The following is a 72,089-nucleotide window of genomic DNA, read 5'->3' as shown; positions in this document are numbered from 1 at the left end:
TTTCTTGTTTCATGCTTGGAAATTAGTATTGGAAACAACCTCTCTACCTTCACTAGCAGGGGTAAGGTCTGCGTACACACTACCCTCCCCTAGACCCCAACTGTGGGAACATACTAGGGTTGTTGTTGTTGCTGTTATGCTTGGAAATTAGCTGCTCATTGAGAGTTATCTGTTGTTGCTCCGGTTCTTAGATATGAGTGTCCCTTTCATCTTTAAAATGTGTTAACACTCTACCAGAAACTAATACTAGTTAATTGTAATGGATAGGCTTGCTGAACAAACGGTGTTCTGTGTTTTCGTACTATGCTTATAAAGCTTATTACCACTATGGGTCTTTTCTCTTTGTTATAACTTCTAGCTATTTTTGAGGCCACAAATAGTTAATGGTGCATCGCTAACATTTAGAGCCTATGTGTACTGTGCTCAACTTCTCTGATTAGAGAAGGGCTGCTAATGTCTTTTATTAGGCTGTATTGCTCAAGGAACAGTTAAAGGCTTAAAGAAGAAAAAAAAAGTTTTGTCTCGGTTGAACAAGTTTGCACCCTCTATCTGTGGTGATAGAGCTGGGTGCTTTGATACATTTGACTGTAGTTTGTCTAGACCTGGATTTGCATTTGATGTTGTTGCAGTGTCCTGTTTTACATCATGCATCCATCTGATTTCCCACTGATTATCGTTATGTTCGACACTTCATACTGAAGTTGATATTTCAGAGAATTTTTTTCTCTTTTTAGTATGAATAATTAATTAAAGATAATTCTTTAGTGCTTTTGAATTGCTTGCAGTTCAAGTTTGTTGCAAAATGTAATAATATATTTTCTTTTATTAGTTATAATCTTCACCCTTAAATTTTGAGATTGAGATATGATGATGCTCTACAGCTTGAAATTCATCCCCAAAATTTGCTGGGAAGTTCATTAGAAAATCAACCTCTGGTTGGTGATTTTTCCCAGTATTCTGTAGCAGAATCTTCTTCAACATTTAGTTCAGAAGTTGGTCATGCTAGTTCCAAACCTGAAACTGGATCCTCATCAGAAAGCACTAGTTGTCTTATTGAGAACGCTTTTGTTGAATATAATTTGATAAATGCCGAAGTGAACATCAATAGTGCATGCCTTTCAAATGATAAGCGTTCAGTATGTGACCAGGTTAGTTCTTCTTTCAGTTCATAGCTCCACATTTTGGACAAATAGTTACATAGCTACTGCATATGTAAAACAACCATCTCAAGAATTGGTCTCTTCACAGGCAAGAGGCAGCTTAACTGCAGCTGTTAGTAGCTGCGATTCAGGGAATGAAGGTGAAGCTATGACGTGCTTGAATACTGAAGACTCTCACTCTGTAGCAGAGGAGTGCAGAGGCTCATGTTCACATGGGGATTCGATGGAGAATCACGGGGATGTAGATATTGAGTCAAGTTCTGATTCTAGATCTATTTCTGTTACTTCTGACTCTATACCCAGGCATCAATTTCTCGAGGGTGACGCCTCTCAAGAAGCATCAACTTCAAGTTCTGGATTTCTTTTGTTGGACAATGAGCTTGGCGTAACCACTCAAGATGTGCTACATGTTGATGTGGTGAGTATCTCTTCCAACATTTTATCTAGTAGCATTGCTGATATAGGCAGTCGAGAAACAAGAAGAAACAATAGGAGGCTCTTTTGGGATGCTATATCAAGACGCAGTTTAAGGAGGGATAGTGATTCTCCAACCATTGTTTTTGCAACTGGTCATGCTGATGATCTAGGATCTCATGACAGATGGCTAATTGATTTGAGTGGTGATCTCCATTATGATGGAGTTGGATTTGATTCTGGTTATGGGACTGGCAGAAATCATAGCAGAAGTGAACAAAGACAGCCAACAAGATCTGAGGTAATATATCAACAACTTTATCTATTATTGTAGTGTTTTTGACTGTTTAAGTTGGATATAGACAATCTCTGCAATTTCTTTTTATAGAGAAGGAGGTTTAGCTTAGCAAGATCTTTACTGATCGTATTGAGCCTGAATTATATCAGGAGAAGGTAAATGCTCTAGTCTGCTTATTAGAAGGTTCTGGTATGATGGTTAATTATTTTCATCCTCTTATGTTATACTTACTAGTCTACTTACTCTCTCAAAAGCATGATTATCTAGGCTTATCGTCCATTTTTCTGGTTCACACTATATTAATATTAGATGTTAACTTGCATTTTGTGTCATTTTAATTTCGCTTATTGGGTATATCTTCCAGTAGATCAATGTAATATCTTTATTTGAAGGTTTTCCCCTACTGATCTATTTGATAATCGCTTCCAATAGAAAATCTCAGCAAAACATTGGTTCCAACTAACTCCCCCTTTTTTCCATCTACATGTTTGATCTTTCTTTATTTAGGCACATACTGTGTTACATGGAAAAATCAAAGGTAACTGCCTATGATGGCAGAAATTAAAAAAAAATCTTTTCTTTTGGTGTTTTTAGCATATATGTGTCTGCACAAATGTGTAATTATGAATATACATCTTTTTATGAGCAAAAAAATGCATCTTAACTTTGTATTCAGTCATTGTAGTATCATGCGGCTACTTTTATATATGGACTACTTCGCACTTATAACACTTCTCTCTTGGGGCATTTAATTTCATGTTTTCTTTTGTTCTTTTTATTTTAACCTACTTAGAATTCATTATGATAATCCCAAATTCCCAATCACCTATCTGTATTACATATACAGGTATCAGAAAGAGTGCTTGAAGGCCTTGGTAGCCGAGTTCCACGACAAAATCTTTGCTCATCAGGCCTTCATCCTGATGGTACATGTTCATGTGAACCATTACTCACAACTGAAGAGTTCAGTACCCTTGCAAGTATTTCACGAATAATTATGCTTGCTGAGGCCTTATTCGAGGTATGTCTCCAGCATCTAATGTCCTTCTTCTTAGGTTTCAAAATTCTGGTGGGTATGGTTTGTTTGGAAAGACAACTTACTAATATTCTCTATGCATCTTATGCATCTGTCTTTAAGTATTGTATTGCCCTACTCAAGTCACATTCAGGAGAACTATTATAATGAACTCTCCATGCTGTTTGTGGAATTTGAAAGGTCCAGTTTACTGTTATTTCCACTATGAACACTTGGAAGGAAATAAGAAAGCAACATGAAAATTTTCTGTATAGTTTTCATCCATCAACTCGTGCTACTTACTTACTGCCCTATTTTGGAACGTTGGTCAATGGATTTAGAATGAATCATAAAAAGCTATTTGACAACGGAGTATGTCTAACACTTGATTGAAGGATGTAAGACCCTCATTTGTTGGAGTGGAAGTTGGGTATTGGCCTGTGTTTGAACCATCAAAAGTTGATCTGATTAGGCATTTACCAATCTTCAGTTGATAGATACCAGAAGGTACTAGCTGGTAAAAAATTATCAGTAACCGTGAAAACCTTCACTCCTTTAGCCTTCAATATTGCACGTACATTCACTCCGTAACCAGTATACACTGAATCTGTGTCTATGTAAAAGAGATTCTTCTCGGTGAAGGTGCTGAACACTGTAAAATTTACTAAAATTCAAGTTGCACTGAAGCCAGACTAGGGTTCTGTGATTAAGGAAACTGCCAACAATCAAGTGCCTTGTGAATGCAAAATGTAGTTGGATTACTCATGCTTTCGCTGAATTCTTATATAGGGTACTTAATACTGGATAAACAGATGTCAAGCATTTCTACTACACTCCTTGAATTTTATTTACCCTTGGTGACCTATTTCCAAAAATATAGCGCAGGTGCAAACTTTCTTTCAGACGGATTAACAAACATCCGGCAACACTGATCAGTTAAATTGATTTTATTAAATTTTTCAAGCTGGGAAAATTAACAATAATGGAGTTTTTGACGGTTAAAAATCTAACTACAATCATATTGCCTCAGTATGGTGGGGTTGAAAAGAATATATCAAAAAATTGGTGGGATTGGAAAAATTAACCTTTTCAAAACTTTGCAGTGGCTAAGCAGAGATGAAAATACTTGATATTTCCTAAAATGGAGCAACACGACATATCACTATACTTTGTGTAGCAGCATGAAGATCCTGATAGTCTAGCAAAAACATACCAGACAACACAACTTCCTTTTTCTTTTTCTTTTTCTTTTTTCCTTTTTTGGAGCATGGCCAAATCAAACAGGTTGGTTCACAAACGGGACAAACTTTTGTAGAGGAAAGAAGAACTCATACTTGGCTTCTTATGTGACTGCAAAACTTTGATCTGACATATGTTGTAATGGCTTTGTTTCTTTTTTGTAGGTCCTGGATGAGATTCATCGACAATCTTTCACACTTTCGCTATCTACGCTTTCGCTTCCAGCTCCAGATTCTGTTGTGGACTCATTTCCTCTCAAGTCTCACAAGATGTTAGGAGCTGTAGACAATGCACCCACAGATATCCAACAGTATGTCTTCTTAACTAGTTGAATCGTTGATATGCTTTCTTGAGCTATGTTGCCTCTTAAGGTTTATAAGTTAGCAGTTAGTAATTAGCACTACCTCCTCTCCTCCGAATAATATTCTCCTATTTGTTAGGCTGAAACCGCTGAAGAAAGGAAAAGAAAGAAACTAAAGGAATGTGGAGAAAGCAAAAGATAAAGAATAGGACAAAAGAAAAAATGTAGAAACTTGAGAGTTGTTCATGTAGATTTTCAGTTCTATTATTCTCCTCTCCACTACTTGCAGTAATTTGTTGTTAATTAGGATTTGTTAGGAAAATCAAATTTAAAGTTCCCTCATGCATGAGTTATGGCTTAGTTAGCATGCTTGTGAAAAACTTATATAATTGATCTCTCTTTAGTTTCTCTTAAAAAACTATTGACGCATAAACTTCCCTCTTTGGACTGATGTAATGGGATCTAATAAACCTACCTTTAGCCAGTTGTTAGACATAAGGCACTGACTTTTAGATCCTTAGGCAGTCTTCACAAGAAACATCCTGAAAATTGTATGCCTGAGGGGTTATGAGCTTTACTCACAGTTTATTTTGACGAGCATCTATTACTCTATCATCTATCAAAGGATCTGTCTGGTTCCTTTAAAACTGAAGAATCTTACTTGATCAGTTATTTGCAAGTTTCAACTCTAAGTGGACCTTGCCTTATGGTCACTAGGGTTGGGCTATCCAAGTATCGAAACAAAAATTTCAGTACACCAAATTTGCCATCTCCAGAAGTTTCCGCAAATTCAAAGATATATTTTAAACACTAACTTAGTGTTGATGGGGGAACTTTCCATTCCGTACTGTTTGACCTTTCTATTGGGATTTTCATTAAAGTATATAACCTATTGCTAATAACATTAAATATTCAGTTCTTTTTTCCTTTTTGGGTCTCTCCCAAAATAATTGACTGGTATCCTTATATGGAGAATATATTTCACATCAAGAATTCAAACTAATGTATAACTAGTGTTACTTGATAATATTTTAATTTTTAAACTTGAATATGACATATTTTTAACTATTATTCTACTTCTCTCATTTTAAACAGTTAATTTCAACACTTATCAATCATACTCAATATAGTAATTTATTCAGACATTTTGATTCTTAGAACCCTGCACGACAAATCTAATGTATGGGGACAGAGGGAGAATCTGTGCGTGATGAGAGGAGACAATGGCCACGAATGATATACATGCTTTTGTGGCAAAGAGCAGTCTTACGTTTAATTTTCCTGTATAACGAGCTGTAATATGTTTTTGCAGGTGCCATATTTGTTTGGCCGAGTATGAGGAGGGTGACAAACTGAGGGTCCTCCCTTGCCGCCATGAATACCATATGCTTTGTATCGATAAGTGGCTTAAGGAAGTAAACCGGTGTGTTCACGCAGTTGTTTTGTCTTGTGCTTTCCCATTATTGCTATCTACTTTGAGATGTAGTTTGTCCCTCTCTTTGTATTGATTTCCCACTTTCTGGTTTTCCAGGGTATGCCCAGTCTGCAGGTGCAATGTTTGTGAGAGTTCTGGGGTTGCTTCTGTCTCAAATTCAGAAGCTTCTTAACAGTGGTGCTAATTTGTAAATATAGAACAGAGTTAGGATAAAAAATTTAGTGTTGAATTGAACTGTGTAATATAGCTGTGAGATTGTAAATACATAACAGATTAGGTAAAAAGGTAACAATGTTGTATTGAAGTGTATATCATATACTCCCTCCATTTCAATTTATGTGAACCTGTTTGACTGGACACGGAGTTTAAGAAAAAAAATGAAGACTTTTGGAATTTGTAGTCTTAGACAAGTTACAAAGGGGCCCAGAGCATTTGTGTGGTTATAAAAACTTCTCATTAAGGGTAGAATTGTAAGTTGAAGCTAAATTGTTTTCAAATTTAGAAAGGGATCATTCTTTTTGGTACAGACCAAAAAGAAAATAGCTTCACATACACTTGAACGGAGGTAGTAGCTATGAAAATTTCTTCTTTCCTTTATTTCTGTCCTTATTTCTTGGGACTTTTACACAAATAGCCGGTCAAATTTATTGTTCACTTTTTTCTAGTCAGTATACATAGTTTATACACCATTATACACATATTATATGTTACATTCGCCGGCTATTTTTAGTTTATGTGATTGAGTGAGAGTTCTGGGGTTGCTTCTGTCTCAAAATATTGTCCCAATAAAACGAAGTTTTAGTTCATTTGAGTATGTTCAAATGGTCCTAGCCTGACAAATACTTACACAATGTGCAGATATGAAAGTAGTGGCACTTTATAAGAATAAAAATCAGACTTACAATTAAAAATTCGTACAGAAAAAGCATAGGATTGGTCTGTCTGTTATTATCATAATTAAGAGCAGTCAGATTGTATTCTTCTTCTGCTATTGAAGAATTTCTGGTCTTATAATTGCTGACTTTCCTTTAATGGACTCCCAATGTCATGAAAGGAACCCAAAATTAATTCTTTTTGTCCTGAAAAATAACTTTAATTTCCTTCTGAAAAGCAATGGCTTAGGAGTTTCAAAATTGGATAAGACCATATTTAAGGGTGTGGTCTGACAGTTAATAAAGTGAATAAAACTTATGGAAGAATGGGTGATTTTTTCTAAATGTCTAAGCGTCGTGGCTAATAATAAAGATAAAAATACTGTAACATATATTTAAAAAAACTTGAGCAAGTCCCAGTGTCAAGACCACAAAATTTAGTGCAAAACACTTAGCCACGGCGAAAAACAATTTAATTCACTGACAAGTTCTCCATCCGAATAAGAAACAAAAATAGTAGTATTAGAAAGTTCTCCTCTTGTTCTGATATATAGTATAGTATAATCAAAGTCATAGTAATGATGAAGCTCGAAGCATGAGGCAGTGGTTTCTGATACAAAAACAGAAAAAGAAAGTTTGTGCTTTCCCACGTCAAACAATACAAAAATAACTCCTCTTACCACACAAAACAAGGGAGTGCAAGCAACATTATTTAATTATCATCTTAAGTTGATAGAATAATCTTAAACAACGATAAAATTATTTTTATGTGATTTATATGTTACAGGTTCGAGCTGCGGAACCAGTCACTATGTTTGTATATATTATGATAGCTTGTATATATCATATCCTTTGGGGTGTGATCCTTCCCCCAATCCTATATGAATGTGGGATGTTTCGTGCACCGAAATACCCTTTTAAGTTGATAGAATAATTAATATTTTCTTAATGCAAATTGTATCTAATAATTGTAAATAATATGTATAATCTATTATTATAAGCTGTCTCATGCATAAGGTACATCTGGATCATATTTGCTGTCTTCTAGCTATACTAAATACTGCATATATATATATATATACTTTTTCAGTTTGAAAGCATGCCAAGAGTGTCAATAAAGCAATGTCATTATTCTATTTATGATTGTCTCAATGGCAAAGGATTTGGGTATTTTAATCTTTTCTAATGTACTCCTGATAAGATGAAGATATATACTATATTATTGCACAAGAGGGAGTTATGAGATGGATATGATTATAATTATTAACTGTAATTAAAGATCGGCGATTACATTTAAGTTGTTATAAGAGTACTTAAACGAAACTTTTTATTTCACGTTTACTCACATTTGTAAGTTGTAACAATCAATCAATCAATCACTTACCTGAAGTACATGGTTTCTTAATTAGGAATAAAGTCCACGGCTGCAGCATTTATAAACCTCCAAGTTAGGTTATCTTTAATTAACTCTCCTTTAATCGTCTACGTACGTCTTTTATAATTCGCCTACAAATTACATTAACTTCATATAGTGCTATATTGACAAATAAATCGTTTGCTTTATAGATGGATAAAGTACAACAAATATACAAAAGTGAATAAATTCTTTAGTAGTGTGGGAGATCTTATTAGAGGATGTATGCATTTTATCTTATTTTCTTGTAAATGCAATATAAGTCAAGCTAGAAGTAATGAGATCAATTGAATTCACCGAGCTCACCATAAATCCGCATAAGTTAACAAAAGGAATATATTGTCTCGTAAGAAAACCTTATAAATAATCTAAGATGTGTGCGTTATAGTAATTAAAAGATGTAGAAATAAACAAAAAAGGTACAAGGTGGAGTAGAAGTGAAGTACTCGATCAAACGGGTTGATCCGTGTATTCTATAAGAGACTGATTTTCTTGGGAATTATAGAAATTTGGACCACGCATTGGAACAAAAGAGGAAATTAAAGAGCTAAGATCATACACCCTAATTAATTGATTAACAGAATTATAATTTAATAAATAGAAGAGCTAGCTTTTCAATAATAATATTCATGATAATGATATAGTGTGACAGCCGCATGCAATTTCTCAAACTTTAGGCAAAGCATCAAAGGCTTCTGTCGGCGCTTCTCTTCTAGTTATCCAACAGAAGTTATACTCCAAGTACGAGTAGCAGCAGTTGATTACTTTCCAAAAGTTAAAGTGTTCTAACAAGTCAATATTCTCTATTTTCTCTTCTTCTTTTTGGAAAATTTAAATCTAATTGTAACTTCTATGTACTGACAATATATAATAAAAAATTACACTATTAAATCACTTGGAAAATGATTACAGGTAATTACTCATAACAAGTGAAATAGTAACTTAAAAAATATTAATTAGATTATACTGGTAGAGTAAATAATATTTACATTGTCAGCAAATATAAACTTAATCCTTAGGTTATATAAGTGCGTCATGAGTAACTAATCTTTTTAATCCATACCAATTAATATACTTAAAGTTTATATACGGTTGTTTTAACTATTTTCTCATCAAAATCAGTATGCACAAATGAGGTTGCAATACATACATAAAGACACACACAAAACATATACATATATATATATATATATATACACGCGGAGAGAAAAAAATCAAAGGAAGACTGGAGAAGAGAGATTAAAAAGTGAGAAAAAGAGACATTGGAAACTTAAAATAGAAGTCAATTGATAATTACCGATAAGGGAATACCACTTCAAAGTTAGAATATAAAGTTGGAAAAGCATAGGCGTTGAAAAGAAAATAGTAGAACCTAAAGTGGTAATAGTTGTAAAACGAGAAGCATAAATAAGAAGTTAGAGGCAAGTAACATTTATGAAGCTAGCTTACATCCTTAATTATTCCTTTTGTTTTTTTCTCTCTCTTTTGTTGACTATTTATTAAAAGTCATTATTATAAGGTTCCCATATTCATTTGCGGGTTGGGACTAGCTCTAGTGATGTTTGCTCCATTATCCTTCAATATAGTCCTAGATATGACATGTGTCCTGCTTAAAAATCAATGGACAAACTTATTTTAGTTAAAAAATATTTTAATCATGGTTCTCTTTCACCCTCTTGAGACCAGGTTCGCTATTTCCTCTTTTACCTCTTATTATCCAAAAGCTCAAGACTGAAAAAAAAATAGTGGCAAGTGACAACTGATGACCTTAGCTTGATGCCTTAATTTCTGCTATTAATGATTATGATCTTGATGCATTAGTTGACCGTCTCTAAAGAGCACCGTCAACTGAATCTAAATGTACGAAAATTCTATTTGATTTAGAGAAGGGAATTGGTGTCGCCACATGCTTAGTTGAGAAATATGAATATTGAACTGGAAAATTGATATAATAATTGTCAATATTAAACCCATTACTTGATCTTTTCAACAATACAATCAAGAAAAGTAATATATATTTTAATAAAGAACTACTCCATCTGACAAGAAGAACAACTAAAATATCAGCATCTGCCGAAGAAATCATGCGAGCATTACAACAATGGGAGAGGAATGTTGGGCGGTTAAGATAAAAGAATGAATCATTTCCTACTAATCCCTTAATGTAACCATGGTTAAAATATCTTTTAACTAAGAAAATTGTGTCTATTGATTTTTAAGCAGGACATATGTCATAAATATAGGGGTATATTGAAGAATAATGGAGCAAACAGTACTGGAGCAAATCCTTACCCTTCATTTGCTAGATACATCTCGTGCTAGATCAATCGATTGTTCTTTGGTTCATAAATTAGGTTGTGGTGGAGTGGTAAATATTGTATGTGTCAAAATTAGACCAGAGAAATTCGGCACGCGGAGACATCAATAGCCGAGGTCGAGGTCGGACAGTCATCAATAGCCGAGGTCGGAGAGTCATCAATAGCCGAGGTCGGACAGTCATTAATAAGACCGAGGTCGGACAACGATGAAATAGATAGTTTGTTTTGGAATCCTCAAACTGAATATTCCCTCTAATTGTACTTTTTTAGAATTTTCTATGGATACCCCTTATACATAGGAAGGGAGGACTTCCAAAAAGGGGGGGCTCTCTCTCCCTCTCCCTCTCCCTCTCCCTTTCTCTAGAAAATATGTAAACACACCGCTCTGGAGGATCTGCGATCCCATACCTTCTTCGGATCCAAAAAAGGTTCTAAGGTTCTTGTATTTGTCTATCATTCGTCTTTATCAAATGAAAGAAGATCCGTCTCACTCAAGATTGAGTGAATCTTTTCCTTTATTTACATTTTATTGCCACTTAATGTTACTTAATGCATCTTTCTTTATACTATTAAATCTGGCCATAATCACGGCTAATACTCATACTCGGCTATGTTTTTCTATTCATATTATTCATCTCGGATCTAGAGTTAATTATCTTTAACTAGGATTTACCCTTTCATCTTCTTTAATTGATTTGTTCAAAAAGGTTTCGATATCTTTTGAGTCAAACAATTTGGCGCCGCCTGTGGGGATTTTCTAGTTAAAATTTTAGTTTCCTTTAGATCCAAAATTCAATTCCAACTATGGAGCGTCTTCAGGGAAGCCAAACGAATTTGATACACCAAATAGTTTTTGTATTTAGTGCTTGTGCAAATGAGAGGCAGCAAATTAAAGGGTCATCATTTGATTTCCTTTTTCTTCTTCCTCTTTATTTAAAGAAGACTACTACATTCAATAGGCTGCAGAAAACAGAAAAACAATAATAAAGGTAGTAGGACAATTTTATATATGCTCCCCGTAGGAAGTTATTATAGAAGTTGAAGACTTTTGCTGCTGATTAATGATCATCAATATGGCCCCATTCGATAAGCATTATCATGAGTTGAAAGTTGTATTCATGTTTGCTCTTTTATGTTATCCTCATGTTATAGTAAAGGGTAAAAGGAAAAGTAATAAGTTAGAAGATCACATTTCTTGATGACGAGAAAGGACAACCTGGCAAACGTCAATGGAACAAAGCTTAACAACAACACACATTTCTATCATTTAATTAATGCTTTCCACGTTTAACTTTTCTTTCTATTAAGTGCACTCCACTATTGTCCATAACAATTTATGTCTTCCTTGCAAATTTTAGTTTATTCCTTCTTTATAGTGGCCCAACATTACACTTGGCAGCTAAATTACCACGGTTAAGAGGTGTGGTTCTGCACAGTGACGTCCTTTTAGGCCTTCGTGTGCTTTGTCATGCCAACTTCACTTTTTGCTTTGACATTTACAAGGACTGAAACTAGCTCTCAAGTATGGAGCACGTCGAATCATCCTCCGATATGACTCACAACCCGTCGTCAACCAAGTCACAGAGACTTTCCAAATAAAAGAAAGGCTACGAAAATATCAGGCAGGAATTAATAAGCTACTGCCCGAGTTTGACGAGTGTCAACTCGACTAGATACCCCGAGCATAAAACATTGAAACAGACGGCCTTGCCAAATTGGTAGTGGCCACCGAAAGCATAACCGGAGAAGGGAACGTGATCAAACTGAGGTAACGAATGCTTTTATTTTGTTTTAACTAACTATTTCTCCAAGTGGAATAAAAGTAGGGACAGTCACCCGAGAAACGCGTCGTATTCTCCAATGCAAGCAAAATTAAGCAAACTGGGACTCACCTAAGAAATGCAGAAGCTAAGCAAAACTGGGACTCTCCCAGGGAACACCCTTTAAGGCCAAGAGTCTTCGCCAAAGAAGAAGAGTTCGACCTTGATCGAATGACGACGGGTTAACATTTCGATAAGTTCAAAATAACACCCTTTAAGGCCAAGGGCCTTCGCCAAAGAAGAAGAGTTCGACCTTGATCGAACGACGACGGGCTAACATTTCGATAAGTTCGAAATAACACCCTTTAAAGCCAAGGGCCTTCGCCAAAGAAGAAGAGTTCGACCTTGATTGAACGACAACGGGTTAACATTTCGATAAGTTCGAAATAACACCCTTTAAGGCCAAGGGCCTTCGCCAAAAAAGAAGAGGTCGACCCGTACGTCCTAGAGCCATTGCCAAAAAAGAAGAGGTCGACCCCTACAGCCAAGGGCCATCGCCAAAAAGAAGAGGTCGACCTCTATGGCCAAGGGCCTTCGCCAAAGAAGAAGAGTTCGACCTTGATCAAACGACAATGGGTTAACATTTAGATAAGTTCTAAATAACACCCTTTAAGGCCAAGAGCCTTCGCCAAAAAAGAAAAGGTCGACCCCTACGACCGAGAGTCAGCGCCAAAAAAGAAGAGGTCGACCCCTACGGCCAAGGGCCATCGCCAAAAAAAAGAAGAAGGTCAACCCCGTACGGCCAAGAGCCATCGCCAATAAAGAAGAGGTCGACCCCTACGGCTAAGGGCCATCGCCAAAAAAGAAGAAGGTCGACCATGTACAGCTAAGGGTCATCGCCAAAAAAGAAGAGGTCGACCTCGTTCGAACCACGACGGATTAACATTTCGACCAGCTCAAAATAATACCACTACGGCTAAGGGCCATCGCCAAAAAAGAAGAGGTCGACCTCGTTCGAACCACGATGGGTTAACATTTCGACCAGCTCGAAATAACACCCCGACGGCTAAGGGCCATCGCCAAAAAAGAAGAGGTCGACCTCATTCGAACCACGAGGGTTAACATTTCGACCAGATCGAAATAACACTCATACGGGCAAGGGCCATCGCCAAAAAGAAGAATTTGGCATCATCTGAATCAACATTCGGCCTCGTCCGAATCAACCTTCAGCCTCGACCGAAGCAACCTTCGGCCTTGTCCGAAGCAATATTCAACCTCGTCCGAAGCAACCTTGGGCCTCGTCCGAATCAACCTTCGGCCTCGTCCGAATCAAAATTCGACCTCATTCGAACCACGATGGGTTAACATTTCGACCAGCTCGAAATAACACCCCTACGACCAAGGGCCATCACCAAAAAGAAGAATTCGGCCTCATCCGAATCAACATTCGGCCTCATCTGAACCAACATTTGGCCTCGACTGAATCAACCTTCGGCCTCGTCCGAATCAATTTTCGGCCTTGTACGAATCAACATTCGACCTGGTTCGAACCACGACGGTTTAACATTTCGACCAGCTCAAAATAACACCCCTACGGCCAAGGGCCATCGCTAAAAAGAAGAATTCGACCTTGTCTGAATCAACATTCGGCCTCGTCCGAACCAACCTCCGGCCTCGACCGAATCAACCTTCAGCGTCGTCCGAATCAATATTCGGCCTCGTCCGATTCAACCTTCGGCCTCGTCCGAATCAACCTTCAGTCTCGTTCGAATCAACATTCGGCCTCGTCCGAACCAACGATCGAACCAACCTTCGACCTCGTCCGAACCAACATTCGTCCTCGTCCGAACCAACGACCGAACCAGCCTTCGGCCTCGTCCGAATCAACATTCGACCTCGTCCGAATCAAACTTTGGTCTCATCCGAACCAATATTCGGCCTCGACCGAAATCAACCTTCGGCCTCGTCCGAGTCAACATTCGGCCTCGTCCAAATCAACATTCGGCCTCGTCCGAATCAACATTCGGCCTCGTCCGAACAAACCTTCGGCCTCGTCCGAACCAACCTTCGGCCTCGCCCGAATTTACATTCGGCGACCTCGTCCGAATTCACATTCGGTCTACTCGCCCGTCCAGATCCGAAGACGCGAATGACCTCTTCCGATGCCTCCATCCTTGCCGAAGCCGCCATTCGGGCTCGACGACCTTCCCCAACTCTACCGTCTTCTCGATCGACTCATCACTCGAGTCATTGGCCCTGATCGAACTCTGCTAAAGTTCAGCCCATGGGAATACCACTTTGACCTAAAGATCGGCACCCTCAACCGCGATCCACACTAGTCGACCTCCCCATCCAAATTTCTCAAACTACGATTAATGAAGTCCGCTCACCAAGCTCGACCATGAGACGACCTCAATAAGCGGAGGGACTAACTGTATGGGTCAAAATTAGATTAGATAAATTCGGCACGCGGAGACATAAGGTCGAGGTTGGACAGTCATCAATAAGACCGAGGTCGGACAGGCCGAGGTCAGATAGTCATTAATAAGACCGAGGTCGGACAACGATGAAATAGCTAGTTTGCTTTGGAATCCTCAAAGGGAATATTCTACTGAATATTCCCACTAATTGTACTTTTTTAGGATTTTCTATGGATACCCCTTATAAATAGGAAGGGAGGACTTCCAAAAAAGTGGGGCTCTCTCCATCTCCCTCTCACTCTCTCTAGAAAATATGTAAACACACCTCTCTGGAGGATCTGTGATCCCCTACCTTCTTCGGATCCAAAAAGGGTCCTAAGGTAAGAATTTATCTATCATTCGTCTTTATCAAATGAAAGAAGATCCGTCTCACTCAAGATTGGGTGAATCTTTTCCTTTATTTATATTTTATTGTCACTTAATGTTACTTAATGCATCTTTCTTTATGCTATTAAATATGACCATAATCACGGCTAATACTCATAATCGGCTATGTTTTTCTATTCATATTATTTATCTCGGATCTAAGTTAATTATCTCTAACTAGGATTTACCCTTTATCTTCTTTGATTGATTTGTTCAAAAAGATTTCGATATCTTTTGAGTCAAACAAGTACTCCTTTATCTTTAACTAGAGATGTCGAATTCGAGTCTTGGGGTATGAGGTCGCCGTTATTAGGGAACGTTTTATTCCCTAATGTAGAACTTTCCCACATGAATCCTGGTTTAATCAGACCCAAATACAGGTACCAGACACCGAGTGGGAAACCAAAAAAAGTTTAGCTTCATAGATTTATAAATAAACTCACTAATAGCTATTGATTAAAATTGTAAATTCAGCACCTATTACTTTGAAAATCACACGAAGCAGGGTTTAAAGACATAGATCGATCTTCTAATATTACTAGATTTATTAACCAAGTATGAGGGGGCGGGATGCTGTTATTTATTAAACTATGACATCTCTAATTTTTAAAATCAAGGGAGATATAATCATAAATTAAGCTTGGCGAGGAACTTCAGTGTTGGATTTCGTCCTAAAATTTTAAGTTATGATAATAACTATCACAATTTTTGTATGAAAAAATATTGCGGAGTAAATAAAGTAAAACTAGTTCGAAACACACATCCAAAAGCACTTGCAAGTTGCAATCGTATCTTTACTAATATTATACTAAGATGAGGCACATATTCTATGAGCATTAACTTTATTTGATTTCAGTAATGACGCAACTGCATATATCTTAATGAATTATATACATAATACAATTTCTAAAATATTTATATTTTGATTTTACTACTTCATTTCTTGAAAAAATATTAAAAATAAATATTAGTGGAGCTTATGCCTTGTGCATCGAGACTAACTCGACGATGACCACATTGTATACGTTATTCTTAATTATTACATTATCTTTTAATAATAGTCCCATCTAAGAAGGCGATTGCATTTTAAGAAAAAAAATTCCCAAAAATTTATGAAGCAACATAACTGTAGACATATAAAATTTATTGGGTCTAATCCATACAAAATTTGGATTAAATTCAATTGGATTAAATAATTAATTTGGGCTTTACAAGTTAAATTAGTCCATTTTATTATTTTCGAGCCCAAAGTTCTCTTCATCTTAAGGTCCAGACTCGTACCACGTGTCAAGTGACATGACATGTCTAGTCAAATCCAAAGCCAACAAGATGATGCCACGTGTTAAATGATGTGGCAATCCAAGTCAAAAAACAAGAACCAACCACAGGTCGCCAAGTGGCTAAAATTACACGAACCAATCAGAATCAAGCAAGAGAGTTTATATGTAGCTGGACTGTCCATCCTTTACAACTATAAATAGAAGGGTTACATAACTCTCAAGGGACATTCAGAGTTGAAGAAGAACACTCCACAATTGGTAAAGGCATCCACAAGCAAAGAGATCAATCATCAAGTGCTTAGTTCTTCAACAAAGGAGTGATCAACGAAGTTCTTCCCGGAGATCAACCCGTAACAACAAAGTGATGCTCGACGTTCTTGGCGATTAAATACATCACAAGGAGGTCTGCATCATCCTACATTCGAGAAAGACGATTCTCAAGCCCTCGAATTATGGAGAATTTTAGAGAGGAGAATAATGGGATACATAGAATTGTACTCACAAATATTTATCAATAAAATCTCTTTTTCTTCATATTATTTTTGTTGCAGTTTATTTTTCTTCTTACGAAAATTTGTTGCAAACAAATTTTGGCACGCCCAGTGGGACCAATTCAGCCTTTCATCTCTCCTTTTTGCAGGTTGAAACTGCAAACTTCAGATCTACTGTTACAATGGCCTTCCGCAAGTGTGATGTTTCATGCAAAGATGCTACTATTGCCGCATCCGCTGAGCTCAGTCATGTTTGCCCAGTCACTCGAAGCAAGTTCAAGGTTAGTGGCTTGGATAGATTTGATACTTCGCCTCCTTGGAGATGGCAAAGAAAAGTAGATCTCATATGACGTTCGCAACCACAATCTCTGGGGGCAACACCCCATTCTCGATGTTTGACGAACTTTCTCAAACAGCCTCAAACCTTGGCGGATTTGAGGATTTGGTGGATTCTTCAGTTTCAACGAAAGTCAATGCCTTGATGACTGACGCAACTAACGTGGACGAAAAGTTTGCCATGATGGAACAGACTATAGAGGTCTTGAAGAAATCTGCTGAAGACAAAGACCTTCAAATCGCTCAACTCATGAACAAATTAGAGGCCTATGCACCTGGAGAGTCGATCCATGTCCCTCCTCATTCACCTGTCTTCACCTCCCATAAAATAGCTGTTGAGGAATCATTTTCAAAGTTAAACATTCAAAAGGAAAAGCAATCTACTTCTGTTGCTGCGTTATCTGTCCAACGATTGCAAGACATGATAACGAACACCATCAGAGCTCAATATGGCGGACCATCGCAAAGTTCGGTGTACTACTCTAAGCTTTATACTAAAAGGATTGATTGTTTAACCATGCCAACCAATTATCAACCACCAAAGTTTCATCAATTTGATGGCAAAGGGAACCCAAGGCAACATATTGCCCACTTTGTCGAGACTTGTAGTAATGCTGGAATGCATGGTGACCTTATGGTAAAACAATTTGTTCGTTCTCTGAAAGGGAACGCATTTGACTGGTATATTGACTTGGAGCCCTAGTCCATTGATAGCTGGGAGTAACTTGAGAAGGAATTCCTCAATCGTTTTTACAGTACCCGAAGAATTGTAAGTATAATAGAGTTGACAGGCACCAAGCAAAGGAAGGACGAGCCTGTGGTGGATTACATTAATCGTTGGAGAGCGTTAAGTTTGGACTGCAAAGATCGCCTTTCAGAGATATCTGCTATGGAGATGTGCATTCAAGGAATGCACTAGGGCATTTTTTATATTCTACAAGGGATCAAACTGCGAACTTTTGAAGAACTTGCAACACGAGCGCACGACATAGAGTTAAGCATCGCAAGTCATGGAAAGGCATCTCCATTTGCTGATCAAAAGGAGTTCAAGAAAAATGTTGCATCGAAGAACCAAACCAAAGAATCAATGGTGGTGAAAGCAACTTCTGTGAAGGTCACTACTAAGCAAAAAGTGAAGGAGCATAAGACCCCGAGTCAATATCCCAAAGAGGAGAAGCATCATCCCACCTTGAAGGAATTAGAGGCGAAGGTTTATCCATTTCCAGATTCAGACGTACCCACAATCCTTGATGAACTGTTGGATAAGAAAGTTATCGATCTCCCTGAATAAAAAAGGCTAGAGAAAATTGGCAAAGTTGGCGATCCAAAATATTGCAAGTTTCATCGCGTCATTAGCCACCCTACAGAGAAATGCTTCATCTTGAAGGAGAAAATTATGGCTCTTGTAAGTGAAGGAAAAATCATCATAGACATGGATGAAACAGCAGAAGCAAATCATGCAAGTATCGCACTCAAGGAAAAGAAATGTTCAAAGTTGCATAACGTGTCAAGCAATGCCTTCTTACAATTTGGAAGTTTCGAGCCCGTTGAAGTTGATCTTCCAAGGAAAACTCTTGAAGGTCCACTAGATCTATATAATCACTCCAAAGATAAAGACGATGAGGGTTGGATTCTAGTCACTCACAAGAAGCGAAAACATCATGCAGTTTTGAGGCTACGAATTTTTAATTCAAGAGCGATGATGAGCAATGCAGATAGGCTACAGTCACCAAGAAATATCAAATCTTATACTATCAAGAAGATTAATAGTGCCTTATTGCCGAAGTTCCAAAAGCCCATCACATTGCATGAATTCTTTCCGGGAAAATTCCTTCATGGAGGTCACGTTGGTGAAACTCATGTAGTTTTTAGTACTGACGAAACAATGGAAAGCAACGATGAGCCTGCTCCAATGAAAACACAAGAACTTCATGATAATAGAAAAGTTGTCACATGTTGTGCAACAATTTCATTCATAGTTGATGACTTGCTGCTGGGGTCTAAGCCACATAACAGACCTTTGTTCAATCGCATACTTGTTGATGATGGTTCGATTGTCAACATCGTGCCAAAGATGGTGCTAAAAAAGCTTGGGATCTCTATCGATGAGCTATCCAAAAGTAACCTAATAATCTAAGGTTTCAACCAAGGAGGACAACGAGCCATAGGTATGATCCGTGTAGGATTATCCATTGATGAGATGAATTCAAACACCCTGATTCACGTCATAAATGCTAAAACATCATACAACTTGTTGCTTGGACGTCCTTGTATTCATGAGAATGGGGTTGTATCATCTACTTTGCATCAATGTCTGAAGTACAGAAGAGATGGTGAGATAGTCAAAATTGATGCAGACATCAAGCCTTTCACTGAGACGGAGTCATACTTTGCAGACGCAAAATTCTACCTAGATTCTTGTGAACTGAAAGTGGAGAAACCATCATTAGATGACGAAGCTGATGTCAAGTCAGAAGAGGAAAATGAGGCTCAACGGACTACCATCAAGCTGCCTAAGAAGGGAATCAAAGAAGTCTCCATTAAGCTATCATCATCTGAAGGTGACATACAGACAAAGACTGAGGAGTATCTGTTTTTTCGCTATGTTCCACGTGAGCGTCAAAAAAAAGGGCAACCTTTGCTACAGGAATTTACTCTAAAGAAGCAAATGATTCACAAAGATATCCAATATTTGAAGGAGCATATGACAGTCCCAATTGCACAAATCCCATCCGTGACTTGTGAGTCTGTTAAAGGCAATCTCCAAGCTGATAAAATAAAATGGCACTATGATCCTAAGGCCTTCATACTGCTTGAAAAGTCTGGTTATGACTTCTCCAATCCATCACAACTAGGAGAACTCAAAGACGAAGTCACTGGTGAAAAGATACATGGGCTCAATAAGTCCCAAATGAAGTTGAGAAAGCAAAGGCACTACATCGCCACTCCAAAGTTTGGGTTGGGGTTCAGTTTAGCAGAGCCTCTTCGAATTTCATCAAAGAGAAGTAAAGAGATAACTTCATCACAATACTCCTCGGTAGAGGAGATGAAGGAAGTTAAGGGCAAGAAAATAAAACAACGGGCTACAGTATTTGATCGTATTGGAGGCTCAACCCTTCCGATCTCGGTGTTTAAAAGGCTAAGCCACGAAGGTGAACGTGTATCTTCCAAACATCTAAAAGAAGTTTCCACTACCTCAAAGACCTCTGTCTTTTGTCACCTAGGGACCACAAGGAAGTCTCCATCTATAAATATACTGTCAAAATACAAGGAGCAAGTCCATGAGGAGCGGGATCATTTTGAAGTTGTTGCTGACAAAGAAATCTGTAGTGTTTTCCCATCACATATGAAGAGGAAGTCTATTTTGTCGATATCCACAGATGATCCACTGAAGGTGCAAAGGAGAACCATTGTTTACACTTGCCAGACTCATAAAGAAGCAAAGAAAGAGAAATAAGCCATGCCGACCATCCAAGGAAGTCAAAGAGAAAAGTCAGACTTTGTGGAAACATACTATCACATAATTGTGGAAGATAGCCTATGCCTTAACGTCGATGATGAAGTACATGAGGCTCCCCCTCAACTAGAAGATGACGGTCAATCAACTGTGGATGAGCTTAAGGAACTCAATTTAGGTACTCCGAAAGATCCACGCCTCACCTTCATTAGTGCCATACTTATGCCTCAAGAGGAGGAGGAATACTCCAAGTTGTTGACCGAGTACAAGGATGTCTTCGCTGGTCATATAGAGAAATGCATGGTCTTAGTCCTAAGGTAGTTGTTCATCATTTAGGGATCAAAAGTGGAGCATGCCCTGTAAAGCAGACACAACGCATGTTTCGACCCGAGCTTGTATCACAAATTGAAGTCGAAGTCAACAAGCTTATCGAGGCGGGATTTATTCGAGAGGTGAAGTACCCATCATGGATATCGAATATTGTACCTGTCAAGAAGAAGAATGGTCAAATACGCGTTTGTGTTGACTTTCGAGACCTAAACAAGGCATGTCCAAAAGATGACTTCCCCCTACTCATTATTGAACTCATGGTTGATGCTACAACAGGGCATGAAGCTATGTCATTCATGGATGGGTCCTCTGGATACAATCAAATCAGAATGTCTCCAAAAGATGAAGAGTGTACTGCTTTCCGAATCCAAAAGGGATATATTGCTACAAAGTGATGCCCTTCGATCTGAAGAATGCTGGTGCAACCTACCAACGCGCGATGCAAAACATCTTTGACGACATGCTATATAAGAGGGTTGAATGTTACGTCGATGACTTAGTGGTGAAGACAAAGAGTAGGAGTTACCACCTTGAAGACCTTCGAATTATTTTTGAAAGGTTAAGAAAATTCGACCTGAAGATGAATCCACTCAAGTGTGCATTTGGAGTTACCTCAGGAAATTTTCTTGGCTTCATTGTGCGTCATCATGGAATTGAAGTTTATCCTGCAAAGATTGACGCCATTCAGAAAATGCCCAAGCCAAAGAACTTGAGGGAGCTTCGAAGTCTCCAAGGAAACTTAGCATTCATCTGGAGGTTCATCTCTAATCTAGCCGGACGGTGTCAACCCTTCAATCATCAATTGAGGAAGGATATCCCTTTTCATTGGGATCAGTCATGTCAAAATGCTTTTGAAAGCATCAAAACATACTTGCTGAATCCACCTACGTTAGGGGTGCCAATGCTTGGGAAGCCATTGATACTTTACATCGCAGCACAGGAATGTTCACTTGGAGCACTACTTGCTCAAGAGAATGAGGAAGGAAAGGAACAAGCCTTGTACTACCTTAGTCGAACTCTGATAGGAGCTGAGTTGAACTATACACCTGTTAAGAAAATATGCTTAGCGTTACTTTATGTAATAAATAAGGTAAGGCATTATTTTGAAGCATACACCATCAAACTCATCTTTCGAGTAGATCCCGTGAAGTTTGTGATGACTCGACCTATTCTTTATGGACGCCAAGCAAGATGGTCCATATTGTTTAAGCCATATGAGATCACATACACACCTCAAAAAGCTGTGAAAGGACAAGCACTAGCCAATTTTCTGGCTGATCACCCTCTTCCGGCAGAATGAGAGCTTTTAGACGAGTTTCCAGATGAAGACGTTTTGTTCATCGAAGAATTGCCACCATAGAAAATGTTCTTTGACGGATCTGCACATCGTAATGGTATGAGGACAGGTGTTGTGTTGATCTCTCCAGAAAGACAAGTCTTGTCATTCTCCTTTGTTTTAGGTGAAACATGCTCCAACAATGCTGCAGAGTATTAAGCTTTGATCGTCGGTCTCGAAATGGCATTATAAATGAATATTCTATAGTTGGAGATCTACGGCGACTCTAAGCTGATCATCAACCAAATTTTGGGGAGTTACGAGGTAAAGAAGGAAGATCTATTGTCATACCATGAATACACTTCTGGTTTACTTGAAAAATTCGACCGAGTGTTCTTAAACCATGTCCCAACAGAAGAAAATCGCAAGGCTGATGCTTTGGCTAATTTTCCAAGACGATGGCACTTGGAGAGAATGAGTCAACAAAGGTATATGTGTGTCATCAATGTGCTATTCCTAGACTTCTAGATCTTCAAGTCAACGAAAGCCATCATACATCTGTTCGAATGATTGAAGAAGAAGATTGGAGGCAACCACTGATAGAGTACCTTGAACATGGAAAGTTACCTGAAGATCCGCAACAAAGAACAAACATCAAATGAAGAGCACCACGATTCATCTTCTATAAGGGACATTGTTTCGCCGCTCTTTTGAAGGACTATTCTTGCGATGTCTTGACAAAGAAGAAGCCTACCAAGCGATGGAAGAAGCACATTCTGGCTCATGTGGAGCACACCAATCTGGTCCCAAGCTCCATTTTCGCATTAAGTGGATGGGCTACAACTAGGTGTCAATGGTGAAAGATTGCATGGATCATGCCAAAAGATGTCAAGCGTGTCAATTTTAGGCCAACTACATCCACCAACCTCCAAAGCCTCTTCACCCAACTGTAGCTTCATGGACTTTTGATGCGTGGGGACTTGATGTTGTTGGACCACTTCCAAAGTCATCAAAGGGATAAAGGTATATATTGGCCGCTACGGACTACTTCTCTAAATGGGTGGAAGTTGTTCCACTCAAGGAGGTGAAAAAGGAAACCGTTGTCGATTTTATCAAGTCATATATAATTTTTAGGTACGGCATACCAAGATACATAATCACTGATAATGGAACGCCATTTGATAACAAGCTCGTGAAGAGTCTATGCGAGAAGTTTAGTTTCAAACAACATAAGTCTTCAATATATAATGCACCTGCCAACGGCCTTGCTGAAGCTTTTAACAAGACGCTTGGTAAACTTTTGAAGAAAGTTGTTGCAAAGAACAAGAGATACTGGGATGAGAGAATTGGTGAAGCTTTGTGGGCATACCGGACAACCTACAGAACTGCTACGCAAGCAACTCCTTACTTTTTGGTGTATGGCGTAGAAGCAGTCCTGCCATTGGAGCAACAAATTCCATCATTTCGGATAGCAATACAAGAAGGACTCACGTCCGAAGAGAATGCTCAACTTCGCCTAGCAGAGTTAGAGGCACTAGATGGGAAAAGATTGGAAGCGCAACAAAAATTGGAATTCTATCAAGCTCGACTAGCTAGAGCCTTCAACAAGAAAGTGCGGCCACGATCATTCCAAGGGGAGACTTAGTCCTAGCTGTTCGACGACCCATAATCCTCAACAAACACATAGGCGACAAGTTTACCTCAAAATGGGATGGTCCATATGTTATGAAAGAAACCTATCCAAGTGGCGCATACAAAATTGTCGATAAGGATGGTCTAAGAGTTGGTCCGATCAACGAAAAATTTCTGAAGCAGTACTTCCCATGAAAGTCACCTACGCTCCTCGATGTACGAGCATAAACTGCAAGTCATGACGCTCCTCGATGTACGATCCTAAACTGCAAGTCATGACGCTCCTCGACGTACGAGCCTAAACTGCAAGTCATGACGCTCCTAGACGTACAAGCCTAAACTGCAAGTCATGACGCTCGTTGATGCATGAGCTTAAACTGCATGTTGCTACACTCCTGGCCCGCATGAGTCTAAATTGTGTACGGCTAAAAAAAGTCTGCTAGGTTGAAAATCTCGAAAGAGGCGGCCTAGGCAAAAGTCAAGACCAAAAAAAATTTATCCCTCTGAACTACGTTATGACTTGATCCTCTTCACCGAGGTACATAGGCAGCTTAGAGTTTCATTCTAAGTTCAGTCGCATGAGTTTTAAAAAAATTAAAAGTTTGGCGTCATCAGATCATTACATTAATTCTTTCAAGTGTAGAGGCACATATCTATGAGGAAAAGAGACAATTTTCTTTGAAGTATAAAAGATGTTTATTGCTTCAATAGTACAAAATTTGATACATTAAAAATATAGAGACAAAAGGAATTAGACGTTTTCCTATACAAAAGCCTAAGTCATGAAAATGATCGTAAACTAGGCTTTGTGGCCGACTCGTCTTGAATGCTTCTTCCAAGTCCATATGGCGTCTCCACATTTTAATACACTATCCTCAATGCCTCATATATAAGAAGTCATCTCTCTTGAAAAACCTCCAATCACCACGGGAGCGGCCATTGATAAACTTTAAGACCATCAACAAATCAAGTGCAACAAGTGGTGAAGGGGTGACTCTGCATCTTGTATGATATCTTAGACTTATATCTGGACTCATTGAACTTCTTCGCAAGTCTGCAAAAGAAATAAACAAAGATATAAGTTTCGTGATGATAGCTGAATCCATTACAAGGCTGTAGAATCAACTTCAAAAATATTTGTTAGGCTAATGAAGAATTAATGGAGCTTCATCTTCAACAAGATTATAGTTCTCGACGTTCGAATTTCATAGGGTCAAATTGTTGGTGATTTCGATGCTCCTAGTTCAAGATACAATTTTTCTGGCTGAAAGCACGCAAACCTGAAAGTTCCCTGCGATCAATTGGACATTTAATATTTTTTTGTTTCTAGCCCGAGAAGAGTGCTGGGATGAAATTTTTATGTGTTGCATATCTAGGAGTTTTCTTTCCAACGGCACAAACGGATTGTAATTATGATACTCCTAGCTCAAGATACAATTATTTTTGCTGAAGGTACGCAGATCTGAAAGTTCACTGCAGTTAAGTTGATGTCGCGAATTTTTTGTTGATAGCCCGAAAAGAGTTCTGCCATGAAATTTATATGTACTTCAGGTCTCTGCGTTTTATTTCTAATGGTACAAATGGATTGTAGTTCCGACACTTGTAGCTCAATATATGAATTTTTTCCACCATAGCGCGCAAAGCTGAAAAGCAATTTTGCGGACAGATGGGTCAAGTTCAGAAAGTTGTTGCGGACAATATGCTAGGAATTCTTCTATGATATCTTGAAAGTTGCATTATATCTGAATCTTCTTTCCAACGGCGCAGACGGCTCACAATTTGGACGCTCCTAGCTTGAGATATGTGCGTTCCAAATATAGTATGTAGTGCTGTGAAGGCGGAATGATAGACTTGTGCATCGCATTCAAAAGTTCATTCTGACTTGTCCTTATGGAATTTGGCCCCAAATTTTGGATATGTCACTGTGGTGCAAGTTTTGATTCTGTAGAATCAAGCGGATTATAGTTTTGACACTCCTAGGTTGAGATACAATTTTTTCAATGCGAGCATAAAATGCTATGAAGTCAAAACAGCAGAGACGCACCAAGTGCTTGCTCGCCAAAGTTGGAAAAGCCTAGTCCAGTTGTCTTGCTCGCCAGCCTGCAACAATGCGATATGGTACATGTCTCACTCGCCACTGATGAAATATGGTCTCTCCGAGCCTCCAAGAGTAGAGATTTCATCGCCGAGGTTGAAAAGACACTTCATGTGTCTTTCTCGCCGAGCCGCAACAAAGAGACTAGTGGTTTGCTTGCAATTCATCTTCGTAGGGATATCAAATAACACTGGTACTCTCGCAAAATCCTGCAAAAGAAAAATATTTGGAAATCCTCGATGCCAACAACGTGAAGTTTCTGTGGATATGGTGCCAATAGCACGACGATTCAGCAGCATGACACTTTAGTTTGACATAAAAAAGACATCGGAAGCTGCACAACAGTCTAGTTGAGCATGGCATGTATCGGCGGTGCCTATAGCACGAAGCTTTAACTTGCGGAAAATATTTTGGTCTTGAATAACGATCTCCATTGATCGAAGTTTGCAAATTTGGCTTCTCATGCTGGTGTAGTCCTTCAATATGGATTAATTCTGAATAAAGAAGCAATATAGGAAGCAGGACTTCATCCCCAAATTATTGTATGGCGCGCACTTGATTGCTTCTAGTTCTCTTTTCTACGTGTTTAAATTGAATGATTTGCTGCATAAGAAAAAAAGGGAGAGAGAGCGAGTCATGATTCAACAGAAAATTAAGGAGATAAGAACAAAAAAAAGAATGAAAGAAAGGTCGAGTGCAAGCAGCTCATGAAAGCAATTGAAGATAGAAGAAGCTCTAGTATCAGTTTTGGTGCTTCAACCAAGTTAGACAGAGGAGCTTGATATTCAGTTATGATGGAAAACTAGTTGACTTGGTCCTCTTTTTATAGGAATCACACGAAGAGTTCTCCTTTTAAACGGAAAAGAAGAGAGTTATCAGATTGAAGTTAATTATCCCGTGAACAAGTTGGACTGAAGATGAAGAAAGAAGATTTCGTGTGCTAATGAAACATAAATTGAGAACTCGTCATGTGTGGATTGCAATTAATGTCCAAATACGAATTAAGGTAGGTGAGTTATGTGGCTTTGCTTAATGTTTGGATTTAATCATTCTTTCCAAGAAGAATTGCATTAAAAATAGTAATTCTAAGTCAAAAGATGGAATTACTTTGATTTTTTTGTCCTTAAGAAGATCTTGGATTGATCTCTTAACCGGAGAAGGAAAATATTAAAAGCAACTCCTTCTTTAATTAAGCAGATTTATCCAAGCGATTATTTTGGAGAATTTTACATGAAAGAAATTTCAATTTTGATATATCTTGCTTTCCTTCGAATGAGATGTTTGTAATTAAGTTCAAAAGAGGTTTTTGTCGGAAAATAATAATAATTGTCTTACTGGTACTTCAAGCCTCGTCTTCAAGTCTAAATAAGTCATTTTAGGACAAACCTTGAAGTAGGGGGCATCTGTAGACATATAAAATTTATTGGGTCTAATCCATACAAAATTTGGATTAAACTCAATTGGGTTAAATAATTAATTTGGGCTTTACAGTTAAATTAGTCCATTTTATTATTTTCGAACTCAAGGTTCTCTTCATCTTAAGGCCCAGACTCGTACCATGTGTCAAGTGACATGGCATGTCCAGTCAAATCCAAAGCCAACAAGATGATGCCACGTGTTAAACAATGTGGCAATCCAAGTCAAAAAGCAAGAACCAACCATATGTTACCAAGTAGCTAAAATGACATGAGCCAATCAGAATAAAGCAAGAGAGTTCATATGTAGTTGGACTGTCCATCCTCTATAACTATAAATAGAAGGGTTACATAACTCTCAAGGGACATTCAGAGTTGGAGAAGAATATTCCGCAATTGGTGAATGCATCTATAAACAAATAGATCAATCATCAAGTGCTTAGTTCTTCAACAAAGGAGTGATCAACAGAGTTCTTTCCGGAGATCAACCCGTAACAACAAAGTATTGCTCGACGTTCTTGGCGATTAAATACATCACAAGGAGGTCTGCATCATCCTACAATCGAGAAAGACGCTTCTCAAGCCTTCGAATTACGGATAATTTTAAAGAGGAGAATCAAGGGATACATAGAATTGTACTCACAAATATTTATCAATAAAATCTCTTTTTCTTCGTATTATTTTTGTTGCAGTTTATTTTTCTTCTTATGAAAATTTGTTGCAAACAATAACAACAAAAAATTTCATCATAGGGAAAATGCATTAGTACCCCCTTGACCTATACCCGGATTCCCAACTACACACTTTTTCTTTGCGGGAATCCTATTACCCCCCTAAACTTATTTCAAGTGGAATTATTTGCACCCTTAACGCTGACGTGGCAGAGTGTGCGTATTTCACTCTTCCAAAGGAGAGTGAGAAGCAAGAAAAAACGATTTTCAGATTATTGTTTATTCTATTTTACCATTTTTTCTTACTTTTTTTTCCTTTTCCTTTTTCTTTGTATTTTTTCTTTTACTTTTTTTTTCATTTCTTCTCTAATTCCGGCAATTCATTCACCGGCGACTTTGTCTAACTATTTTTCTTCTATTTTTTCTTTTCACACACAAATTAAACTATCAAAAAGATCTATTCATAAGCAAAGCAAAATACACTCAGATTTGGGGGTAAAAATTCATCATCGAAAAACCTTTCCAAGCCGAATAAAATGATGTATTGAAATTTTAACTGAAAAAAGTTTTCTCAGCTTATATTCGTTTTTATTTCTTTTGCTCTTCCTCTCACTCATAAATTACACTTTCAAGAATAATTTATATATATATATATATATATATATATATATATATATATATATATATATATATATATAAAACAAAACACACTTAGATCGGGATAAAAATCTATCGTCAAAAAAAAATTCGCCGAAAAAATGGTGTTTGTAAAATTCCGACGACCATCATTTTATGCCGCCAGTGACCAAAACAAAAAGAAAGAGAATGAAATAATAAAAAAAAATGAGAATAATAAGAAATAAGAAAAAAGGATAAGAAAAAGAAGAAAGAATCAAAAAAATACTAAAAATATATGTGAGGGCGCATGTAACTCACCACTTGCCAAGAGTTTAGTTGTCTAGTTTTAGGGTGCAAATAATTTCATTTAAAATAAGTTTAGTGGGGTAATAGAATTCCCGTAAAGAAAAAATGTATAGTTGGGAATCCGGGTATAAGTTAGGGGTACTTATGCATTTTCCCTTGATCATTCATTAAGATCTTATTAATGATTCTCCAATGTTTTGGATAATTGACTTTGAAGTACTTATCCAGCAGTCATCCTGCCTTGGAGAAAAACATTTTTCCTAATTTTGTTCATATTAAATGTTGAATTTCCACCATAGTCCAAATATATTATACTAAATTCTACGAATACCTAATATGATTGACAAAAATTTAGCAGTCATCTAAAGGATGACGAACTTTTGGTATGTAATGACAAGTACCATTAAGCTCCTAGAATTGCATAATATGTTTAATTTAGGAAGGAAATAAGAAGTATTGTCTTCGATATTCTATTTTTTATCTCAAAAAGATAATCGCGCCCTTTTCTATTAACTGTTCAACTGTCAAAGAAAAAGAAAAAGAAAAAGAAAAAGAAAATTGGTTGAACTAGATGAGGTAAAGACGCAGCCCTACTCCACCTCTCTTTAATGCGTCTGCGGTCTGTCCCATATTCATTTCGCTTACCTACTTATCTCTGTTCCTCTTTCTTTTCCAAAGAAAAAAAAAACTTCAGAATATTTGGAATTTCCGTACCACACACCATATCCATTCCATGTTTCCATTAACTCCTATTTCTAACGTTGTTCTCTTGTCACTTTCCCTCGTGCCATTCACTTGATTTATCACGCTTTAAACTTAATTAGTTAAAATCAATTATATAAATCTTTCATGTGCATTTGGTTCTATTTAAGTAAATCTTATAAAGACCCTGCTAATAAACATTAAGTGTTTAAATTAATTTTTTAAATAAATAATTATGTTTTTGGTGCAAATTCTAAAATTGGTAACTGGCAGTTAATATATTAGTTAAAAAATGTTTTAAAATACGGTACACGCTTTTTGTAAAAATAATTTAAATGCCCTTAAATTTGTCTACAAAAAAAAAACTACAAAAAGTTAAATGACTAAGGACTAAAATGGAATAAAAAGGAAGTAAGAATTTTGTTTTGGAAAAGATCTTTTTAAGAATACAAGAAAACATAAATCAAAATTTTAAAATACATATTTATGCTAAATAAATTTCTGCATGATTCAATTAATAGTTGTTAGTACATACAATATCTTAGAGCTCTTTCCGAACTAAAACCAAAAGCCTTCTCTTCTTTTATCGGTTTCCTCATAAATACCCCCCTCCACTCTCTTTCTGACGACCCTATTTATTACCCGCCCCATCTCCATTTCCCATTTTTCTCCTCAAATCTGGAAAAATGTCCACCTTTTTTCCTCAGCCTCCGCCATTCCCGATGCCTTTCACTACCACCGTCAACGGCGGAGCTACTCCTAACACCGCCATTACTCAACCTGTTGATAACAATCTTCTCAGCGATAATAATACTCCTTCACCTTCTTCATCATCGTCTTCCTCTTCTTCGATCATTATAGTTATCATTGTTATTGCATCTGCTATTATCGTTTCTGCTTCTATATACCTCATCCTTCGCGTGATCTCGCGGCGGTTCCACCGCTCCTTCCGTACATACGCCGCGGCGGATGATGTTGTCTCGCATTCTGCTGCTGCTACGGCGGTTACTGAAAACCGTTGTTTTGATGACCGACGGAGTTCGGAGGAGGAGAAATTGGTTGATTCGTTACCGCTTTTTACGTTTGGTTCTGTTACTGGAAATTTAACCGGTGTCGACTGTGCTGTCTGTTTATCGAAATTCGAAAAGGATGATCAGCTGCGTCTGCTTCCGCTATGTTGTCACGCATTCCACAGCAGTTGTATAGACGCTTGGCTCGTAACAAACCAGACTTGTCCGCTCTGCAGGTCTACCGTGTATCCTACGGACGCAGATGTGCTTAGTAAAGTGTTAGCGGTGGAAAACGCCGAGGCTCGCGGCGGAAATGAGCTGCGACATAACGGTAGTTTCCGAATTGAGATCGGTAGTGTTAGTCGCCGTCGTGGTACTTCTGATTCCGACGCAGGTGATGGTCAGAGATCGTATTCTATTGGCTCGTTCGAGTACATTGTCGATGACGGTTACGAGCTTTCCGTAGGGTCCATACACCGACGTGGAGTTTCTGAATGCACCGACAAGGAATCGATCGGTGTTCCAGTGCCGGCGCCACCTGGAGAAAGTATAGCTTCAGATGTTTCCGGTGGTGGACGAAGTTGGCTTCGAGATTATGTTGACAGAATTGGTTCACTTTCTCTTTCGTCCCGCACAATGTCGTTCCGGAGCTCCGGAAGGTTTTTCAACGGCAGTAGCCGGCGGAACGACATCGTCGTGCCTATCGATGATTTGGAAGCTGGCCGGGTTGGGGAGGAGATTAGCGAGTTGTTTCGGTGGCTCTCAGGGGTATGAATTTGTATATTCGATTGCATTGCAGGGGCAAATTCGTCTTTCAGTATACTCTCTTGATAAAAAAACAAAAAACCACTAGAATTTGCTATTTCCACTCTCATATCCATAATTTTTGTGAGTGGATTTAGCAAGAATTGGAGTGTAGATAGTAGAAACAATTTAACCAATTTTTTACTTTTCTTCCCATTTTCTTTTTAATCAAGGTAAAGCATGTCCAAGAATGCTAATGATTCTATTCTTTACAGTTTACGAGGACTAAAAATTTACTAAGTCAAAATAGCACCATTTTTGGAGTGATTTTGGGGATTGAAATAGCTAGTGATGAGTTGGTTGGGGTTTTAAACTTTAAAATGAATTTGATCTGGTGGGGAGAAAGAAATCATATCCAAAACTAGCCTTCTCATTAATTTTTCAACTTAGTTGGAACTTTACTTGTTCAATTGGTATTCGATCTTTTAAAATTCTAAATTACCTACTAATAATATCATTAACAAGATAAGGTCAACGTTTCATATGTAAGGATCGCCAAGTTAGTTAACCAAAACCCCAAGCAAATAACACATGGTTTCTATGAATCTTTTGCCATATTTAGTGGGGATCATGATAATTTCCTACGATTTAAAATGAATTTGGCACTGTAATCAACTACGATGGTTTTATTTCGAAATAAATGCAGTTTTTACTTTTTCTCTATGCAATGGTAAATTTCCTATTTATAGATTGAGTTGACATCGCATATATTGAACAATTTAAGTAGCTTTATTAACTTGAAAACTTTAGTCTTACTTAAATATGCTGAAAAGGAAAGAGATCCCTAATAACTACTAGTTCTGTTATATGTGCATGACCAAATGCCAGTCCTTCAAATTTGATGACTCAATTTCTAGATGGGAGCAAAAAGGTGTCAACTCCCAAGTTATGAATTGTGAGAGTAATAACACTATGCCCCATTTAACCGTAAAAGTTTGGTCATCTATTTACTTTGCTCATGGACCCAATACCCTCGTTCCTCCGCCCCACCCCCCACAAAAAGACCCACAATAAATGGAACAAAACAAAGATTGTTTCACTCTCCTTTCTGTGAATGTGAAACACCAAACCAAACTGGCGTGAAATAAATATATATTCTTTTCTTGAGTCGGAAGTCCATCGAAAACAATCTTTCTACTTCACACAAGTTAAGACTTAGATTTGTGTGCCCCAAACTCTACTTGTAGAATAACACTGAATATATTGTTATTATTGTATATACTATGTATTATAAAAATAAAACATGCATTTATTGTTGCAAATTTGATGTGTTGGCGGCGGTGGTGATGATGGGAGGATTTTGCGCGATTTGAAAAGCACAACGTATCGAAATTATGCCAGCAAGTTGTTTATAGTTTTGACATTCTTTGGTCAACCTACCAAAGTTGCGCAAACATGTGACGTGAATTATCCCATAGTATTACATTATTAGGTTATCTATTTATTTTGTCCCAAAGTCCTTGTTAAAAATTTCAAACCTTCCCATACACATTGATTCTTTGTCGTGCGCTGTCATAGATCTTTTCCTATCTGGCGTAGATAACGACAAATACCTCAGTTAACCCTTATTATTTACATAATATTGACTTCTTTATTTTTGTAAATTCTTGGTTTTTATTTGTATGCATATGCACAAAGAAAACATGGAGTAATTAAACTTTTTTATTATTATTTTACCCTATGTTGCACGAATCTAGAATTGAACTTGCTCTTCAAGAAAATATTTGTCATCTACCGTTATCTCAAGCCATTTAATCAAGTCATTGTAATCTATCTAATATTGTTATGGAAGTCTTCTTCAATAAATTAATATTTTAAGAATTCTTGGTAAATGATTAATTTCTATCCTATTTTCACAGCTGCATATAAGTGTTTCCTAATAAATTATATAGATGTTTCTTGAACATTAAAGAATTGAAGTCCATTATCAAAAGAGTTGAATTGGAATGCCTAAAGTAAATAGGATTATACTGAAGAGTATTAACTTTTCCTGCATGAGTTCACATCCTTGTATAGAATAGAAAAAGGAAAAGAGACAAGAACAAAAGAAAAACAGTTGATCCAACCAACAATAAAGCACGGCCATAGGGGCAAGTATATGCTTTAAGCAGGATTACTACTTGAGGTTGTCGTAGAAGAATCTTTTTTTCAGGTAAATTTGATGTCATTTGTTTCAGGATTTAGAGAAAGAAACAACATAAATACTTAGTTGATCCAACAGAATCAAAAGCAGCAACTTTTCTCCATTTTGTCTTTAGTATTTCTACTATATATTTACTTGTCATGCACGCAGTCAAGGCATCTCTTTCAATTTTTTTTATGTGGATAAAGGACTCAAGTATGCAGCCAAATCTAAAGCAAACATTCGTCCACCAACTTTTTCTTTGTCAAAAAATCTATTCTTCTTTTCATATTTTCCTCTTTTTTTACAACTAATTTGTAGAGGCTCCCAAGATTGATTTTATTGTATGATATATAATTATTATGGCGCAGAATCAATGTATACTTACCTAGTCTATCGCATTAGATAGTGTTCCGACACACCAGTAAAGATACCAAATAACTCTATTCACCAACAGCGGAAAGAAATGACCTAGCGTATTTAGCTCTTACGAGAGTTGAACACTGATTTCATCCATCTCATTAACCACGGCCACACTCTTATTGCTTGTGAGATTGATCCCTTTTTACGTGGGATCATGGTTGTTGTTTATAGAAGTTTCTTTAAAGGACAAGTGTGAATTTGAGGTTAGTAGAGGTAAATTAAGTTATAAAAGGCTGATTAGATTATTAAGTCAACTTAATCTCTATAAAGCACATGAGTCATCCAGCAAACTGCGTCTTGTCTATGGCACAGTGACAACAATATTAGGTGGGAAAAAATAGATATTTTCCATGAAATATATTACTTGCCAAATATAAATGGTGTCTCCTTTGAGTGCCCTCTGCCTTTCTTTTGGTTTTGGTAAGACCAACTATGTATGTGAACTTCACCAACTCTTTCATTCATTGTGATCAGGTGGCTCCATATCTCTACAATTACTTTTGGTCATAGAGAGCACACTACATATCCATATAGAGAGAGTTGAATGTTTTGAAAATATATATTTTTTAAGTCTTTAGGTGTCACAAAAGAAAATTTGGTTCTGTGGTACGATAATACAGACTTAAAATCGTGGATTCGCCTTTGATTTTAAATAGATCGTGGAATAGTAATCCCTATTTTATTATTCAGCTTAATTGAATAAATTCCGTAGCCATTCTCCAGTTTTCAGAAGACTCTTTTCATTACATGCGAATCTGCATAATTTTACACAGGCTAAGAGATATTAGGTCCAAGTCTCACCAGAGTATTCTGCTAACTGATGATAAACAGAACAAATATCATTGCAACAAAACCAAAATATGGCAAAGAATCATGAAAAGCTGTAAGACTCCTAGTGCATAAAATTTTGTATATATGCTAGGATTTATGTCCTTGTGGCAATATGGTAAGAGAAACTCTTTAGAACTCAGAGCTCAAATGGATCTTTGGCTATGTATACAATGAGTTACATTAGGATCTCCTGCATATAATGTTGTGTTATGCAAGGCAATGCTAGTTAATGAATGTATCAGCAACAACAATAATCCCAGTGTAATCCCACAAGTGTGGTCGGAGGAGGGTAGCGTGTACGCAGATCTTACCTCCACCTCGTGAAGGTAGAGAAGCTATTTCCGAAATGAATGTATCAGCAGTAGAAGAAAAATACCCATACACATGGACATTCATGTTCTCTCCTTTGGTAGCTGAGCTTAGGTCGATGAGATAAAACAAGCAAATTTATTGCAATGCTTTGATCGGTATGTTGTCTCTTGACAATCTGTATGTTCACTATGTTTCATGCAGAAAAAGAGAACACTAATTCCAAAATTCAGTATCATGAATGGGTTTCCATGGTTGATTCAGCAGAATGCATGACAAAATTTTAGCTGAGTGCAGACATTGTTTTGTCAAAACAGTTTGAAAAGGAATTGTTGAAAGTGGATAATACAGAACAAAACCAAAATCCAAGTTTTGTTCGATAAAAGTCCTTCATCTCTATGCGCTCTGCTGCAAGGGAAGCTGTTTCCACTATAACACCCTTTCTTCTGCTTAATCCCCTCACCAAGATCATCAAGTACGAATGTGGTATTTCTCTGGCTACTACTAAACAGAACACACCATAAGTAAGGTCCATTGTGCTTGTGAGCTTTGATAATACCAACTCCAACTTCAGTATGAGTTTTATTCCTCAAAAGAGAAAGAGTCCTTTTGTCATGAACAAGTGCATTTGAGAAGGCTTCTGATGGCTCAAGATATTTGTGTTGACAGCCAAGTATGTAGCCAGATATGGTTCCAAAGGTGGGTAGCTCGACACCACAGTTTGGTGCAAAAACTTCAGTGAAGTCGTCTTCTGGAGGCTGACAATTTACACTGTTGTTAGAAGTGCAATTCCCCATACATTCCTCTGCATATTGTAAGGCTATGCACCCAAGTCCAGGACTATTACTAAGTTGAGGAAGCTTTTGTGTAGTTCTGTTCTTGTTGATGATATCAACAAGGTCATTTGCAGAATTCCCTGTAGCATTAAACAAAGAAAATATTAAGTGCTGGTTCAAGGAAAGGATACTAAATTCACTTCCTTTTTTTAAAATTCATCAGTTGCAAAACGTTACTATTGCGATGTCCAAAAAACAATATAGTTCAGCTAGAAAAATTTGCTCAAATCCCTCCTGCTAACTTAATTAACCATCCCGAGCTCTCAAGGTCCATCAAGTGGTGTCAGATTTACAAGTTGAAACTTGACCCTTTTTATGTCATTTCTTTTAAAATTTTCATGTTGTATTCTTTTATCTATCCAAAGACACAATATGGTTATGGCCCCTGCTTGTAACTAATATCAGATAATAGGTTCTTACAGCCATCAGTATCTGTCCCTCCAAGCTTAAACATCAGGCACTGGCCAAGTTGATACTTATCCGTTTTCCTCTTTATGATACTTTCTTTAGAGTATTGACTTCTCCAAATATTGATATCCTGGCCCTACCATAGCTTGTCCAGTCCTTAGAGGAATTACAGTTCCGGCTCCGTATTTGGAAATCTTAGTATTGCATGACTAATACCAGTTTAAAACTGAACTTGTAAATCCTTCCTTTAACTTCTTTTCTCTCTTTCTTTTGTGATAAATAATCCTTTCTTCAGCTTCATAATTTAGGATCACCAAAAACTCCAACTAGGAACATAATGGGAGACAAACAGGAGTACAAGAAGAGCATGTAAAACTTGCAAATGATGGAGGACTCAGGAAGTAAACAAAGGGCTCTACAGAATGAATGTAAGAGTGGACTAATTAACTACCTACTACTTCTTCTACCACTTTACGTTTTCATCAGTTATTTCAAGTTATTAAATGTGGAGAATCTAGACAAACATACACTCTCTTGAGTGTTTATTGAGACATAGGTACTAGAAAGCTAAGCAGGTTCTCTACTATTCAAGTTCTCCATATTCAAATCCGTTTCAGTTGCTCAGTAGGTACTAGAAAGCTAAGTAGGTTCTTGACTTTTCTTAAAGAACTGAGAATATGTTAGACAAGCCATAAAAAGCTCTGAGCCAGGTATTCAGTCAGAACATGGAATGCTGAATACAATAATTAAGATTGTGGATGGAACTAAGAACATAGTGCATCAAAGTAAGGCAGATTGCAACCTCGATTTAATCATATGAGCGACGAAGATTCACAAAAGGAAGCACGATAAGCATTGTGCTTCCCAAGGCAACCTGTGACTCACAACGGGAGAAGGGGATGGAATTGTATCAGTGGGTGGTAGTGCCTACCAAGCAAGAGTTTCTTGGAGAGCCCTAATGTAATCCAATTTTTTTTTTTGTAGTAAGTAAATGTGTACTAATTGCAAGATACCAGCCCGGACAGTGACACCGTATTGTTTTGAGGGATGCCACCTTTTTGCCCACCCCCTCTCGAAGGTTAAAAGAAATCACAATTTGTATGTCGTGCTAAAAAATTGTTCTTTTGGTCTTTGATGTTCCTAAAAGAAATCTGGCTCCACCTCCGGGTACAGCTAAAGATCGAAATCGGTTCAATGGGAGCCAGTGGATATTGGTATAAATTATATCCACAAACCCAAATATAGGCCGGGATTGTTATAACAAATACATTACTATAGCATGCATAGTAAATGGTAGTGTTTGCAACGAATTTTCGACATACGAAAATAAATTGCAATCACAAAAGAATAAAGTAATTTTATCGATCAATTGGTGAGTACAATTCTGTTTCTTCCTTATATTCTTCTCTCTTGATTATCTCTGTGGTTCGAGGGCTGAAGCAGCGTGTTTCTCGAACGTAGGATGATGCGGACCTTCTTGGATGTATCTGATATCCATGAAAGTATGTTGTGGATCTTCTTAAGTATTTGATTATCAAGAATTATCCGGCCACATCTTGATCTCTTTGTGAGTATCCCATGAGATACTTTTTTAAGGAAATAAGGGTTAGGGTAGAGTAGCTTTGATAGATAGTCTCCAAACAACCCTAATAGACTCCTAGAATTTCAAGAGTAGTGTATTGAATTTATGATTTAGCCCAAATTTCATATATGCTTGATCCATTAAAATTTCGATGTCTACAGGTGGTAGTATTATGCAGCACCATTAGGAAACAAAATAGCTAAGTGCTTCTTCTTTCTCTAGACATGTATTCTCACAAACACCAAAGACCTTTTTCTTCCTATCTCACAAACACAAAATAGTTAGGAAGAACACATGTAGCAAATATAAGGGGTTATATGAGTAATCTATAAGAAAGCAACATTGTAAAATTGGAAATTGTCTAGTAAAGCTAAAACATGAACTGAGATCAACTAGGCAAAACCTAACTGGTCATTTGTTCAGTAATGTCAAAACATTAACTAAAATCAACTAAGCAAAACCTTGAATCTATAGCCTAATTGCAAAGCCACATCCCTACTCTCTCAACATGTTTTTTTCTTTTCAGCAATAACATTTTTCATCAAATTCCTTCAGTTTAAACAAAAGAACATTATTCACAACAAGGTTTTGTCAGTTATTTTTTAGACTATGAAGATAACCCACCCATCCAAAGCTGGGTTTTGTAGAGCATAAACTTGTTAGACTACATTATTGGAAACTGAAGACACTAAAGTAAAATTTCTAAATGCTGAAAGTAGCCAAGAAAATAAAAGGAATGAGGCAATTTAAGTGTAGAGAGTAGATTACCATGGTACTCGGAGGAAACCACAACAGCTAAGAGGAGACTACAAACAACAAAATACTGAAAGCAGCAGAGCTTCTTCACCATCATCACAGCCACTCACAACCCAGACTAAAACCCAAAAATGTGAGCTTGATAAAAAAGGGAGAAAGTTAAGATAAAACGGAAAAAGAAGGAAACTTTCTGGGATAAAAAAAAAAAAAAAAGGGTATTTGCCTTTAACAATGTAGAGTGTGTACTATGGAGAGTTAAAAGGGACAATGGGGTTCATTTTTTGGTGGAAAAACAGAGTGATCATTAGCAGGAAAGTAGACAAATTATTGAATTTCTTGCAGTGAATTGAGGAGAAAAGAAGAGAGTGGTGGTCCCAAGTAGCCGTTCGTTACTTCCCTTTTTGGCTTAGGAATGGGACTAAGGTTTAAGAAATATACTAATACAGCTTATTGTATGGGTCAAAATCTCACCACACGTGGATTAACATTAAAAGAAATTGTAAGGGGGCGACTAAGTTGTGGCCGTACCCACAAGGCGTAGTAACGATGAGTATCGAGCCATCAAAAAGTTTGTACATCAAAATATATGTCAGTAATACTTAAGGGGAGCGATGTAAAATATAATTAAGATTGAGAGTATTCTAGCTAAAGACCGCTGGACAAAGAAAAATATTTATAATATATATAGGAGGCGAGAAGACAAGAAAAATGGGCATCTCTCCCAAAATAGGGAAAGACAAAGGAATATGAAAAGATCTCTAACAACAATAAAGCGAAAGCTTAGATCTTGGTTGCAAATCTTTGTAATTGTCATTGCTGAATCACTAAAGACAGATCTCATAGTTATCAATGACATTCCTTCCTTTCTTTCTTTGCTCTTACATTACAGAATAATATGTTAAGAATGTAAGCCTATCCTTTATATTTGATATCTTATATGGTCCCAGAAAGTTTAAAAGCTTGATTATATCTTATTCTCTTATTCAATGTGCTTAGATCTAGAGTTAATTATCCTTACCTAAGATTTATCTTCTATTTTCATCATTAATTAGTTTAGCAAAAAGTTAGATACTTTTTGGTCAAACAATTTGGCGCCGTCTGTGGGGATTTTTTAGCCAAATTTTTAGTTTTCTTTAGATCTAAAACTAGCCAAGTATCACTTCCGCGCTGTCATAACCTCACCATCTCGGTATAAACACTAACTTGAAAAAGTGATAGATAAGCTTTTGAGATAACCAAACCAATCTGGGTCAGATCTCTGCATGAAATCGAAATTATATTTGATGTCTATGCAAAACCCATGCTTCATTTGTAGCGATGGGTTTGACATATCATATGCATGTTTAAAGTAGGATCACGGTCACTACGCGCTTAGCATGACCGCAATCCTATTTGACGTATTTACCTTATACACTGGCATGTACTCCCACCTCTTAGGAAGGGACGATAGCCTACTGTGTGATTCTTTGAAATAATGGGCGTATCCTGCCTTATTTTCGTACCCACACGCACTATGTGATTTATGAACAAAGTATGACATGTGTTTCCTTATTGTTTGCGCATATCGGACGGGATCGGATCGGGACTTGGCCTCGAGATCCCAACAGGCAAAGTAAGTCCAACCCACGAAAAGCCTAGACGCGACTAATGACGAAGCCAAATACGGCTGCCAAATCTGAAATCGCCACTCGAGCACGGGGCGAAGCGAGTGACCCTACAACACCATTCTCCCTTCACCGACTTACCAGACCGAGGTAACAGGCAATTTCGTTTGGATTTAACTTATCATACTCTTTTTGGCTCAGAGCAGGAACGCGAGCATTCTCACAGGTACGCGAACAAGGAATGAACGCCACCAAACACACAAGTAGAAAATGTTATGTACCGTACCATCTCGCAAGCAATGACCGAGCAAAGCCCTTTGCGCCGTACAGTATTACAAATAACAGAAACGGCTCAGAACAGGCCGATATTACTAAGAAACAATCTCATAAACTGGAGGCTGAGCAATTGGTCCATGAAACAGATAGTTTCCCCAACACCGGAAAAGCATGGGCTCGAAAAGCTTGGTGCCCAGTAATCCGAGCAATAAGTTCATCGTCCGTCTTGCCAACGGCCTCTCCAGGCTGGGCAACGAAGGGGCCCGATAAACCGGGACTCACCCCGACGTACAATACTCTCCATTGAAAGCCAAATTAAATAAACCGGGACTCACCCGACGCACGTCCTATGCATGTTTAAATTGTGTTATATTTATGATTCCAATTTACTTGTTTTAGTAGTATTGGCTTGTTATTTCACGTTGCATGTTGTTTATTTTTTAGTTAGAATTGATAGATTAGTTTTGTCAAACATTTGAATAATGTGATTGTAGGCATCTAAATTTTATTGGATTTAAATCCATAAAATTATTTGGATTATATTTTTAAATTCAAGATATATTAGTTCAAATAAATTTATTAGCCTAATATAATTGGATTAGTTATATAGGTTCAATATATATGGATTAAATAAATACGTTCAAATCCATTGGTTAAATGGGCTACAAGTGATGAGCCCGATTCATTAGGCCCAATAAGTTATCTTCCTAGAGGCCCAGTTTGGTACCACGTGTCAAATGACGTGGCATGCCAAGTCAAACAAAAAAGCCAATAGAATCGTGCCATGTGTCGAAATGACAAGGCATGCCAAGTCAAATTAAAGGGCCAATGAAACCGTGCCACATGTGCAAGTGACATGTTCCAGCCAATTAAATACGGCCTTGTCATACTTCAATTTGATTGGTCGGAAAGAGTTTGTTCTTATCATAACTCATCCCTTCCACAACTATAAATAAGGGTCTTCATGCCTCAGAAAAGACACTAGAAGTTATAACAAGAAGCAAGAAAGAGCTCGTGGATCAAACACTGCAAATTCCTCCACAAGTTTCAAGCAATCAAGTTCAAGCTAAAGAACGAAAAACAAATCAAGTTCGAGCTCAAGAACGAATAACAATATCAAGTTCGAGCTCAAGAACGAAGAATAAATCAAGGTCAAGTTCAAGCAATCAAGCTCAGGCTCAAGAACAAGATCATCGTTCGTGGCAACAACTACATATTCAAGATCAAGCTCAAAGGCCCTTGGATTTATTTACTACTGGAAAGAAGAATCCGAGGATTTATAGAGATTGTACACTCAAATTATTTGAGATCAAATTCTACTATCGTTGCAATATTTTTCGGTCACGATTTTATTTTCTCGACGCAAATTTATTGTTTACAATGATGACATTATATTGTTAAATATTAATTTATTTTATCAAACATGCATTCTAGATATTCTTACAAAGCGTATATTTTTAATTTTTATAATTAATTAAACTAAATATTATTAATTTAATATATATATATATATTATTACTAATTAATGTACATTCAAGAAAAAATATGCATCTTAAATTTCAAATCTAATATCATTTATACTTATAAAAAATTAGTTACAGAATATATTTATTATATTAACTTTTAAGTTTTGATAATTGCATTATTTATAATTTAATTGAACTGTGTAATTATAATTGTGCAATAAAAAAATACACTTATAATTATACTTTAATTACGTTATGAAAAACAAATAGGTCATCATAATTACTATATTGTATAATTACTAGATTGTGTAATTACGATTAATTTTAGTTACCGGGTATCTTTCCAAATAGACCCTTACAAATCTATTATACAAAATTTTGAGGCATAGAAAATGTAAATTTGTGAATTACAATTCGAACAATCCAGAACAAAGACGAAGCCAATAATCTTTTTGACAAAGTTTTACAATTATACCCCTCACAACCCCTTTAATTGCCCTTATTGGACTGGGTCACCAAACACCTACTGTAGTTTATTCTCTATATACGCACTGTAAACAGCAGCTGCTCTCGCCTTATCCATGGCTTCTACATTCATTGCGGTGGCTAAGCCATTCACCTCTCACTCCACAAATCTTACCTCTTTCTCTACCCAAAGACCTATAGGTACATATCTCTTTCTCGATAGAAATTCCCCTTTAGCTGAAACTGTAATTTTTATGTTTTCTTGTTATTTTCTTTACTTTCTCATTTACCCCTTTTTCGGTTTTGTACAGGTCTGAAGAGAAATTCTTTGAGAATTAATGCCATTTCCAAGAAATGGGAACCCACAAAGGTGACTCCTTTTATGCTTATTTAAGTCAATGTAATATTTGTTCGTATTTGAAGAAGGAAAATTAAGAAATGGTAGCTTGGTTACTTATTTTGTTTGTTTGAATATAGGTTGTGCCGCAAGCTGATAGAGTTTTGATTCGGTTAGAAGAATTGTCTGAGGTACTTTTACAGATGTCCCTTAATTGTGTTCTCTTTTTTGCCAATTCGCCTAGTTGAATTTTATTGTATAATATTGCAAGAACTGGACTTGTGTCTTAAAGGAGCTATCAAGTTAGGGCCTTTGAGAGCAGTGATTTGGGCACCGCATTGTGGTGTATTGTTTGACAACTAGATACGACTGTGTAACTCAAATTTCCATAGATGCTCAAAAGGGCCTCGACTGTTTTGCAATAAGTAGCATAACAAAAGTTAGTCCTTTTGTTTCTTTCTTAAGAGTCTCTCCATGAGAGCAAACTTAATATTTTAAAAGTGCTGTTAACTAGGTGCTAGATGTTTGGTGCCAATGATTTATACTGTACATCAGGAAGGTTATTTTTATTAAAGGATCAAGCTAGCTTAAATCATATGGATATAATGTATGCGTGTGATGCTTCATTTATGAAAAAAAAGAAGAAGAAAAGACATATTAGTCCAGCGTGTTATATGTATATAAAGATTCATCATGCAATGGTCACACCAAGAATGAGTATCTTAGTAGGCGTTTGGACATAAAAAATGAGAGATTTGACGAAAAAAGTAGTTTTTGAAGTTGAGTTGAAAAAATATATTTAAAAACTCAGATTGTGAAGGAAAACATTTTTTCAAACTTGAAACTCATCTTCAAAATTTCTTGAAACTCATCTATGTATAACCAAACAACATTTTGAAGATAAGTTTTTGAAAAAAGGAAAAAATTCTTATGGACAAATGGGTCCTTAATCTTTTTAAAACTTTCTCAATGAACTTCTACTACATTTTTCAGATATGACTACATTGTTCTACTTTCGGATTGCTACAAGTATTATGGAGTCCAACGAGCATTTCTCCTCTATGTGTCCTCCCAGCCACCTACTCCTCGTTATGACTGTTTCTTATGTGACTTGGTGTTTGTTATGCTCCTAGAAATTTTAATCGCTGAACTGAAAAGAAACAGTTATGCATGCTGTTAAAGAAGTCTGGATGATGTGTTGATGCAACTTGCAAGTTATTTGACCTACATGAATTATGGCGCAGAGGTGCTTAGCATAGAATAATTTTGGTTTGTCTACTGTTATATAAGACTGGCCAGCTACACAGCAGTAAGGAGGCCTTTCTGTAATATTTACTGAAAGAAAGAGTTTGTGTGCAGAAATCTGCTGGTGGAGTTTTGCTTCCAAAATCAGCAGTGAAGTTCGAGCGCTATCTTATGGGAGAAGTAAGTTTTATGCATATTAATTATTCATTTGGACAGATTTTAGATGCATATGGTGGAATTAAATATCCTTTTGATGACTGACTGAGACCAATTTTGTTAATTCTAGGTTCTCTCTGTTGGTTCTGAGGTTGCTCAAGTAGAGGCGGGGAAGAAGGTAAGACTTCCGAATTTTTTGATTTTTTGAATTTCTATCAAAGATAAAAGCTTTCATTTTTATTTTATTTGTATGCTTCATGGTACTAGTTTCTTTGGAAAGAATTGTCAAGTGATAGAGCTTTGCTAATCTCTCTTTCCAAGTTCCAAGTTCCACCCCTTGGTGGAGGGGATGATGGCTTGCATTACTTATCTAAATTTTACTGATCCTTTGAGTACGTTCTTCTAAATGAATGATATGGTTCTTTTGCAGGTTCTTTTCTCTGACATCAACGCTTATGAGGTATGGGGTTTTCGTAGTGAGCTGATATATACTTGTGTTTATTGACATGCCTAAGCACCACTCTGTTTCATATATCATTTTTTTGCCTTGCTGAAAGGATCTAAATCTCTTCTTGGAAAACTAGTGCTCTTTGGAAAAATCATTTACTTATAGTATCTTCTATTTTTGATAGGCCAGTCGTGTTGCAAAATGGTCAAGACTTTTTTGGTCCGTGTTAATATCCCTTAGTGTCATAATAGGGTCTATGTTAATTTAGGGATTATGGAGTATAAGAATAACGACTGTTAAAAGTTAAAACTACTTTCACGTGATAAACATTAGTAAAATGCAACTGGCGGTCTTATTACCTACCTGAGAGGGATTTACTGGATGACTCGGAAGCCTATACAATTAGTTCTTAAGATGCTGTTCTAGGCTTTTTCAGAAATAGAGATTTGATGTAGTAAAAGGTTTGCTGTGAAGAAGATTACTTAGGATCAACAGTTCACCGTTTGCTGTGAAGAAGATAACTTAGGATCAACGCAGTTATTGAAGGGTCAAATGGCTGTTGTCATAAAATCTGCATACTATTGCTAGCCTTTAAGATAACGATATGTTGGTTGCCAAAGCAGTTAATGTTAGCTTTGGAGTCCATAGGTGGTTAGCCCTCTACGTGGCTGGTGGACTTAGCTGGTGTTAGCCCAAATCTTGTGAGGGCCTAAAGTATGACTCTAATTAGTTATACAGAAACAATGAAAAATGAATCGACATGTGTGTGTGTGTTAATGTTGTCATCGGCTCTAAATTGCTAGAGTAAGTACTTATTTGGAGCTGTGGAATGCTGTTTCAGTGTCAAAGATGGTGTCAGTTGCATTGTTTTTGGTTTGTCTGGTCTAGATTAGCTTATAGATTATTTGATGTATGCTGACTTTAGCGTTACAAGTTGTACACAGTAACTACTTTCGTTAGTGTCTGTTAATTACAAATCAAATGTTTTTCTGTAACTTGTGTATATCTCAACCTATCCAGGTGGATTTGGGAACTGATGCAAGGCATTGTTTCTGCAAGGAGAGTGAGTTGCTTGCTTTGGTTGAATAAATCATATCGTCTTCTATTTGCATTATGTTAGAGCCCTAAGTTTTGTCAGATTTGGATGTGTTGTACCACCTCATCTTTTGTAGAACAACAAAAATGTTGAGATTAATGTTTTTAGTGGATGTTATGAAGTGTTGAGATTGAGATAAATTTGCTGCTGCTTCTTTTCTTCTTCAACAAATATTACAATTTAGTCCATTTCCTCCCGCGCGATCCATCTTCATTATACGCCTATTGAGTTTATCATACGTTTCTGCAAATTCATCTGAACATGGTGGAATTATCGACCTTTCTTTTCTAGTGTCAACTGATCCTTCTAGTTTGCGCCATCTATATTGAAGCTTAATTTGACTACAAAAAGAAAGAGAACAGTAAAGGAGACATTTTCTTTATTTTTGTATATTCGCAGAACGTATCTTCTCTATACTATATATTTGACTACATCAGCAATCATAAGCCACCAAATCTACAACTAAAATCTGGCACACCTTAGAAACTCAGAATAGCATCACTTGATTTAAGGTCAACTCGCAATGGGGATTGTAATCCTTTCTACTTCTCGAGATATAATGATAGACCAAGAGGCCCGACTAGAAGGAATAGGTGGAGAAATTTTGTGTTATATCGAGTAATCCTTTTAATATTCAAATTGAATTCGTATCTTCCTATTTGCGCAGTTAAACCTCAGTGCAAAATTTGTACAGACTAGCAGGTAGGTGAAATTGACAGGCTTGAAGTCCAGCCTTTCAGCACTATGATGCGAGCTAACTCACTATCTGTACCCTATTTTTAAAAAAAATTGAGCCTCTGCTCTTATTAAATTTATTACTTGTTAGACTTCATATCACCAATAATGGAGCATGTTTAGAGATCCAGAAATTAAAATGGCTTTCGTGTAACACCATTTACAAATAGGAACATTTGATTCTAAGAACGCCTTTAACGATTGGAACATCTCAACGTCTTTCGGGTACTATAGCTTTTTATCTTCGGCATCTCCAAACACAAGGAATTTTTCGAAATGAATTAAAAAAAGGTATAAAAACAATTAACTAAAGTAAGGTGACTAGTATTTAAGAACGAACAAGAATTGCCTATGAATCCGATGCAAGGGTCGTTTGCAGCGACAACAGTTCTAACTACAAAGCAATCAACATAAAAAGTAAACCTTGAGGCTAAGTTCTAAAACTCAAATAGGCGTAACTCGATCATTCCCTCTTTCCTTTTAGGAGAATACCATGCTACCACTTTCCCAGACTGCAGAACCCTCAAAGAGTAATTTAAACTGCATACGAAATCCTCCAATTGTAGGCCAGGCCTGCCAGCCGGCGTATTGAGCAAAAACTTTGAATCTACTCTAAACACAATTGGCCCTGCGACCTGCATTTGAAACACAAACATAAATATAACACCATGGTCAAAAAAACATGCATTACAAATATAAAAAAATAAAATTCCATTCACAAAGGCACTGGTGAGGCAACTTCCGCTTTAGACATGCACTCCACTCAAGAGTTTAAGTTCTACAAGTCCTAAAGCACCATTAAGTTTCCTACGAAACAAAGCTTGTTAGTATAAAATCAGTTCTAATTTATTTGTCCTCCAAATGTGTTTCCTTGCTACTAGACTATGGAGTCTAAATCATATCTAGTATACATTCAAATGACCTCTGTAGACAATGTGACAGAAACAAATATTTGATAGTTACCTGTTGCTGAAGTATCAATTCGAGCCTGGGTGAAGAGAGCACATCTCTTGCATTATCAGCTGCTGCTTTTCTGAAGACTTTTGTAACCTGTTTGGCTAATGCTGAAGCAGATGAGACATCTAGACGAGCATCTATCCTGGTGAGGTCTCCGAACGTCTCTTTGAATTTACCATGTTGAAAAGTATAACAAAGTGAACCAAATAAATCAACACCAAAGGGCCTTCTATGCCTAGAATTGTTGAGCCATGCCTCAAGAGTTCCCCCTATACCAAGTTGAAGTACAAGATAAGGCAAGAGACTAGGAACATAAAGCTACGTTGTGAATGCTGTGAATTTGGAGTAGCACTCTGGATAGCATCACATATACACGAAATTGTCACCCCCTCCAATTTCATAAGAACTGATGATGCTAAGAAACTTGAAGGAGTTCTACTGATTCAAAGCTCTCATGAGATATTAACAAAGTTGGTCAGAATTTTTTAAGGAAAATATTGTCCGCTTCTGCAATATTCCAGGAACATGCTCAAGAATTAACCTACCCATTAAGTCAATTTAGTTACCAAAGTAAAGAAAACAATACTTCTGAAATGTATGTAATAATTATTTTAAAATGTTTCACATTGGGTACAAATAACTCCACAGAAATAATTGAAACCCCAGATTCTAGCAGAGGCAAGGCAAGAAAGTTCATACAGAGGAAAGGATAATTTCAAACTGTCTGTATATTTGAATAAACTAGACATTTATCTTCTGTGCTGGAAATTTAAATTCCAAGTCCATCGATACTTCAAATTCAGTTTGAAGGTTTAGATATAGATCTTGTATGCATAAAAGATAATCACAGTGTAGTTCAGCAAACAATGTCATAAAACAATCTGGAAACTATCAAGCTGTATCAAATCAAGTACACTATAGTTTTTTTTGTGGCCAGTGAAGTTACCAATAATTCCAGATACTGCTGCATGAGGCTCTCTAAGACGAATATCATAAGAAGGGCGATAAAACCGTCCCTTATCTGTCTCGATAACAATGTCCTCTTTTTTTTCCTTGACTCTCCACAGATCTTCGCTTTTCTCATAAGAAAAGGCAGCTTTTCCACATATTCCTTGCATCAGATTGAGTGGTGGCTCATCGGTAATGTTATCCACAGCCTGAGGATGGCCACCATTTTTATGTAAACCAAAACGATATCGGAATCCATTCTCGGAAACCAGCGATGAACAGTCAAAGGATATCGACTCTGGGACCTCCCAATATCTTCCCTTATGGTCTATGAATAGCTCAGGCCATGCTGCTTCCAAAGTAACGTCGTGCTCAGGAAGCTGCAACGAATATGGAAGAATAGTGAATCAAACATCACAATAGTAAAAGCCCATAAGCTGGGAATACAAATTAACCACATAGATGAGCACGCTATGATAGACTCATTCATAGTTACATGTATGTTATGATGTTCAATATTTAACTTCGTTAATAAGTTAGGTATTCTCAAATTTCAGGAAGATTCATCTTTTAAAAAGCGAGCTAGGAGAAATAAAACAGGGAACCTTCACTTCTCCTTATCTTATTGTACTCCAGCGGAAGCAATTTAGGATTTGTTTCTCTGCTGAATTATTCCAGTTTAACAAAGAGGCAACAGATTCCAAGTTGTTTAAACAAAAGTGAAAAAATTAAGCGAAATATCACTTAGATTAGTTATACAGGGAAAAGCCCATGATTGCCAATGCCGAAATGTAACACCAAAGGAAGTAATAAGTAGAGTAGCCTTCTAGGTTCCAAAACTCTAAGGAGTTGTTTGGTTCAAATACAATTTATACATGGATTATAATGTAGGGTTTAATAATACAGGGATTAGTAAATAGTAATGCAATTATTTCTTGTTGGCGTTTGGTCATTGTACTAAACTTGGATACACAAGATAACACTTAAAATATTTGTTTATCTTTTAAACGGAAAAATAATGAGTTTACAATTATAGCCTAGGATACTTGACCTTGATAGGCTTCTAAGAAAAAGACGCTAGATAGTTTTTGGTGTTTTATCCATGTATAGCTTATACATGGATTAGTTATTCCATGTTGGTCGTGGGATAAGATAACACACCAATTGGTGTATAATTCTATACAAGGATCAACTATACATGAATAGAAAATAAAAATCAAACGTTGTAAACTATTAAAACTACTCTATACAAAGATTATTTCTCCTTATACGTCAAACCAAATGACCCCTAACAGTGTGCTAAAGCCTGGGATTGCAAAGGGATACTAATGCATGTCCTAAACGAGATACAAATCTAGGAACAAAACAGAAAAATAACAACCAACAAAATAGAGGCACACCATTTATTAATACCTATTTTGGATGCGCAAACGGGCTTAAAGGATCAAATAAAAAGACCAACAATGCATGCCACAACCTGTCATCATTTACTAAATCTAAAAGCATCAATATCATCTTTTAAGTTGAAAACCCACCAAGCCTAATCAGAAATAAATGTTTGAGAAATGGCAAACTTTGGCAATTTTTGTCAATTTGTATCCTAAGATATTATGCACATCAAAATCAGTTTTTTAATGTGGCATTATGAAATTATGGGTTTTCATAGGATGTTGACTACCGTGGATGCAGCACTGCCATCCCTACATTAGTAATGGAAGCACATTAACGAGCAAAAATGCATCTTTAACGAAAGCATATAAGGAAATAAAAGATAGCATTCCAATAGTAGAGCACCACATGTTGAAGGACTTCAGATCCTTGCCTTATTAAGAAGCATGGCCCTGAAGCGCCGTCCTTTCTTCTCACCGTGTTCTTCAGTGCTCAATAACAGAGATGAAGAGGGTGTCAGGGATAGCTGTGAGCACACATTAAAGGCATAAAGTGATTTTTCCAAGAAATGCTTGCCAATGTCTTTTAATACTGGCAGCTCCCACTCATCTACACTGGATAACTCTGCTTTAATGTCAGAAAACAGTTTCTTTGGCCGAAACTGACCTATGAACCCAAGCCACCTATGAAGGTGAATCATAGATAAATAATTCATCTATCTTATATATAAAGAGAGGGCAATATAAAGGGAGAAAGCAGCAAATTGGGGGAGAAAAAATAGTCAGTAGAGCCTCTTTGACCAGTATGGTTGTCCAAGCACAGAATAAGCAATCAGCTATGAAAGAAATGAAGATCATAAAAATGTCTAGCTGGAAGACACAGTCAAAAGTGCTACGCTTTGAAGCAAAACACCTGATGGATAAAGAACTTTGGGAAATAGCATATTACTTCCCTACTGATTCCAGGATGTGCATTTATCACAATGTGGTTGTGGAAATTAGTTGAAAACTCTCTTCTACTTAAGAAACAAAGCTTTTTGCCCAGGCACCAAGTACATCGTGTTAGGCACTCATTTTTTTCCTCAAAAACTTTATTTGGTAAAAATTCATCCATTTCAAGTATAAGAACTTTGTGTATTTAAACAATAAATGCTTTTTTTTTTCAATCAACATAATTCTGTTTAGTATTTTAGACAGCTTGGTGTCCTTGAATTGAAGAAATATGTGCAGTTGCAAGTTCAAGTTCATCAATATTTTGCCACCTAGACAAGTCGAATTCAGTAACTATTCTGTACATGTTCAATTTGATTTTGACTTATAGAGGAAACATTTATAGTAGTAAACGTGATTTTATTTTTTTGATTGTGGTGTCTGGACTAGCTTGCGCACACTTAGACTAATTCCTGGGTTACCTACCAACACATTTTTTAAAGAGAGAACAGAAATAATCCACAGACAAAATTTTGAATCTAAATGAAATTTACTACATCATGTTGAGAAATCAAAGAGTAAGGCTACAACTTCATTAGTATGTGTTGAAAATTGTAAATAGTAGATAGTTATATTACCAGTTAGAAGTGGAAGCTTTAAACAAAAGGGAGTGAAGAGCAAAAGAGCCCAATTCCTTATTGGGAGTGGGAGAATAAGAGGGAATGATTCCCAGAGGAAACCCATTTCCGAGCAGAGAGAGTTGTTGGACTCTGAGGGCTCTGCTGGCCTTGCTGCCATCGAGCGGTTTGGGCTCTCCAGGAATGGACCGGGCCGTCGAGTCTAGGGCATTTGGTGTAGATATGTTGAGGTCCCAAAACGCTGCGTCCATCGCCGTCCTCATATTCGCCATTTTCTACACGCCGGCGAAAACGAGGTTGAGGTTGGGGGAGTGCGGATGTTTTCCTTATCTGTGACTGTCGCTCTATTTTGGAAGAACGTGACTACTATCAAAGGAGGGTTTTGAATTTGGGGTTTAGCCGTTTCCCTTCTCTTTTTCTCTTTCTTATTTTTTCCTTTTTAATTATATGACGCAGTGGGTTCTTGGCCACTTAAACTTGTAGGGCTTTTGATACACAAACTTTGGACTTTTCCATCTGAACACTCGAACTCATGATTCCCTTAACTAATAAACACTTCTGACCCTTGAGCCTATGCGTGTGTATTATACATACACAGACGTGTCCATCCAATCAGCAAATGACCAATGAGATTGTTACACGTCAAGGGCGCGAAAACAAACCCGAACTGATTGGGGTCCCCCTTTTTTAATCAATAGACCGACCAAAATCAATCATGAACTTCCATGAAATCCACCATTTTTCATTTCTAACAAAATTGGTTTTTTTGCTGCTCACCGAAAATCTTTAGATACTGTCCGATTTTACAAACTTTCCAGCGACCATACACTGTCGTTGTTCGTAGGCCGGTGCTATGTCACTCGCCGTTGATACTTTGCTATTTGTTATTACTGGTTTTCCGTTTGAGGGATTAGACTGTTTATTATAGTTTGCTTGCAATTGAATTCGTGCTTTGACTGGTATTTTTGGCGATTTGTGGATTTTTCGGTCATTGTTGGTTTCGCCGATGCTTGACTGTTGCAACCATTTCGTCAAAACTCCAAAACCGATGCTTGACTGTTGCAACCATTTCGTCAAAACTCCAAAACCGACATTCAATCCTTCAAGTAGGATTCATCATCTTCTTCGGCTTCCAAAGCACTAACCGACGAGCAAAAATCGATGATTTAAATCTTCCGCGATAGGAGGTGATTCGCCGCCTTAGGTTCTGAAACAATCGGTGACTTTGTTCGGAGAAGATGATATGGCGAGGGGAATAGAGGTTTAATGATTTTGGAGCAGGGGCTTTTTTTTTTTTTGCAATCCGCTAGGCAAGCGCCTAAGGCTAGTTTTTTTATTAATAACAGAAAAGAAAAATACAACAATTAGGAAAAGTACAAATAAGGGGGACAATAACACCGGTATTATTACCTATATGCCTTGGCTATATAATCACTCCTATGTGCCTCACATTGCCTTATAACATACTCTGTGATGATATTACAAATGAGTATACTTATAAAATGATAAAATAGAATGTAGTAGGAATTAAATTCTTGTCCCTTCTTTTCCAAACCTGTAAAATCTTCAATTTGTAATTCTTTGTTGTTTTCCTCAACCGTGTTCAAAATGTATTCAAAAATCAGCATTTCTTTTTTGAACGGTTGGACCTTGTTGATGTAGTTGGGGCAGCCTGCTTTTGTTTGACAACTCTCATTGGAGGTTGCCTAACATTTAAAAGAATCACTAACCTTGTCGTCCCAACTATTTTTCCTTGTATGAGTCTTCTTACCTTTGCCGCAATGCATTGGTGATAGATCCCCTTTTTTGCTGCCTCTTCTCTACACTGTTGTAGCATTGCATCTTCTTCTCCTTGTTCAAAAAGCTCTCTCACTAAATTCATAGGTTGTGGTTCATTTTGAATCTTTTCTAGTGACACCAAGGCAGATTCTCCAGTTGCCACTATTGCCTTACTTTGTTGTTGTCCAATATGTTGTAATTTTTTCTTATTCCTACCTATAGGACATGTGCTAGATGTAATAGGAATTACATGTATGGAACTTACCATAGCTTCCAAAAGTTTTCTCTCCTCCTCTGAAATAAGTGGTTTAGTGGTCACCAATTGCTGCTGCCCAGATTTTGCTTGATCAGCTGTAGGATTTGCAGCTTTAACAGTCCGCCTTGTACCTGCAGTTGCAACTTGACTTGGACTTGTAGTTGGGGAACTACTGTTAGCACCTATAGTAAGATGCTTTGGAAGATGTTGCTGCATCTTGAAGCAAAATTCCAGCTGGTGCAATTGGAATTGCAGCACTAGGAGATATTCTGGGAACAAATGCAGGAGCATGGAGGTTTAATTTGCTCGTGGGGACTGCTGCAATTTTCCCATGAGACTTTGACTTAACTAGAGAGTCAAGCTCCTCCAATGCACTCTCCTGATCCTACTCCTCGTCACCTTCTTCAGCTGAGTAACCTGCAAAACCATCGCCCTAGTCCTCCTCTTCATCTTCCTCTCGTTGAACTTGCCACAGTTTGGATTTAATAGCCTTAAGCCTCACGATTGTTTGTATAACCTCGTTGTTATTCCCCGTTGACAACATAAGCTTCCCAGATTCACCTTCAAATTCCCCAAACGACCCCACAGATTGAGAAGGGATATCATGTACGGAGGTGTTCAAGGTTGCCAACGGTTGTTTCAGCAAAGTAGGCTTCATCATCATTTCATTCTGGGCATCCTTGATTATATTTTCTACATTAGGATTGGAAAAAATGCAACTTAGGAGCATTGGAACTGTGTGCTTCTGCCTTTTGCGCATCAACATGAACAATGTCCTTCGAAATAATTATTCGATCACTTGTGTTTGTGAAAGTTTGTTGTTGTGTGTTACTGCCTGGAGCTTGTTGTTGCCCATTTTTTGAAGTTGTGTTCCTCATCATAGCTGCCCGGACATTCTCTACCATTTTAGTTAGCTCTGCATTTGAAATGTTCATTGTTGATTTAGAGTCATCAGGTACTTGACTTGCCTCACTAGAGTTATTATCAACAATTGCAATCTCAAGTCGAGCACCTATGTCCTTTGAATTTATCCGTTGTTTCCCACTACCTGTAAAGCTGGTTTTTCCAACTATTGATCATGTGTCATCATCCATCTGTTGCTCCCTATTTTCAGCCTCCTTCATAACATGCTCACCCTCATTCACCAAAGCATCAAAAAAGTTCGAGACCCTAATAACATTTGATGGAACAATCTGATTTTGCACACCTGTAGCTTGCTTCTTGTTAGTAGATTTATTCACCACTGTCCATTTGGTACTCTTTATATTTGATTTATTTGGAGTTGTAGCAGATTGCCTTACCTGCCCAGCACCTTTGGCAATTGAATTATCCACATTCAACACATTAGATCCTGTTGGGGCTGTATACTGTGATGCCACCAAATCCAATGTAACAGTAGGTTTCAAAAGTGCAGAAGCTTCAACACCTGTTGCAGCTGCACTACATGAGGCATCACCATCTTCAAGTTGTTGCTCCTCATCTTGCCTTGCAGTATCTTGTGCAGCAGTAGTATTGATAACCCCATCATTAGGTCGATTACCAGTTGTATTTAGTGCAACAGTAGCTTCCAATTGTGAATCTACATGGCTTGGTAGTTTTTCAACTTTGTCTAGTTGACCTAACTCTGCTACTGCTGCATTATTTTTGGTAACAATTGCTCGCACAGCTGCAGCTAATGCATTATCATCCATCATAAGTTGCCCAGATTCAATAGCTGAATGTTTAGACTCCCTAGATAAACCTCGATCAAGCACAGTACTTTTTGCAGCCATCAAATCTTGAACAACTCTTGCAATGGCTTCAACAACTAGAACAATTGCACCAGAAATAGAGTTTTGCCCTGCATCACCAGAACCAACCTTATCAGTTACCTTAACAGCAGCTGATTGAACAACTGCTCGATTCTCATCCACAACCTTATCACATTCAACTCCTTTGTCTCCAGATTGGTCAGATGCTTTTTCAACACCTTCAACCATATTTTGTCCACCTCGTTTAGCATTCAAAAAATCCCTAGCATCACCTTCTAGTTTGTCAAGATTTCCTAAGCCTTCAGATTTATTCGCTTCAAATGATTCTTCATTATTTTCCTCTATCCTCCAACGACACGATTTTTCGTCATGCCCTTGATGTTTACAACACGTACAATATTTTGGTAAATTATCAAACACGATCTGCTGGTAGTGTTCAACTATTTTTCCAGAATTTTTGTCCATTATATTTATCCTAATTCTCTTAGGATGTTTGTCCATTAAATTGATTAAGACTTTAACCCTTGCCGTACTTGGTCGTGTTCGATCTTGAGTTGCCTTATCTACTGCAAGAGGCTTTCCTACTGCTGATGCTATGGACATTAACGATTTTTTTGCAAAAACATTTGCTGGCTGATCTGGAAACGAAATCCAAACCACGACTTTTGACGTTTCTTCACGATGATTAAATCCCATTGTCCATGGGAATGTCCTAAAGAAGAACTCTTCTCCTTTTGACTTAATAAAACTAGTCGTTCTTGATAAGCACTGAACAAAATCATCAAGCAAATCAAATCTTACCAATATATATCGAAATTCTAGTTATCCCACGTTACAGTAGCCCTTGATATCAAACTGTTTCGGTATCGTTTGTCGCAATTCTTGCAAATTTGGTTTTCCATATGAAAATTTGAGTATGACAGCTTGATGTAGTCCCTCTTCAATGGTGAAAACATTAACTTCTTCAATGGTGAATTCCACTGTTGGTTCTCTATGAATAACATGGACAGGATTCAAGTCGATCTTGGATACAATTGCTGCATTTTGTTTTGGACTTGATCAGCGTAGGACTGTTTTTGCTTGGTGTTTGGGATTGTTTCTGTGGTGTTTTGGTTTTTCTCTCCCACAACCAAAGGCTGGGGAGAGATCGCAGCATTCATGAATTCTTCAGAACTCCATTTACTTGAAAAAGAAGATGATGAATTTGTAGAAATTCTGCTTGCTACAGTAACCGCAGAAGAAAAATTAAGATCTCCAAAAAATGGTTATGAATTTGAAGATGAAACCAATTGGGGTTTGTGCGCATTGAGTAGATGCTTCTTTTGACACCAAATTTGCGTAAATCCACCGCCGGTTGCCGGAGTTATGGTTCGTGAATAGTGGCGGAATTACTATTTACCTTCTTCCTAGAGAGAAGGAGATTATATGCTGAAACAATGTGATCCTGCAGGGGCTTATTTTCTTTCCTTTTCTTTGTATTTTTTTTATTTTATATTTTTTTAATCAAAATTATTGTAGTGACATGCTTAGTTTAGGTGATTTGCACATACTTTGTCCATATCACTTCTGTTACTGCCACATATGCATAGTCAACGGTCAAATATGTTTATTTGTTATCAAATATACAAGTTCAAGTGTTCAAATGGGAAAGTCCAAAGTTTGTGTATCGACTTTCAAAAACCCTACAAGTTTAAGTGGCCAGGAAGCCATTACGCCTAATTATATATCTCTGTATTCACTAATGCGGTTTCTCATAAAAATAGTATGTGTTATTCAGTTTTCGGACCGATAATTAAAAAATAATTATTATTTGTAATATTATTAAAAATAGTCACTATCATCTAAAATACAAAAAGTTTCAGCATAATTGTATGGGTCCAAATTTGGCAACCACGACCATTACCGGTAGGACGAGGAACAAGGTTATCATGATGCACCGTTTGATGGTTGTCATGGTGAAATGCAATGATTAAGGGCGGTCAGTCGATGCATGACATCCATGACAGTGTAAACTTAGTGGGAGACAGTAAGAATATGCCTTTCGAATATTCTCTATGTTGTATTTTTTTGAGTTTTTTGGGAGATTGTTCCTTATAAATAGGAAGGGTGAGTAAAGAAAAAAGGGGACGGGAGAAAAAAGACAAAAGAACACTTTGTAAAAGAATCATCTAAGAGTGAATACAAAAGCAGTCTTGTTCATCTGAGAAGATTCAAAGATTCCCTAATCATCTCATACTTATTCTCCCCCCCCAACCAACGCCGATTGCATCTATTAAGGTTGATTGTGCATTTAAGTCTTTACATTTATGAGCATTTATTTGATTCCAACATATTTGTTACATCATTCATCTTGCTTACTCCTTCCATCACTTGATCTAGATTTTATTGTGCTTGACTAAGATTGACCTCATCATTATCACTAGTTGTATTAATCATAAAGGTTTTAACATCTTTTGGTCAAACAATTTGGCGCCATCTGTGGGGGCATCTTTAGTTTAGATTTCAGTTTTTATCTAGATCATAGAAAGGAATAGTCACATTTTCCTGGCTTTGCACAAACTAACAATGACATGAAAAAGAGATGCAAGGCTAAAAGCAATAGCAGGTGTCACAACCAACATCCTGAACACCATCAACGAAGACAGCAGGGAAGATAACGAAAACGTGACACCAAATACCACACCCAAGGGAGACGCTTCACCTCCCCCGCACGAAAGCGTAACTGCTTCGCACGAGAAGGAAGCCTCCACGTCTACAACAGGAGAGGCACCACCTACAGTAAGAAGACTACTGGAGGAGTGGCTAACAAGCACTATGAACAACATACTTGATAAACCCGCTCGAAGGAATAATAGAGACATTGCACACATAGATGTCATGACGATCGCTGACGAACAAGATGTCCCCCGCACAGGTAACACTCACACTATCATTGATGCAGGTAATGACACACTCGCAACCGTTCTAAAGAAAATAGAGAAAATGGAAAATGAGAATAAGGCACTCCGTGACCAAATGAAGGAGCACCAAGAAAGAGTCGACAAAATACCAGGCGCCCCAAAGTTGTTACCAAAATGGGACGTTGGTCGATTCATCGAGCAACCATACAATGAGGAAGCAGCCCCCCACGCCATTCTAAAAACCTTCAAAATGGCACCATAACTGAAGATATATAATGATACTACCGACCTAGAAGATCATATCATCCACTACATCACAGCCGTAAAAGATAACGATCTTTCGAAAGAACAGGTACCGTCAGTGCTACTGAAAAAGTTCGGCAAAACCCTAATAAAGGAAGCCTTGACCTGGTACTCACAAGTACCGATACGTTCAATAGCAATGTTCGAAGAAATGGCGGACAAGTTTGTCACCGCTCATGCAGGGGCCAAAAAGGCGGAAGCAAGGGTAAACGACCTATTTACCGTCAGGCAGATGCACGACGAGGGTCTCAAGGACTTCTTAGCTCGGTTTAACAGGGTGAGAATGAGCTTGCCGAATGTATCAGAAGGAATGGTGGTAGCAGCCTTCCAAAACGGGTTAAACAGGAATGGGTCGAGAGCGACTAGAAAATTGTTAAGCAGGCTCATGAAATACCCTCCAACCACTTGGGAAGAAATCCACAATGCATGTGCCGAGGTAAGAGCCGATGAGGATGAGCTCAATGGTCCGATCCAACGGTTGACGTCAGTTCAAACTGAAGTAAGGAAAGATCATCACAACGACGGTCGAAAAGATCAGTTGGGCCCCCATCTCGGCCGAGAAAGACATCAGCCCTACATCAAGACATCTATCCCACCTCCTTTGCGGCACACGGATGCTCCTTCTCGATATGCAGCGCCACACCAACACGAGAAAGGTATGCCTCCTCTCTTATCTACTCACAATTTTTGTGTCTCTCCTTCAGAAATAGTGTACGCACTAGAGAAACTCGGTATGAAGGTACAATGGCCACAAAAGATGAAGTCCGACCCAAGCACTCGGAAGTCAAACGTCTCTGCGAATTCCACCAGGAAAGGGGTCATAAAACTGAAGATTGCATAGGACTGCGGCAGGAGGTAGTGAGAATGCTAAATCAGGGTCACTTGAAAGAATTATTGAGCGATCGAGGACGGGATAACTTTGCCTGTGAACACAAATAACCCCAGGGACCTCCAAAACTGCCCTCTCCCGCTCGCACTATACAGATGGTCATCGGCGAAGGCGATGACAAACAATCAACCATGTAAAGTTCACCACCACACATAAACTCAAACGGTCGATCACTCATGAACGGTATGATGACCTCGAAGATAGTATCATCTTTGATAAATTAGATACCGACAATTTGTCTTTCCCTCACTACGATGCTCTTGTTATCACTTTACGTATTGCAGATACTGATGTAAAAAGAATAATGGTAGATGAGGGAAGCAGCGCATGTATTATCCATCCTCGAGTCCTCGTACAGATGAGACTCGAAGATAAAATAATACCGCATTGCATAACACTAACAGGTTTTAATAATGCAGTCGAGCGGACTTCTGGAGAGATAGTGCTACCCGTCCTAGCCGGAGGAGTCACCCATGAAATGACATTTCATGTCATGGACCAAGATACAGCCTACAATGCTATCATAGGGCGCCCGTGGATACACGCCATGCGAGCAGTCCCGTCAAGTCTCTATCAAGTAATCAAGTTTCCTACTCCATGGGGGGTATTCAGCATCCGGGCCAAACAACGCACCATACAGGAATGTTATCGCATCGCCCATGATTGCACACATACCCAATAACTAAAAGGAGCAAGTGCGGAAGCATAGCAATTAGCGATGTCGGGAACCAAACTTGACATATAGACAGACGTTATCAAGGATCCCGACATCATGGAAGCATCCAAGTCGACAATAGAGGATCTTAATCCCGTCCTACTAGACGATAATGATAACATAAAAAGGCTTATATCAGGCACAATCTCTCGGAACCAGAAGTTTCGTAAATTCTTAACTGACAATGTCGATCTGTTTGCCTTCTCCCATGCAGATATGCCAGGCATCCCGAAAGGCATCTCCACGCACAAACTGAATGTTGACCCCCTCTACCCGCCAGTGCATCAAATAAGGAGGAAGTTCAACGTCGCAATCAATGAAGCCGTCAACGAAGAAGTCGATAAGCTGCTCGCAAATGGCTCCGTCCTAGAGTCAAAATATCCCCAATGGGTCGCCAATGTGGTCATGGTAAAGAAGGAAAATGGAAAGTGGAGGATGTGTGTATATTTCACAGACCTAAACAAGGCATGCCCAAAAGACTCCTTTCCATTGCCGCACATCGACAACTCATCGACGCAACAGCAGGACACGAGTTGCTAAGCTTCTTAGATGCCTACTCGGGTTACAACATGATCCTCATGGAGGAAGAAGACCAGGAGAAAACCACTTTCATCACTCACCAGGGAACATACTGCTACAGGGTCATGCTGTTCGGATTAAAGAATGTAGGGGCGACGTACCAGAGATTGGTCACCAAGATGTTCAAAGATCAACTTGGCAAAGCTATGGAAGTCTACATCGACGACATGCTGGTTATGTTGAAAAGGAAAGAAGACCACATTGATCATTTGAAGGAAGCCTTTGACATACTAAGGCAGTACGACATGAAACTAAACCCCAAAAAATGCGCCTTCAGTGTAACCTTAGGCAAATTCCTCGGTTTCCTGGTGTCACAAAGAGGCATCGAGGTCAATCTAGATCAGATTAAGGCCATCGAGAGAATACCAGAAATGTTAACCAGCAAAAAACAGGTGCAAAATCTGACAGGTTGGATAGCCACCCTATCAAGTTTCATCTCACGGTCGTCGTACAAGTGTCATAAATTTTTAGTATGCTAAAGAAAGACAATGGGTTCCAGTGGAATTCAAAGTGTGTCGACGCCCTGAGAAAACTGAAAACCTACTTGTCCTCACCAAGGTAGATCCAAGCGAATGCCTCCTTGTCTACCTAGCTGTCTCCAAAGTCGCGGTAAGCGCGGTTTTGGTCCGTGAAAATAAAGGTACGCAATTGTAAGCACGTGATTTTTTCCCTATATGAGAAATACTCCCAAAAAATGCAAAATAAGATGATTTTCCTTGGTGTGCAATTTTGAGTACTTTTGTGATATTTTTGGATAATTATTTGTATTTGTCTGTGTTTGCTTATTTGTTAAATTAATAAAAAATACAAAAAAATATGTCGCATTTTGCATGTAGGATTTAATTCTACAATTTTTAGTAATTAAATTAGTTTTACAAAAATTAAAAATTACAAAAATAGGCATCTTTTGCATTTTTAGCATTTAATGCCCAAATGAGCAATTTTATGCTTAATTATTACTTAATTGCGCGTTAATTGTTATTGGGAGTTAATTTGAGATTTTTATAACTTAATTTAGTTCTTAATAATAATTTAAGTATTCTTATAATTTAGTTTTAGAAAATAAAAGAAGAAAAGATAACAAAAATACAAATAAAAATTGGATTGGGCCACTTCTTCAATTTTCAACCCCAGGCCCAAACAATTGTCCACGACCCAGTCCACTTCACACGGGTCGACCCGGTCCACCCCATTAACCCATTAACCCAACACCCCTCTTCATTCAAAAAACAAAACAAAAGAAAAAAAACAAAAAGAACAAAAAACCCTAAAAACCTAAAACTAACTATCCGCCCCCCACACCCATTTTTGCTCCTTCTTCTCCAAAAGCTCAAAAGAACTCATCCATGGCTGATCTTTTTGTTTCCCCTTCATGCCACTGCTGCTCTTTCTTCTTCCTCGACCTCACCTTCGTCATCTTCTCCGCCATTGTTGCGTCGACCATCGTTGCTGCGTCGACTTCCCCCCCGTTGCTACGTCTTCACGTTCCAACAGAATCAGTCGACCAAACGACCACAATCCCGTCCAAACACCCAGCTCCACCATGTCGACAAACAGCTCGTCGACCACTGCTCTGACACGTCGCTACTGCTGCCCATGTCCAGCTGCGACGAGCAGCCATGAACGGATGTTGATTACTCCAGCTTCGGCGTAGACATGGCTACCATTGCATCGCCTCAATGTCGGGCAGTTGTTTCAACCTCGCCGTCCAGATACCTTCGACTGCTGCTGCCGCTGCGTTACCTTCGACTTTTGTTCGCTGCTGCCCGTGCCATGGCTACTGCTTTGGCGTTGCGTCAACTTCGTAGGTTCGTGTTCGTCGTCGAGCGTCGTTTTGAGTTCGTCAAGTTTACAAGGGAGGTGAGTTCGTCGTTGAGTCCGGACAGATTTATTCCCATTTGAGGTTTGTCAAAACAGTTCATACATATGTCGTGTTGATCCGGTTAGTAGTTTTTGAATTTTATGTTTCGTCCGTATTTTGTTTTGATATTTTCGAATCTAAAATCGGCAAATGTTTGTTTTGTTCATGTCTATGTTTAGATATTTGATTTTTTGTTTTGTTCATGTTCATGTGTTTTTGTTGAATTAATTTTCAGATTTCAAATGGAAGTTAATTAGTTATTTTTCATGTTTATTTCATGTTTGTATTGTTGTTTAAGTGAATATTTGTTGGTTTAATGTTTGTTAGATTCAAATTGAAATTTAATTAATTATTTCTTCAATTTGTTTCATGTGTTATGCATTTTTCAGAAAATATTAATGTTGTTTGAATCGTTAGAATCCGTCATGTTTGTTGCTAAAAATAGATTTAATTCATGTTCATCTTTGTTTGAAGTTCATGTGTAAATTCAGTGATTTAATGTGAGTTTATGTTTGTTTGTGATTCGCTTGATTTAATTTGAATCATGTATATTGTTGTTTGTATTGTTGTGTTCTTGCTCATACATTCATGGTCTAAATTAACCAGGATTGGTTCCCGATATGGTTAATTCATTCCATTAATTTTGAGTTGTGTTGTTCATCGTGTTCATATAATTGTTGTTGAAGATTGTTGAGAAATTGGTCATCTTGACTATATTTTGGTTGAGTTATGATTAATTGATTGTTTAGAGCAGAGGGGTAATTTGGTAAATTGCATTGCATTCGGGGGTAGATTTGTAATTGCAATAAGGTCGGAGGGGTAGTTTGGTAATTGAACATTATTTTGATTCTTTATGTTAAGCATGGGGGACAAATATAATGGGGTGGGGTTTTTGATGTACTTGTTTAATATAATGGGGGACAAGACAAAACATAATGGGGAGGAATCTTGTACTTGTTTAATGTAGGCATGGGGGACATATTGTAATGGGTTGGGAATGTGGTATTTATTTAATGTAGGCATGGGGGACATATTGTAATGAGTTGGGAATCTTGTACTCGTTTAATGTAGGCATGGGGAACAATATTTAAAATAAAGAAGACATTTAATAGTGGGCAAAAGCATGCCATTGGGGGAATAATTTTGGGGTTGGTAATGGAAGACTTGTCTTGCTATATATAGAGTCATTCTTGACTTGAAATGGGAGGATTTTTTTTGAGAGAAAAAAAAGAAGAGAGTTTTTAGAACTTGAATATTATTAAGAGAGACTTGGAGAGTTGGCATACTTTGATACTTGAGAGAGTTTGTGATAGTAAAAGAGAAAGACAACTTGAACTTTCACTCGAACAATTCTGTTTGTTTTTCTTCGAGTGTTATTCAAAAATCCGAAGCTACTGCATCTCGTATCTTTTCTCTTCTCTGCTTTGATTGTGATTGCACTTTGGCACTGCTGATTTTTCAATCCGTTGTACTGGGTTATTCTACTGGTTGTTACTGGTTTTGCGGTGTTGCTGAACCTGCTGTTGCCGCGTTATTACTGTTGCTGACTCCTACTTCTTTTGTTCTTGTACTGCTGTTTCCAGGTACACATTTGTACACTCTTGGCTTGAAGCGAAAAATGAAATATTAATCAGGCTCCTGTTCCTGTTGAATTCTTTTGTTTGGATCTGTGTTTGAATATTAATTTTCCTCTCTTTGTATAAAAATGTAGTCGATTAATTAATGAGTAATGAAGCTGCATATGTATGATTTCTTCATCTAATAATGCTAGTTTAAATTATTTGAAGAATAGTTAATCTGCTTTGATATTATTGTGTATCCCTCTCATGTTCTAGCATTAGTAAATAATAGAATATAAAAATGAAAGCAGTTTTTCTTTGTACAAACTCGATCGCAATTTTCCAATCGCATTAGCCGTAAACTAATAACTAATAAGTTACGTTTTCAGCATGTAAATAATTAAGAGATTTTCTTTTATTTTAGAGACGAACTTAATAGAAAATATAGTCACTATAGGTTTATCCTTTAAAATAAAAATGAGACGAGCCTCGCCAAATAAATCACAAACCGCCGGGGCCCTCAATAAAATACATAACCATTGACTAGACTTTGGATTTGGCCGTTTAATGAACCTTCACGGCCTCTTCCTAAAATAACAATACGTTAGACTCTTTAGGACGCGCCTTAATAAATCTTACCTTCTTAAACTCGGGTGCACATTTATGTGACCCAAATCCAATTCTCAACGGAGTCGAAATGTGTTTCTAATCACGGGTACATTGATTGTGACGTGGTTCGAGATGCGTGTCCATGACGTTGCAAATTCATTTAAAAAAAAAAGAATGAGATGAGCCTCGCCAAATAAAATACAAATTGCGAGGCCCTCAGTAAATATTTGCTTTAAAAATTGTTTAGACTTCGGGATGGACCGTTTAGTAAAATTTCACGGTCCTACCCAAAATAAATACGCTAGTCGCTTTAGACGCGCCTTTAATAATTTAATTTCCTTAAACTCGGGTGCACATTGATGTGACCCAAATCCAAATCTCAACGGAGTCAAAGCGTGTCGATGACCACGGGTACATTGATTGTAACGTGGTTCGAGATACATTTTATAACGTTGCAATTCTTGATAAAAATAACGGTAAATGATAAAAGCGGTTTAAAGATAAAATTTGCACACAAGTTCATATTGTATTTAAAATCAGATAAATAAGCCAAATATAACAGTTGAGCGACCGTGCTAGAACCACGGAACTCGGGAATGCCTAACACCTTCTCCCGGGTTAACAGAATTCCTTATCCGGATTTCTGGTACGCAGACTGTAATATATAGTCATTCTTTTCCTCGATTCGGGATTAAAATTGGTGACTTGGGACACCCTAAATCTCCCAAGTGGCGACTCTGAAATAATTAAACAAATCCCGTTTGGATTGTCCTTTAATTGGAAAAACTCCCTTGTACCCTCTTGGGTGCGTAAAAAGGAGGTGTGACAGCTCTGACGACTCTGCTGGGGATGAACACCCAGAACCACCGGTTCAGGGTTAAGAATTCGAGCTTAGAATAATTGTTATTATTTGGCTTTATTTATTATCTGATTTTATTACATGTTTTGAGCCTAATGTGCTAAATGCTGCTTTTACCGCTTTGATATTATTTGAACTGTACATATAAACTGTGCCGAAACCATTCTGAAATAAGAAAGAGGCCGGACAAGTTACAAAGCCGGACGATCCCGCGGGTCCCCGGTACGTAGCCCCCTCCTCGACTCGAGTTGTCCGCTCGGGTACACAGTCTAGAACAAATACCCAGGTTATGAACCTAGAATAACTCAGCTTCATGCCGGATCCCTAGTAGGAACATTTGTTTGCATCACGTGCATTTGACTTTGGAGGCTCAACACATGGGTTGGGTCTGTCTAGGACAAGTGTACCAAAAATGGAAATGACCATCCTGATGCATCTTACTTGCTACTACTTGCGCATTTATTTGATTCAGACTTGTGTGTTGACTGTCTTATGAATATTAGGAATAACATTTTGAAATGCGAAAAAAGGAAATAGCGGTTAGAGAATTGATTGCTTATTTTTGAATAAAACCAAATGCCCGAATACTGTCAAAACTCTGCCGAAATTTTAAGAAAATGAGAAAAAAAATGTTTAGTTTGTTTTATTAAAAGGAAAAATATAAAAAAAAAATCATCATTATTCTGTTTGGTTTTTCAAAAAAAAAATATAGAAAAGAAAATAGTTTGTTTTGCCATGAAAAGAGTCTTATTTTTTTAAAAAATGTTTTTTTTATTTGTTTATGAAAATGCAAAAATAAAAAATAATAAAAGAGTCTTCCTTTATTTGTCACAAATATATATGTATATATATATAAATCCAAAAAGTTTTTTTTAATTTCCAAAAATATATATATATATATGTCTTTATTTGTTGCAAAAATATTTGTCTTGCCAAAAAGTCTAGAAAAGTTTTAGACCCCCAATTTTCAAAACAATAAAAATCCAAAAATATTTTCCATTATGGACTTCTTTAGAAAGTCTTTCTAATTGTTTTTTTTAAAAAAAATAATAATAATAAAAAAAATCCGAAAATATTTTAATTCTTCTTTCAAAATTGAAAAGAAAATTCAAAATTCAAAAAAACATTTTGAGAAGAATTTCTTTTATTAAAGGTAAAATTCCGAAAAATATTTTCTTCTTTTCTTTAGAAAAAAAAATGAAAATTCAAAAAAAATATATCTTAGAAGTCTTTCTTTAAAAAAAAAGGAAAATCAATCAAAAAAAAATAATAATTCCTTTCTTCTTTTAAGGTAGTTCTTTTCTTCTTGATTACCCGAACTACGCGGGTTTGATTCTCACCGGATGTGAGATACGTAGGCAACCCTCATCGGGTCCAACCCCCCCTTTTGCTAAAAAAGCCAAAAACAAATAAAAAAAAACAAAAAAAAAACATGTCAAGATTTTTAATTTTGTCATAAATAAGTCGGGTGATGTCCAACCCACCTTTTGCTAGAAAACCAAAACAAACAAATAAACAAAAAAAATGTGTCAAGATTTTTAATTTTGTCATAAATAAGTCGGGTGATGTCCAACTTCCCCTTTTACAAAAAAAATATAGCAAAATATATGTGTCAAATTTCTAAGAAGTCGGGTGACGCTGTTTTATCAAGACATAGCCGAATGTTCCCGAAGGGGACGCCGGAAGGCTGACTTTGCATAAACAGCCACTTTTGGGTCATATTTAAGATTTGGTCCAGTTGACCCACACAACCTTAATAACCTTCGTCCCCGAGACGCTGAAGGGCCGTGTTTGCAACACCAGGTTTTTATTATAATTTGAAAAGAAGAAAAAAAAACAAAGAGTCGGCGATCGGGTGAATACCGTTTGAATTTTTGTCATAATAAGCCGAGCCAGCTTCGGCCGCGTCTTAAACCGTTCTTGCCGAAATAGCCTTAGAGTATCTTGCAGTTGTCGAAAGGTTATTTTCGTAAAAGAATGGACAAGTTGGTAAAGTGTCATAAAATAATCCTCCCCGGCCTCAAAATTCATGTGAGAATTGGAGGGGGCCACATTTGCAAAAATAACCATTTGGTTAAAATTAGCAAACGAAGGAAGGAAGTTGGCCATTTGTTTTGAAGTTTATAAATCTTTTGACTAGAATATGTGGGTTGTTTGATTTTCGAGTATGTAGGTCATCTTCAAACCTTTGAAACCCAATTTGTTTTAATATGGAAATTGTGAAAAAATGTTGATTATTGTTTATCTTTTATTCGCACGAACTACGCAAGGTCTGATTCATGCGGGGTCATGATACGTAGGCAATCTCCATAAGATTCGACCACCACTAAAAAAAATAAAATAATAATAATAATAAAAAGAATAAATAAATAAAGGAAAATGTGGGAAATTTTCGGAGGGGCACAATTGTATCTCTGATATATGATTGTCTGTCAAATGCCCTAACACTAACGTTGATGGCTTCCCTTTGCTGTGTTTATATATAGAAAAGTGGTTGGTTGTGGTAGCTCTTCCCTGCAAAGCAAAATCGGACAATGGCTCAGAACTGCAGAACCGAGTGGGTCGGTATCGATGACCGACAACAATTGGTCGAACGGAACAACGGGTTGGTAGAGGAAGTGAAAATGCTGAGACAACATGTGGCAGATATGTATCAGGCATGGATAACTGGAAAAGCACCACCCCCTCCACCGCCAAGCCTCTTGAACTCTGTCATTTCCCAAGCACCCAACACCATAACGGAAGATCCCCCATACTCTCCATCCCAACCCACTTATGGCAGCTTTCCCAGCTACCCGAGTAGCTCCATCACTCCTCAATGCTTCTCCGCTCCCCAACACCACTTCTTTCCCCGCCATACTTCACTTTCCAGGCACCCGGCTCCACAAAATGCCTACCCACCTACACAAGCCCACCAAAAGCCATCTGGATCAGGTTTCCGGCCCTATCAACATGCAAGAATGAAGAGGTTGCTGAAACGAGGAAAGGCTCTCACCCCCATCGGGGTATCTTATGCCAGTCTGTTTGAAAGGCTAAGGCATGCTGGCTCGATTGAGCCACTCCCCGCATGTACTCTAAATCCACTTGCAAGGAGCTTTGATCCGGCAGCGCGATGCGCCTACCACTCCAATGTCATAGGGCACAACATTGAGAGCTGTCATAGTTGGAGAAGGGAAGTAGAGAAAATGATCCGAGAAGGGCGGGTTGTGATTAATAACAGTGACATGGAGCACTCGAACCCCCTCGAGAACTTGCCGACGGAGGTTGATGAGATTGAAGCTGGTAATGGTCTCGGCAGTATTGATGCAAAGCTCAGTGGCTAAAATGCCAATTTTGATAAAGTGGGAGGACGTTTCGTTCCTTGGTCAGCAAGAGAGAAGCTTGTGGTGGCTCATTTTGTTGTCATTTCTGTTGTTCGGATTATTAGGGTTATAAGTCGGATGTTGTCTTGTCCAGTTTGTTTTAGGATTTTGTTCTGGATTGTTTTGTTTGTTTTGTTATTTAAACCATTTCACCGGTAGTCTAATACTAAATCCGGTCTTTTGTTATTTCCCGTCATCTTTTTTGTTTAGTCCTTTTATCATTTTGTTCAATGCCGATTCTAGGGACATGACATGCGCACCCAGTTTGAGCCTAATCTTAAAAGTTAATCATAAAATCCTGGGAAGGTGATCAAAGCATTCAAAGGAAATAAGAACGGTTTGGGATTATTTGAAGCCCGAGTCATGTGGAACTGGGGCAAGTTAAACACAAAGAAAACCGTTAAAGAAAGATTCGCCTAAATTGGCATGAGAGTCGTTCATAATAATGAGAATGAAAGTGTCGCCCAACGATGCTTTAGAAGTGACAAATGAACAAACAGATGTTGAATATAATTGTCAAGTCAAGCACCATCAGCAGAGACTACAAATTTAAATTGTGTTGTTTGCACTTGGCATGTTTTGAAGATTGGAATGACGAAGGCATTTTGTTCTGCTACCTAAACACTTTATCCTTCGTTAACCCCTTTTTAGCCTTATTTATCTTCTTTCATACCCCTCGTTCGGAATCAGTAGCAACGAAAAAAATAATAATAATAAAACAACAAAATGAAAAAAAAAACAAAAGAAAGTCAAATGAAAAAGAGGAATTGGGAACTACGTTTGACCTGATTCCTCAAAGAGGATACGTAGGCGCTTCACGGCTCGGTCATAGTTTTGAAAATGAAAAATAAAATCAAGTAAAATACCCCCAAGCAAGAAACTGGGGCAAAAGTTGCGTTTGTTGTAAATAAATCTAGTTCCGAAAGTTGTAACTAATAACCCAAAATTAATGCATTTTTTGAGCCTTTAATACCCTTTCTTTCTAGCCCTATCCAAAAACCCACATTACGGTCCAAAGAAAGACCTTTCGATCAGTCTTCAAAAGATGCCAAGTCAGACAAATGAAGAGTCTTACCGCCGAACATAACATTCTGTTCCACAGCAGAAAGGACTCTAATCTCCAGCTGAAAGAGTCATACCGGTGACACTCCAAATCCCCAGCTGGAAAGTGATAAAAATGAGAGAGTCTTATCGGTGAAAACCTTCACAGGCACCATAAGGCGATGAAAGCTGAGAAAAACGCCAAAATGAGAGAGACTTGATAGACAAAATGAGAAAGACTTGATAGTGAAAACCCTTCGGGCACTACAAGTAGAATAAGATTGAGAATCAGATGGGGAATCGCCAATTGAAGATCTTGAAAGATGATTGACGGTAGAGGGTAGGCCACATACGTATGTCATGGCCATTAGAGTCGGTATCTGCGTTTGATAGATTTTTATTTATAGTTTCTTTTGTAAAAGAGTCATCGTTTCCTTTGTCTTTTATTTTGTTTCTTTTATCTTTCTCCTTTCATAGAAAAATTCCCCAATAGAGTCTGTCTGGTCAGAACAAGTATGAAATGACTTCAAATATGCCATCAGCTTTTCAAGATGAGATCTGACTAGTACCTCTAAATGGTATAGTCAGCAAGGAACAAGCGCGAGGCCAGTGTCAATAAAGATATCCCCAGCAAAAGGGAATTGACAAAAGGATTGACGAGCGTCAAGAGGGATATCCTTGCCAAAACCAAGGTTATAAACCTCAAAGACAAGGCCCGTGAACAAAGCAAGGAGAGCAATGAGCATGATTTGGCGAAATCCATACTAGACTAAAGGGTCGGGGAAATGCCAGTTTCCAAGCTATGCCACAAAAGAAGAGGGATATCCCCAGCAGGAAGGGATTATCCCCAGCACATAATATCATCCCCAACAAGTCGTGGAACACAGCGCAATGAAGGAGAAAGGGAAAGTCATCCCAATAGGAGTATCACAGCCAACCACCATGTTTTAAACTAACAATTTTGTTTGATTTGAAACAGGTAAAGGAAATGGCATTGATGCAGAAACGCATGCCACAAGGGATATTATCAAGCTGGGGCAGAAAATTTTCCTTCCATTTAGAAAATTTTCTGGAAGTCAGGTACCCCCAGCTGATAACATTTTATCCCCCAGCAGGTAAGTAAATAATCCCCAGCAAGTATTGAGGTAAGATATTTTCAAGTTTTAAGGATATTTTGGGTTCATCCTCCCTCGAATAGGATATTTTGGGTTCATCCGCCCTCGAATAGGATATTTTGGGTTCATCCGCCCTCGAATAGGATATTTTGGGTTCGTCCGCCCTCGAATAGGATATTTTGGGTTCGTCCACCCTCGAATAGGATATTTTGGGTTCGTCCGCCCTCGAATAGGATATTTTGGGTTCATCCGCCCTCGAATAGGATCTTTTGGGTTCATCCGCCCTCGAATAGGATCTTTTGGGTTCATCCGCCCTCGAATAGGATATTTTGGGTTCATCCGCCCTCGAATAGGATATTTTGGGTTCATCCGCCCTCGAATAGGATATTTTGGGTTCATCCGCCCTCGAATAGGATCTTTTGGGTTCATCCGCCCTCGAATAGGATATTTTGGGTTCATCCGCCCTCGAATAGGATCTTTTGGGTTCATCCGCCCTCGAATAGGATCTTTTGGGTTCATCCGCCCTCGAATAGGATATTTTGGGTTCATCCGCCCTCGAATAGGATATTTTGGGTTCATCCACCCTCGAATAGGATATTTTGGGTTCATCCGCCCTCGAATAGGATATTTTGGGTTCATCCGCCCTCGAATAGGATATTTTGGGTTCATCCGCCCTCGAATAGGATATTTTGGGTTCATCCGCCCTCGAATAGGATATTTTGGGTTCATCCGCCCTCGAATAGGATATTTTGGGTTCATCCGCCCTCGAATAGGATATTTTGGGTTCATCCGCCCTCGAATGGGATTTTATTTTCTAAATTGTTGTTGAAGACAGGCGCCTACCTGAATAACGAGAGGAATACATTTCTGTCTTTTCATTTTTTTGTTCTAGGTCACCCACCAGTATAATGCGGGAATACTTTTCTGTCTTTTCATTTCTGTTCTAGGTCACCCACCAGTATAATGCGGGCTTATCATTTTTCATATTTTTACCACCAGGCGCCCACCTGTATAACGAGAGGAATACGTTTTAGTCTTTAAATTTCATACCAGGCGCCCC

General features: G+C 37.7%; 5 protein-coding genes across 5 annotated transcripts in view; 3 read left to right on the top strand and 2 right to left on the bottom strand.

Moving 5' to 3' along the window:
- LOC104218651 (uncharacterized) overlaps positions 1 to 6,219 on the top strand; it is a 6,892-nt gene extending 673 nt beyond the window's left edge. The window contains exons 2-7 of the mRNA XM_009769195.1: positions 882 to 1,148; positions 1,249 to 1,875; positions 2,720 to 2,893; positions 4,291 to 4,436; positions 5,740 to 5,850; positions 5,959 to 6,219. Of these exons, the coding sequence (XP_009767497.1) occupies positions 882 to 1,148; positions 1,249 to 1,875; positions 2,720 to 2,893; positions 4,291 to 4,436; positions 5,740 to 5,850; positions 5,959 to 6,034 (1,401 nt within the window). The 3' untranslated portion in view covers positions 6,035 to 6,219. The remainder of the gene's footprint in view (positions 1 to 881; positions 1,149 to 1,248; positions 1,876 to 2,719; positions 2,894 to 4,290; positions 4,437 to 5,739; positions 5,851 to 5,958) is intronic.
- Positions 6,220 to 30,367: 24,148 nt separating this feature from the next.
- Positions 30,368 to 31,465, top strand: LOC104218660 (E3 ubiquitin-protein ligase ATL4). Its single transcript, XM_009769205.2, has one exon. The coding sequence runs from the start codon at positions 30,368 to 30,370 to the stop codon at positions 31,463 to 31,465; it is 1,098 nt and encodes a 365-aa protein (XP_009767507.1).
- Positions 31,466 to 35,374: 3,909 nt separating this feature from the next.
- LOC104218669 (uncharacterized) lies at positions 35,375 to 38,959 on the bottom strand. The gene is made up of 2 exons (XM_009769210.2): positions 38,775 to 38,959; positions 35,375 to 36,096 (listed from the first exon to the last, which is right to left on the bottom strand). The coding sequence occupies exons 1-2, from the start codon at positions 38,857 to 38,859 to the stop codon at positions 35,489 to 35,491; spliced, it is 693 nt and encodes a 230-aa protein (XP_009767512.1). The 5' UTR covers positions 38,860 to 38,959; the 3' UTR covers positions 35,375 to 35,488.
- Positions 38,960 to 42,613: 3,654 nt separating this feature from the next.
- Positions 42,614 to 45,995, top strand: LOC104218675 (10 kDa chaperonin 1, chloroplastic). Its single transcript, XM_009769218.2, has 7 exons — positions 42,614 to 42,774; positions 42,885 to 42,943; positions 43,051 to 43,101; positions 44,270 to 44,335; positions 44,442 to 44,489; positions 44,742 to 44,771; positions 45,780 to 45,995. The coding sequence occupies exons 1-7, from the start codon at positions 42,690 to 42,692 to the stop codon at positions 45,846 to 45,848; spliced, it is 408 nt and encodes a 135-aa protein (XP_009767520.1). The 5' UTR covers positions 42,614 to 42,689; the 3' UTR covers positions 45,849 to 45,995.
- Positions 45,996 to 46,848: 853 nt separating this feature from the next.
- LOC104218682 (protein TRIGALACTOSYLDIACYLGLYCEROL 4, chloroplastic) lies at positions 46,849 to 51,896 on the bottom strand. The gene is made up of 5 exons (XM_009769227.2): positions 51,452 to 51,896; positions 50,318 to 50,567; positions 48,494 to 48,875; positions 47,554 to 47,816; positions 46,849 to 47,225 (listed from the first exon to the last, which is right to left on the bottom strand). Exons 1-5 carry the CDS (start codon positions 51,721 to 51,723, stop codon positions 47,028 to 47,030), a joined length of 1,365 nt encoding a protein of 454 aa, XP_009767529.1. The 5' UTR covers positions 51,724 to 51,896; the 3' UTR covers positions 46,849 to 47,027.
- Between the last annotated feature and the right edge of the window lie 20,193 nt (positions 51,897 to 72,089).

The sequence above is a fragment of the Nicotiana sylvestris genome, chromosome 1 (genome assembly GCF_000393655.2).
Source record: "Nicotiana sylvestris chromosome 1, ASM39365v2, whole genome shotgun sequence".
Taxonomy (NCBI): Eukaryota; Viridiplantae; Streptophyta; class Magnoliopsida; order Solanales; family Solanaceae; genus Nicotiana; species Nicotiana sylvestris.
Note: the sequence above shows the minus strand (reverse complement) of the source record. Positions and strands in the feature narration are given on the sequence as shown.

Excerpts from the sequence above, each read along its gene's own strand:
- LOC104218682 (XM_009769227.2), bottom strand. The coding sequence starts at position 51,723 with ATGGCGAATATGAGGACGGCGATGGACGCAGCGTTTTGGGACCTCAAC. Across the intron at positions 50,568-51,451 it reads AAAGCTTCCACTTCTAACTG|GTGGCTTGGGTTCATAGGTC; the intron begins GTAATATAACTA and ends TCACCTTCATAG. Across the intron at positions 47,817-48,493 it reads AGCAGTATCTGGAATTATTG|GGGGAACTCTTGAGGCATGG; the intron begins GTAACTTCACTG and ends AACTTGGTATAG.
- LOC104218669 (XM_009769210.2), bottom strand. The coding sequence starts at position 38,859 with ATGATGGTGAAGAAGCTCTGCTGCTTTCAGTATTTTGTTGTTTGTAGT. Across the intron at positions 36,097-38,774 it reads GGTTTCCTCCGAGTACCATG|GGAATTCTGCAAATGACCTT; the intron begins GTAATCTACTCT and ends TTAATGCTACAG.
- LOC104218660 (XM_009769205.2), top strand. The coding sequence starts at position 30,368 with ATGTCCACCTTTTTTCCTCAGCCTCCGCCATTCCCGATGCCTTTCACT.
- LOC104218675 (XM_009769218.2), top strand. The coding sequence starts at position 42,690 with ATGGCTTCTACATTCATTGCGGTGGCTAAGCCATTCACCTCTCACTCC. Across the intron at positions 42,775-42,884 it reads CTCTACCCAAAGACCTATAG|GTCTGAAGAGAAATTCTTTG; the intron begins GTACATATCTCT and ends GGTTTTGTACAG. Across the intron at positions 43,102-44,269 it reads GGTTAGAAGAATTGTCTGAG|AAATCTGCTGGTGGAGTTTT; the intron begins GTACTTTTACAG and ends GTTTGTGTGCAG.